General features: G+C 34.0%; 3 protein-coding genes across 6 annotated transcripts; 2 read left to right on the top strand and 1 right to left on the bottom strand.

The window, feature by feature from the left end:
* The first annotated feature begins 15,035 nt into the window (after window positions 1-15,035).
* Window positions 15,036-22,054, top strand: LOC145586103 (cysteine-rich receptor-like protein kinase 43). The gene is made up of 5 exons (XM_081642846.1): window positions 15,036-15,559; window positions 19,641-19,851; window positions 19,948-20,185; window positions 20,326-20,476; window positions 21,460-22,054. Exons 1-5 carry the CDS (start codon window positions 15,329-15,331, stop codon window positions 21,826-21,828), a joined length of 1,200 nt encoding a protein of 399 aa, XP_081498972.1. The 5' UTR covers window positions 15,036-15,328; the 3' UTR covers window positions 21,829-22,054.
* A 10,882-nt stretch (window positions 22,055-32,936) lies between these two features.
* LOC145598813 (uncharacterized) lies at window positions 32,937-38,123 on the top strand. Of its 3 annotated transcripts, XR_014103627.1 has the most exons (9): window positions 32,937-33,127; window positions 35,789-35,884; window positions 36,086-36,170; window positions 36,336-36,457; window positions 36,816-36,840; window positions 36,950-37,033; window positions 37,143-37,172; window positions 37,266-37,551; window positions 37,636-38,123. XR_014103627.1 is itself a non-coding variant. In XM_081655214.1 (8 exons), the coding sequence occupies exons 1-8, from the start codon at window positions 33,038-33,040 to the stop codon at window positions 37,270-37,272; spliced, it is 552 nt and encodes a 183-aa protein (XP_081511340.1). In that variant the 5' UTR covers window positions 32,937-33,037; the 3' UTR covers window positions 37,273-37,375. The 3 variants fall into 3 exon arrangements, 2 of the variants coding, with proteins under 2 accessions (XP_081511340.1, XP_081511330.1); XM_081655214.1 differs by lacking the exon at window positions 37,636-38,123 and having other exon boundaries at window positions 37,253-37,375; XM_081655204.1 differs by lacking the exon at window positions 37,636-38,123 and having other exon boundaries at window positions 37,143-37,279.
* Window positions 38,068-62,690, bottom strand: LOC145598797 (uncharacterized). Of its 2 annotated transcripts, none has more exons than XM_081655187.1 (11): window positions 62,367-62,690; window positions 58,238-58,300; window positions 50,640-50,735; window positions 49,482-49,585; window positions 47,815-48,010; window positions 46,191-46,366; window positions 45,582-45,711; window positions 43,422-43,582; window positions 42,616-42,692; window positions 42,435-42,519; window positions 38,068-38,587 (listed from the first exon to the last, which is right to left on the bottom strand). In XM_081655187.1, exons 1-11 carry the CDS (start codon window positions 62,646-62,648, stop codon window positions 38,362-38,364), a joined length of 1,596 nt encoding a protein of 531 aa, XP_081511313.1. In that variant the 5' UTR covers window positions 62,649-62,690; the 3' UTR covers window positions 38,068-38,361. The 2 variants fall into 2 exon arrangements, with proteins under 2 accessions (XP_081511313.1, XP_081511320.1); XM_081655194.1 differs by having other exon boundaries at window positions 38,068-38,584.
* Window positions 62,691-72,089: the final 9,399 nt, after the last annotated feature.

The following is a 72,089-nucleotide window of genomic DNA, read 5'->3' as shown; positions in this document are numbered from 1 at the left end:
TGGCGCCAATACTGGCGTCTGGCGCTACGGCTAAAAGTGTGGCGCCAAGCTCTGGCCCCTGACGCTACTTCCCACATGCCTCAGCAGCTTTCTGTGCTCGATAAAATCTTCCAGTTTCGCGCGGTGTTATTTCAGTCCTAGTTGTGAAAGACATTTCTCAAATTTCCTACGTGTAAAATCCTATATTTTTGACTCATTACGGATGGTCTTTCCAATGAGATCCTTTTTATGCATATGACAATAATGTTAATCAAAATTACGCAAATGAAATACTTAGAACTTTTCGAGTCTCATCCACTCATTCTAAATCATTGCCGAAACAAATTCAGGAATTAAAATAGAAATCCTCCCCAGCGGAGTCGCCAAAAACTGTAGGGAATAATTTCAAGCCTTTAAAATCCCACTAGCTCGAACCCCACTGTGATCATACACTAAAGTACGGTGGCGTCCAAAAGGGAAGAAGATAGAGCAAAAGAGTCGCCAACAAGTTTTTAAGGAACTTGTAAACCGTTCACGAGGTGAAGGTTACACCCCTTAACGATCCAAGAGATCGTCAACTCCACAAGGTCATGAACTAAATAAGGGTTCGGGGATGATGGTACAAATCCAACCTAAAAGAGATTGAACCTGCCCTAATAATAGGCCTCTACTTTATTCTGCTCGTATTCATGTGCGCTTTCTGATTAACATGCAATCAATAAGATTAACCCTAAACCTGCTTAATCTATGTTGGTTGAATATTAATGCACAAATAAATCTATTATTGGCGATCACTTGAATTATAATCACAATTAACCCTAACAAGATTATTAATTATCTTATTAAGCGTGATCACAAGTACAAATTCCCTTTAAGCATGTATAAAAGCCGTGATCAAGCAATAAATATAAATAATCAAGCAACACAATAAATAATCAATATTAATTACAATCATCATAAAATTAAAATCATAATCAAAACAATAATAATCATAAATAAAATAATCATTATCAAAATAATAATATTAATAATAATAATAATAATAATAATAATAATAATAATAATAATAATAATAATAATAATAATAATAATAATAATAATAATAATAATAATAATAATAATATTCATAATCATCATAAATTATAACAATTATAATCATAATCATGTTCATGTTAATATTAAAGCATAATAAAAGCAAGATCCTAGGCATGATACTAACAAGATTAATAGCAAACCCTAGCATGTCACTAAGCATTAAAAATCAAATCTTTAGCCCTAACATGATACTAACAATCATAAATATTAGGAAGAGAATAAAAGGCATCGCAGGAATCCTAATAAACATATTTGATATTATAACCTTTTCCCTAAACATGATATTAGGAATCATAATAGCAATTTAAACATGATTTCTACATCATAATATCAATAAAAACCAATAAAGTACTTACTTTGATGCCTCGTACCTCTTTCTAATAACAAAATACACACGTTAGTAACTTCAAGGAAAATAATAATCAAAGCAGTTAAATTAAATAATTGAAAGAGAGATTTGGGACTAAACCCTCAGAAATTAAACTTTTCACGTCTAGGGCGAAGGCAACTTCGAATATGACTAAGTGTTTCTAGATCTTGCGAATGCGGAATTTTGTATGAAAAAGCAAAAAAGAATTGAAGAAAGAAAAGAATGCTAAAGAACTAATGTTTGTTGAGAATTGATGAACGAGAGATGTAGATGATGAATGATTGTAGATGAATGAATTGTGAATGAAAGCTTGCGAATGAAGAGAATTCGTTCCTTCATTCCTCAAAACGGATTTTTTGATACGATATTTATAGAGAAAATCAGCCAAAAAAGATAATTTAACAAAACAGAGTCTGACGATCGCAAAACAGGATTGGCGCCAACCCTGGCTAGCTGGCGCCAGCACCGGTGGCTAGCGCCAGGCGCCAATGGCTAGCGCCTGGCGCCAAGCCTGGTTCCATGCGCCAAGGCCTGGGGTTGGACGCCAAACTGGATTTCAACGCGTTTTCGAAAATCTGATAAATTTCCCATACTGGAAGATAAAATAATATAATTTCTTCGAAAATGCTATTTGATCTTGATTAAAACTCTGAAAATTCAACAAAGTCAACTTATCAATGCTAATTGAATTAGGAATGAAAAGAACCTTCTAGAATATTCTAGAAGACTAAACCATTCCTAATTGCATTAGGAATGATAAATCATATTAGGCCCTCCCCTAGATCATTGGGCCGTACATAAAGCTCAAACTGGGCCCAGTTTAGTAAATTGGCCATAACTTCCTCAATATTCATCGGAATCGGGCTTATAATATATCGTTGGAAAGGTCTTTGCAATCCCTATCCAACTACTCCACTATTAGACCCATTTCATGGACCAACCAAACTGGATTGGCTGTTTTCTTAAAATAAAGTTTTCCAAGACAGGGAGAAAAGAAAAGAAATAAAACTTTCCGCTACACTAGACCTTTCCACACTTCGTTTCATTCGATTATGATTCGACGTGAAAGGTACTCATCACCGGGTTTGGTTTTGGGGAGACACAAATGGGTGTCTACAGATAGCGCTGTTTCTTGGGCTATAGGAGCGTAGTGAAGCTCGGTCAATCACATGGGTATGCATGAATGATGCATGATCGAACTATAGACCTACTTTGAAGTTTAAGTATAGAGCTTCCGGATATATTAGTGGATTCCTTTGACATGAGTGGAACATTGATTTCATTCAATGATTGATGTAACTGTGTACATTCAAATGTCTTCCCGTAACTGGAGATTATAAAGGGTGTTTCCTGGTTACCTCATGATTTGAGTGGGAGCCTTGGTTGCCACAAGAATGGATTGAGTCTACCTATTTAATTAGGAATGTGTCTTGGCCCTTTGAGGAGGGAGAATTCAGAAACGTACTCAATTGGATTACAAAGTAATCATTTGTTTTGTAATTCTAACTCAGTTTCTCAAGAAAAGATTTGTAAATTAATAAGATCACGACATGAGATGGAATCATATTATCAAATCGACACACATTGACTTAAGGAATTTGAATATTGTGCACTTGTCTCAATCAAGTGGGAGATTAAAGGAGTTATGTCTTCGATAAGTGTAGTTACTAGATATATCAAGGATCACTATTATGGAGATAATAAGTTCGTTCTTTTGGGTCGTCATTATCTATTGCTAGACTATGATCATTGATCTTTGGGCTAGTCAAATAGTCCAAAGCCCACTAGAATGGATCCTATGAGGTCATACAACAAAGGTATTGGGTTAAGCAAGTTAGAGGCCCATTATGGGCCTCATGAACATGTAACCAATCATGAATTGGATTGGGCTAGTATAGTTAGATAAGAGTTAGGATTTGGGCTTTGTCATGGACTCTTATTTAGAGATGTCTTATTTAGAGATGAGATCTATAAATAAAGTCCATGCCTAGAGTTGTATGATACAACATAATTAACAGTTAATTGTGCACCAAGAACCTAGTATCCAAAACCTCTCTATCTCTCTGTACCACACGCCTATCCCCTCCCTTTGTGGTGGTTTGTGATTTGTTCGTTGCTCGTTATACTCCATAGAATTTCAATTGAAGTGTTCGATTGCAACTAACTAGCATTAGTGGAGGACTTAATCTGTGCCTGTGGACCAAGTAGAGGAATCACGCTTGAGGTTCTTTATCTCCCCTGTTCTTGTTCGATCGCACGTGGAATCACACTTTAAAGGTATTAATTCTAATTCTTTATGAGTTATGCATGATCTTGGGATTAGGTCCTATATGAATATGATTCATGTATTTCGCATTCGTAACCTATAAACTCCTACAATTCACTCCAACATCGCCCACATTAGTTGACTTTATTGGACATAAGAAAAACACAAGTTTTACTATTTTTTGGTTTTATATATGTAGTGTAGAAATTAGTTTTGGAATAGGCTATGATTTGGATATGGGCCATGATTCGGTTTGGATTTCTGTTTTGGTTTTTCAAACAACTAAAACCAAACCATATTAATTTGGTTTTGGAATTTCTCAAACCGCATCGAACCTGTAGGAGATTATAGGTACTACGCAGCGAAAATAAACATGAATCATACTCATACAGTACCTAATCCCAAGATCTAATGCATAATACATAAAGAACATATAATTGTACCTTTGAAGCGTGATTCCACATGCGATCGAGTAAGAACAATGAGAGATAAAGAACCCCAAGCATGATTCCTCTACTTGGTCCACGGGCACAGATTAAGACCTCCACTAATGCTAGTTAGTTGCAATTGAACCCTTCAATTGACCTTCTACGGAGAAGAGCGAGCAACAAACCACCATGAACCACCACGAACTACCACACGCGCCACTAAGGGTGGACGGCCGTACGGACGAGGGGAGGAGCGAGATAGCCGTGAGTTTAGAGAGAGGAATTAGGGTTTTGGGATTGGTTTCCTTGATGTCACAAACACACTGTGTGTGAATTATGACTGCTTACTTGCAACCCTAGGCATGGATCTTATTTATAGATCTCATCTCTAAATAAGAGCCCATGTCAAAAGCCCAAAACCTAATTCCAATCTAACTATTCTAGCCCAATCCATTTAATGCTCATGAGGCCCATTAATGGGCCTCTAACTTGCTTAACCTAATACCCTTGTGTGTGACCTCATAGGATCAATTCTAGCAGGCTTTGGACTATTTGACTAGTCCAAAGATCATCTCTCATAGTCTAGAAACAGATGATGACGCCCTAAGAGAACGAACTTATTATCTCCATAATAGTGATCCTTGATATATCTAGTAATTGCACTTATCGAAGACACAACTCCTTCAATCTCCCACTTATCTGAGACAAGTGCGCAATATTCAAATTCCTTAAGTCGATGTGTGTCGATTTGATAATATGATTGCATCTCATGTCGTGATCATATTAATCTACAAATCTTTTCTTGAAAAGCTGAGTTAGATTGACAGAACAAATGATTACTATGTAATGCATTTGAGCACGACCATGCATTTTCTGAATTCTCCCTCTTCATGGGGCCAAAATAAGACACATTCCTAATTAAATAGGTAGACTCAATCCAATCTTGTGGAAACCAAAGCTCCCACTTAACTTTTGAAGTAACCGAGAAACATCCTTTATAATCTCTAGTTACGGGAAGACGATTGAATGTACCACAGTCAAATCAGCCATTGAATGGAATCAGTGTTCCACTCATGTCAAAGGAATCCACTAATATATTCAGAAGCTCTATACTTGAATTTCAAAGTAGGTCTATAGTTCGATCATGCATCATTTATGCATACGCATGTGATTGACCGAGCTTCACTACACTCCTATAGCCCATGAAACTGCGTTATCCAATCAATTTTACATGCTAATCCATTTATTGAAATCATTTATGTCCAATTTAATGATTTCGGACTAGGAACTTAATAATGTATGAATTTAGTTCACCTGGGGGTTTCATTCACCAGGTCATCAACCTGATGAGCCCATCAATCCATAATTATTTTGGACATTTTATTTAATATCAAAAACCATAATTAAATAAGATTGAAACTTTGTTTCAATTGATAAACATAATTCTGCAAGTTAATGTATTACTTATGTAATATGCTTTCTCAAAACATATATAACTTAAATTACATAAGTTGCTACAATCCAAGAATCCTTAGTATGACTCTCATACCTTGATAATGAAAGGGGTTTATTAAGTAGAGTTCATGAGACATTCTCATAAACATGAATTTTGCAATTTCTAAACTTTATAATAATATTAATCTCCATGTAATAAGAATTTTCCTTCGCCCTTTCGCAAGGAACTTAGAAATTTCTAATTTGTATTCCAACGTTACATTAGATTTCGATTGAAATCTATCATCACTGGTTCTTTAAAACATGTGAATCAAATAGACGAGTATAGTCCATGACATGCATGATGCTTCCTTTGCAAAATGCATAAGGAGCATCACTCAAAACCTTGATTTCATCCATCTTTCTCAAAGCATTGAATCATTAATCAATGTGTCATGTTACATGGGATTGAAAATACTTTCAATATAATGTTGAACCTTATAAGAATCTTATCAATATAAGTTTATTAACCAAGCTCAAACATACTTGAAAACCTATCTCTATAGATCTTGAATCCCAACTGTACTCATCTTCCTCTTCCAGGTTTTCATACAAAATGCATTAACCATCACTTGACTGTTCAAGAAATGAATTATTACCCTTTATACTTGTAGAAACCCATTTGTGTCTCCCCAAAACCAAACCCGGTGATGAGTACCTTTCACGTCGAATCATAATCGAATGAAGTGAAAGTGTGGAAAGTCTAGTGTTGCGGATAGTTTTAATTTCTTTTCTCTCTATTTTTGAAAACCTATTTTAAGAAAAAAAAACCAATCTAGTTTGGTTGGTCCATGATATGGGTCCAATAGTAGTGTAGTTGGATAGGGTTTGAAAAGAGCTTTCCAACGATATATTATAAGCCCAATTCCGATGAATAATGAGGAAGTTATGGCCAAATTACTATACTGGACCCGGTTTGAGTCTTATATGCGGCTCAATGATCTAGAGGAGGGCCTAATATGGATTTATCCTTCCTAATACAATTAAGAATGGTTTTAGTCTTCTAGATTCTTCTAGAATGTTCTTTTCATTCCTAATTCAATTAGCATTGATAAATTGACTTTTGTTGACTTTTTAGAGTTTTAATCAGAATAAAATAGTGTTTTTGAGGAAAATACGATTTTATCCTCCTGTACGGCTAAATTCTATCTGATTTTAGAAAATGCGTTAAAAACTTGATTAGCACCCGACGCCAGCATTAGCGCCTGGCGCTAAGCTTGGCGCCTGGCGCTAGCATTAGCGTCTGGCGCTAACTCCGTTTTTTCACGTTAGAACTCTGGTTCGATTTTCTATCTTTTTGGCTGATTTTCTCTATAAATAGCCTCCTAAAAACTCCGTTTTCAATCATCAACAATCACCAATTCTCATCTACAATTATCAATTCTTATACTCTCTAATTCTCTTCTCTCTCAAAGCTAAAGTTTGTTTTATTTCTCTCTCTTTTCTAAATCAACCCCTTCATACAAAATTCCGCATTCACGAGACTTAGATACACCTAGCATAATTCGAAGTTGCCTTCGCCCTAGACGTGAAAGGTTTTAATTTCTGAGGGTTTGGTCCCAAATCTTTATTTCAATTATTTAATTTAATTGTTTGATTATATTTTCCTTGAAGTTACTAACGTGTGTATTTTGTTATTAGAAAGAGGTACGAGGCATCCAAGTAAGTGCTTTAATTGTTTGATTGATATTATGATATAGATATCATGTTTAGTTTGTTATGTTTATTTCTAGTATCATGTTATGATGTTTTTTCTTAATTTGATGTTTAGGGTGACAACAATAAATTCCTAGTATCATGTTTATGGTAAAGAATATAATGTCAATTATGATTTCTATAATGCCTTTTATTGTTTTTCCTAATAGTATCATGTTAGGGCTATATATTTGATTTTTAATGCTTAATGACATGCTAGGGTTTGTTATTAATCTTGTTAGTATCATGCCTAGGATCTTGCTATTATTATGCTTTAACATGAATATTTTTATTATTATTATAATTTGTTATTATAATTATTGTTATGATTATTTATTATGTTGCTTGATGCTTATTATTGTTATTTCTTGATCACACTTTTAATGCATGTTTAAAGGGAATTTGTACTTGTAATCATGCTTAATAAGATAATTAATAATCTTGATTAGGATTAACTTGATTATAATTCAAGTGATCGCCAATAATAGTTTATTTGTGCATTAATATTCAACCAACATAGATAAACAGGTTTAGGGTTAATTCTATTGATTGCATGTTAGTCAGAAAGCGCACATGAATACGAGCATAATAAAGTAGAGACCTATTATTAGGGCAGGTTCAATCTCTTTTAGGTTGGATTTGTACCTTCATCCCCGAACTACCAGTCATGGTTCCAGACCTATTGGAGTTGATGATCTCCTAAATCGTTAAAGGGTGTAACCTTCACCCTGTGAACGGTTTACAAGTTCCTAAAACTTGTTGGCGACTCTTTTGCTCTAGTTTCCTTCCCTTTGGACTCCGTCGTACTTTAGTGTATGATCACAGTGGGGTTCAAGCTAGGGGTAATCCTTGAAATATTCCCTACAATACTAGACCAAGAAGACTGTATAGCTCCCACTAAAAATCTTGTACACACACGACCTTTTCTTCATTTTACGAGAACATCAAACGATTTGATTAACTCACAAAATTAAGAACACTAACTCCATGATGCTATGCATCCCTAGGATTATTGGATCTTTAAACTTTTGATTGTATCATATACAAATATTCTTTCATGAACAATTTCAAGAATGTGTTTTGAAATCCATCTACCAAATCTTATAAGGTAGAAATCACTAAAATGTCTTTAATAGATCTTTGCAACATGACTAATATAAAGTTTTCATCCTAGTCATAGTCATACTAGAATTAGTTGAATCCTTTTACAAGTCTTTGCTTTAGTTAGAAAACATTTTTCTTTCTTGTATGTTTTGCTTATAATGGGTCTCACCCAATTAGGAAAATTATTCAAGTGTCATACACTTGCTTACAGACTTAGAGTCTATCTCAGATTTCCTGGTTTTAAAACACTTGGAGTCATAACTAGTCAAATCATCTTTGTTACTTGCATAATCATCATGTTCCAAAATGAATATTTTAGAACTCTTAGTCAATATGAAATCATATATCTTTGACTAAGTTTTACATATGTTAGTCATCGTTGTGGGTTTGATGCAACAATTGAAACTCATACAACAACTTTGTTTAGTTTCAATGAGAAACAACAAGAGAGGATGTGCACTTGGAATGTACTACCTTCGACACATTGTTATTATTCCCTTTACACTTAATGAGACCACGCGTTGTCATTTGTAACATAAGGTGAATCATGCTCATATTGTTGCTTTAATTCAATAATTTCTCAAATTTCTTCAAGATTTTTGAAATCACTTTTCTTGAACTCTTTCAAGGCTCTCAAACTTTTCGAGATTCTTATACTCCCACTTGCCTATTGAGGAGGCACATGTAGCATAGGGTGAACTAATCATGGTTTGAACCACGTTTGTTTGTTGCTTTTCTCGAACTCTTTTGAGATTTATACTACTCCCACTTGACCTTTTGGAATTATTTCCATAATGGACCTACTTGAGCAATAAACATTTTGTGCTAAGTATGATTTGTGTAGTAGTACCCCGTGCTCTGTATAGGAATTGATCGTGCAGTAAACGATTTAATACAACTTTTCTTCCTTGCTTTGTAGAAAGACTTTATAAGAACTTTTTTTATCCATATCACGTATGAAACCTCTGCTACATTTTGATTTGACCTATGTTTCTTTGTTTAGTCTTGTAACTTATATTAAAAGTATATCCCTTGAACAATGGTTGGAAGATAGTAATTTTCATCCATTATCAAATATATCTTACTTCCTCTGTTCTTTTTTACTTGACTTGTTTCTTTTATCACGCTTGCCAATGCAAAACTTTAACGATCAATAACTTAAATTCTCCATAAGTAAAAATTATAAAAGTTATATATTATGATAGTACTTATTGAGACGAATCCAAAAAGATCATACATGAATATATTTTTCCTTACATATTATTCACAAAAGACGGTCAAAGGAGGGGTGGTGAATAGTGTAAAAGTCAAAGCAGGTCAAGTAATAAAGAACGAAGGAAGTATATAGATTAATAGCTCCCTTCATAAACACTTCATTAGGTTTTATTTCGGAGTTTGTTGTAAAACGATTTCACAACTCTTGAATGTTTATCAAGGTCTTGGCTTAAATTCTCATTATTACGATCATATCGCAGTACTTTGAATGTGTTTCCAAGTACATGTCTTGACTTAAATTTTCACAATTTCAATCATATTGTAATGTAATCATTATCTTGTCAAGTTGATACTGAACTTCATACTGAACATTTTTGAACTTTTTCAAAATTTTCACTCTTATGCTTCAACTAAGCACAAGTAGTGATCTTATCACAAATGAAGTTTCATTGTCCATATCTAGCCTTTGAACCTTTGGTTTTCGTACATCGATATGTATTCGACCTTGAGTTCACATCATCATTTCTTTAAATGGTGACTTTTCAAAATTTCAAATTAGAATGATAATTACATATATCAATGGATTCATAATCTAATGATATTGAAAGTCCATCCCTTTGGATCTTTCGCATGCAATGTTCATTTTCGTTCGAATTATTTGACATTTTAGAGACAATTCATATATAGAAATGGTTTAATTATTTCTATCATATATAACTTTGAACCTATTTAGCAATCTCAAAACACATTATGACTCAATGAAGCATAGAATAACATTTATTCCACGTTTTTTAATCTTTGATGCTTAGTCATTACTAACATTGAATGGTGTTTTGATAATGGCAAGAATGAATAACATTTATTTAATTCTAGCCAATAACAAGGTAAGGTGAAATATAGGTTCTACTTGTAAAGTTGCAACTTTTGCTTCCAGACTCGTAGATTCTACTTGTACTGTGAAGTAGCAACATTTGCTTTTAAACTTGTAGATTTATTTCTCCTTTAGCCATACTTCTTCATTTAGTTCAACCTCATTCTCAATGAGAGAGAACTAAACAAGACATCATATGTCCAAGAAGTAGCAATGTGCTAAATCAATTTCTATAATATACTTCTTAAATTGGAACATTTCCATTCTTTTACCTTCCAACTATATGAGGTAGTTTCTAATCAATTGGAATTGGTCCATTTAATTTGAAACATTTGTTGTTCATAACAACTCATAGCATGTAAGTAGTCTAGGTTTGAGAAGTAGCAATTTGTTTGCATTTCTTAGCCTATAACTTCTTAATGTAATCCTCATATGTTCCTAAACCTTTTTCCAGGCCAGTTGAGCCATTTAGAACATTTCTCTTAGATAAAATGATGCTTTGCTTAACTACTTTAAGCACTTTTCATTATTTTGCTAAGTCTATTCAATCATCATTCATATTTGAGTTTAATCAACTATTTAACTCTATATGAAATGGATGAAGAATAATATCCTTTGATCATAGATATTTCCAATCACTTTCTTATATTCAATCATATTGAAGATAAGATATTTTATTGGACTTCTATAATTGTCTTTTAGAGGGTTTGTAACTCCCATCTCATTATATCCCTTGAAACACTTTTCAAAAATGAAGATATGTTAGGTAATTTACTCAAACATTTTGAATAAAACCAACCTTAGACATAAGACATGGTTTTCTAAATTTTGTCTTTTAAAACCATCTTAGTAAAATTGGAATATAGGTTTATGGATTATCTTTTAACCTTTTGAGAACGTTTCTCAACTTTATTTTCAATCGAGGAGATTATATATAAAAAAAAAAATTAGAACGACATGTTACTTATAAGTAAACGCAAAAATTCCATTACGTTTAATAAAAAATTTAAAGTGCCATAAGCGAATTAAATTTGGCAACTTTAAAACATTTATTCAATTTTAATTGATCCCTATTTAATAAAATGATTCCAAGATCCTTTATTTGTGCAATAATTGACTGGGCTTTGGCCCTACCATCAACCATTACATTTTCAAGGTGAGTAAACTCTTTACTGATTACAACTCTTGTAACTCTTGGTTGAATAATTACCCATCACATGTTTAATTATTACCCTTAGCTTCAAGGTTCTAAACTCTTTAGGTAACCTTGTTGAGTATAACCAATTAAAATTGTAAAATTTGATTTACCCCCACTCCCCAAGATATAATATGACACCCTGCTTTGGCATGACCCATCATAAATATCAAAGGTTTTATCGGGTTTTTAATTGGAAAAGCAACCTCAATATTACCGGGACCTAGATTCATTATGTTGTGATTAAGTAGTGAACTCTAGCGCATCATCACAAAACATCAATAAAATCTAACATGCATAATAAACAGAATGCATAAACAAGACATAGCATGACCCCTAATCCTAAGAAAACTAACAAAGTAAATGCTCCCACTTGAATCATCATGGATCTCATCCACCTTGCTCCTTTGGGCCTTTACTTCATGGGCTTCTTAGATTAACTGCAACCTGTAATTTTACTCTATTCTATCTACTTCTTAAATAAAATAAAATTAATTACAAAAATACTTTATCGGTACGTAGACCGTACTAAGATTACAAAAATACATCACGATGCGCAGATCGTATTTAGTAATCTACTGGGCCATACTAGTCATTATATAGCAATAAACAACATCATATATTATAAAATTGCCACATAATAAATAACTCATCATGCTTTCCTAAACTACAACATCGAATGTTCACAATTAAAAAAACATGACATCTAAATATCTCATATTTTAATTAATGCAATTAGATAATATCATATATTATTCATGACCATCAATAAAATATCATATATTTTAAATGAGTCATGATATAGAATCAAATCTTATTTTAATCTTAAAAGATAAATCATATTTATCCTCAAAGATTATCCTAACAAAGTTAGGAAATTCTATCCTAATTACTAGCCAATCATAAAATTTTAAATCAATTATATCCAATATTAATTATGGTATAATCACATTTTTAAATCAATTATTATCCTTTTGGAATATGCTCAAAATATCCTAACAAATCTTATCCAAAATTAACCACTTTAATTATGGATAATTTTCAAAATAACAATTTTAAATATGGATAATATCAAATAAAACAACTTTTGAATATTTGATTTTATCCTAAAATAAAAGATTTAATCCAAATAAAACCGATTTTATCTTTCAAAATAAAAGATCATATATTCAAAATATTTTATCTCATCCAAAATAAATCAAATTTATCTTGAAATATTTTTAAAATAAAATAATAATAATAATTTTTTTTGAAAAACGTGCACCACCACACCGCCCACCGTGGTTGGCCAGCCGAAGCTTGCTACGGTGGCTGGCTGCCAATAGCAGCCACTACCGCAAGGGCAGCAGCGTGGCAGCAGCACTGGCAGCCGTGGAAGCAGTCGTGCAACACTTGCACGCTGCTGCCCACAGTCACCTTGGACTGCCGCCCTCCCCTCCCTCTCTCTTGGACTGCCACCAGGTCAGCAGCCGTCGTGGCTGCGCCACCCAGCCGCGGTTGTCGGCCTCAAAACTTTTTTTTTTGTTTTCAATTTAATTAAAATAACATTTATTAAAATTAAATCAAATTAGTCCAAAAAATTAAAATTAAATCAACATTCAATCTTAAAATTAGGGTTCATCATAAAATTAATCCCAATTTATTTATAACTTTTAAAATTAAATCGATGATAATACACAAAACATTTTTATGCATAAATCAATCCGATTAAAATTATGAAACATAAAACAAATCGAATTAAATCAAAATCAAGTACAAAAATCACATTTTAGGGCTAGGAAATTTAGGGCTTAATTCGGTACTCTTCATGGCTATTTTGAGCATAATTAAATCACATTTAATTAATTCCAAAAGTTTAATCATATTAAATATAACAATTGAACCATAATTAAATTAATCTCCCTCCTAATTGAATTAAAATTGTGGATTATCAAAGAATTATTGACAATATATGCGTAAATGCAATAGGCGCTCTGATACCACTGTAGGAGATTATAGGTACTACGCAGCGGAAATAAACATGAATCATATTCATACAGTACCTAATCCCAAGATCTAATGCATAATACATAAAGAACATATAACTGTACCTTTAAAGCGTGATTCCACATGCGATCGAGTAAGAACAATGAGAGATAAAGAACCCCAAGCATGATTCCTCTACTTGGTCCACGGGCAAAGATTAAGACCTCCACTAATGCTAGTTAGTTGCAATTGAACCCTTCAATTGACCTTCTACGGAGAAGAGCGAGCAATGAACCACCACGAACCACCACACGCGCCACTAAGGGTGGACGACCGTACGGATGAGGGGAGGAGCGAGATAGCCGTGAGTTTAGAGAGAGGAATTAGGGTTTTGGGATTGGTTTCCTTGATGTCACAAACACACTGTGTGTGAATTATGACTGCTTACTTGCAACCCTAGGCATGGATCTTATTTATAGATCTCATCTCTAAATAAGAGCCCATGTCAAAAGCCCAAAACCTAATTCCAATCTAACTATTCTAGCCCGATCCATTTCATGATTAGTTAAATGCTCATAAGGTCCATTAATGGGCCTCTAACTTGCTTAACCTAATACCCTTGTGTGTGACCTCATAGGATTCATTCTAGCGGGTTTTGGACTATTTGACTAGTCCAAAAATCATCTCTCATAGTCTAGCAACAAATGATGACGCCTGAAGAAAACGAACTTATTATCTCCATAATAGTGATCTTTGATATATCTAGTAATTGCACTTATCAAAGACACAATTCCTTCAGAACCGTATTAGAAAAAAAAAAAAAAAAAAAAAAAAAAAAAAAAAAAAAAAAAACCCGCACCGTACCACATTTCTAATTTGGTTTGGTTCGCAGTTTGGTTTGGTTTTAAACCACATTAGTTTCACCTTAATTTCAACCAAAACATAATATGGCCTTCCTTGGTTAGAACTCGACCTAATTTGAAACAATTCAAAATACGATTGAACCAATTCGACTCTCTAGTTTAAAAATTGACCCAGACTAACCTGTTGTCCAAATAAACCATTTAACTTGACGTAAAGTCAAATTGTCAACCCAAATTTAGCACTCACATTAAGAAGTTTCAAAAATTAATCTGATCTGCTAATCCATAAATACCCAATTTAAATTACAATCTGTACAGACATAATAGTTTAGTACTCAGTATCACTCAAATTTTAAATCGACCCGATTCGATTCGACCTAATTAAACCCCCGACACACACCCGAAACGACCCCTCTACTCATATTAGAAGTTTTGACGCGTTAATCAAACCTTTTAAAATGGTTCCCTAAGACTCCAAATCTCTTTTCATAAATTGCCTTGACTGTGTGCCTAATTTAGAAAGTGAAGTCGTGATGGAGTCAACGTCTAGATCACCAAGTGTATTATATATTTATATCGAGATCTTGAAGAAGTTTCGTTATTGAAAAGTGAGAAATACAACAAGTAGACGTATCTTAATTCAACTAACCTCGAGTTTATTTGACCACAAAAAATAATAATAAATGGAGTCAATGAACACCAACCTGCCTCCTGGGGACATCATTTGAAACGTTTGAAGTTGAACAGATAAAATTGAAACTTCAAAATCTACAACATTTATAAATTTCATGTTATATTACAAAACAAAAGTTTGTGATCAACTGAAGATGGGAGTATTATTTTCAAGGTTTTGTGATTGTCTTAAAAAGTGGAAGTTTCGCCATGAATCTGCTACTGCTGCTGCTGAAGCCGAAGAAATTTCTGAGCTATTTTTTGAGCTTCGTATTCTTCAGGTTGCAACCAATTTCTTCTCCGAAACGAATTTGTTAGGTCATGGTGGTTTTGGACCTGTTTTTAAGGTATTTTCAGGCATCTTCATTAGTAACTATTGCTATCTTTTATTTAATGATTTATCTTTAATTCACCAAACAAAAAAAAAAAAAAAAGGATTTATCTTTAGTTAGTTCTGCTAGAATAATTCATATTCTATTTCATATTCTATCAAGTTCGATCCAAAATCTAAGTTGCCATTATTTTTTAAGGTCTTGATGAGCTACAAGGTCATAACAAATCCCAATTTAAATAGCATATTATTATAATATTGAATGTCGTAACATATTGATAAATTGTGGCATCTTGCCGGCGGTAAAATTAGCAGAGTAGGTACGTACTACCTCCGTTTCATATTATTTGCAATGATCTAATGTAAAATAAAGAAGAAAATTGTATAATCATTACAAATTATATGAATCAGAGATATTATATAAATTATGTTTTAGATACAGAAAAGGATAAATGAATTCTCACCCCCGAAAATTGTATCATGGTAGGAATTAAATTATGACCTCAGTTATAATTTTGATGTATTAATAGTTAGTTTAACTTTCTTCATACTTCAAAGCAGTTGACGGGGATTTCTTCTCAGGGTAAGTGTGAATGTGAGTGGTTTTATAATTTTTTTTTTGGGAAATTCTCTTTGGTGAACTCCAACTTTTTCATTTTCTAAGTGGTAAACGTTCTTAAATTTTATTATCAATGGTAAACCTAAATTTTTATATTGAGTCAATTACAACATTAATGATGAATTTTAACTAGATATTTAACCATAGTTAGTTTTTTTTTTTCATTTATTTTAGAAATATTTTTTTATCAAACCTAAAAAATAAAAAAAAATAAAAATAAAAAAAAAAAGCAAACCCCACCCACAGCAGCCCTCCCCCGTCAGCCACCCTGCACTCCTCCTTAACCCCCAACTCTGCCACCATGTCCCCTTTCCCCATTCCCGCTGCTCCACCCACCGACCACCATACCCTCTCCCCATTTCCCCCCAGCTCAACTCTCGCTCCACCCCAATCCTCCCCAAAAACCACCCACTCCCCTCCCCCAAACTACCCCTCCCTTGTTTTTCGGCCCCCCAAAACCACTATAACCCATTCGAAACCACTCATCCACCGTCGACCTCACTAACCACCCCGAAAACTGATCCCCTTCCCCGACGACCCCCCTCCTCTGTTCTCCGACCCAAAGCCCTAAATCCAACCCAAAAACACAAAAAAAAAAACCCAAATTCGTTCATCCAAATCCAGAAATCGAATTCGGGTTTTTAGGTGGGGTTTAAGGTTTTCGGGCCGCGTGAAAGAGAAGGGGACTCGTCGAGGAAGAGGGCCGTTTTTCGGGGTGGTTAGCAACGACGGTGGTTGAGGGTGGGGGGGTGGTTAGCGAACGATGGTGGTTGAGGGTGTGGGGGAGGTTGAGTGTCGCCGGCCGAGGATAGGGGGAGCTAGGGCGTCGCCGTCAGGGGCTGGGGGCTGCTGGTGGCTAGGCTGGGTGGGGGAGGGATATGTTTTTTTTTTTTTTTTTTTTTTTTTATAAATATTTTATAATGAATTAACTATTCAAAAAATAATAAAACTAACTATAGTTAAGGATTTTCATTAAAATAACTCTTATCAAGAGTAATAAAAAATTTAGGTTTACCATTGATAATAAAATTTAAGAATGTTTACCACTTAGAAAATGAAAAAATTAGAGTTTACCAAAGAGAATTTCCCTTTTTTTTAATTATTTTTTTTCATAAGTTTTGGATTAATTATGCTCCGTGACTCTATGTATCCCGTATAAATTTATAAATACCCTTTATAATACTACTTCCGTTTCTTATTATGTGCAACAAAGGGGTATTAATTGTTAGGTGGTATTTATTTTTAACATAAAGATGGGGTTGCTATATATATATATATAGTTTGGATATAACCAAAAAAATTAAATATGACTGCTAAATCTTCCAAAACTGTAATCCTACAAATTCAATAGGGATTAATCCTATTCAATGACTTTTTCTTATTGCAAATAATATGAATTAAACTGAATATGTCAAAAACATTTTTGTTTGAGAAATTGTCTCAATAGCCCTTATATCAATTTTTTGGTCCTAGTTTATTTGAACTTTCTCTTAGAGATGAAATGATCAAGACCTAATCAAGATGGTCCAAAGTTTCATTTGGCATGTTTTTGTTTATGCAACATAGCAACATAATTGTCGGGAACTAAAATTAATTGACCAAAAAAGAAACAACATATAATGATGGTGATAAAACATCAAGCACTGTATTACATATTTATATAAAGCTAGAATTGATCATTTGATCCTAATTTCTAGGATAGAGAATGATTTGGATTAATCCAGAGATAATTTATGAAGAAAAAGGGAATCTTGAGAGTCGAGGATGCTAAATCATGTAACAGTGATTCCCAGAGAGAAACATGGAGAGGGTAGAGAATGAGATCATATCATCATGTTACATCTTCTCATTTACTTAAAGCTCTCAACACCAGTGCTATGATAAAATGTGCCCATACCTAAGCTATGACAAAGAAAGTAACTTTTTTTTGAACAAAGGAAAGTAACTGAATCAAAATGACACATAAAATGGAAAGGAATGGACATGATTAAATCAAAATAAACAAACACAAAATTCTTGACTGAAATCCGTTCATTTGAAAGCATATTTATGGGAATATTGCTGAATAGTGAATAGGTTGCAGCCCTGCCACCTCAGCTCCCCTGCACAACCACCTCTGGCTCAGAGATTTCCTCTTCAGCAGCTGGCAATGATTTACATTTTCAGCTATGCTTAATTCCACCTCAATACATACCCTTGAGCTTGTATCAGATGGTGGCATTTAGATGCCATCGATTGTAAATCCAAGTGTTGTCTGAGTTAGTGCTTACATATTTAAGATATTCTTTTATGCTTTATATGAAATATTTTTCTGCATGTTCTATACCATAGGCTTATATATCTGTTTCTTGAATTCTAATGGAAGTTTGAAACATTACGTTGTAATGTTTTGATTAACTTCATTACAGTTTCCATCTGTTTTTTTTTTTCCTTAATCCAAACAAGCCTTAAAAATTGTTCTATTGTTCATAAGATTTGGCATTTTTATCTTTCTTTAAAGAGTGAGTTGCTAGGAATTAGTTCAGAAAAAACAGAGTAAGCAAGAGAAACAGAGAAGAAATTAGCAGCCAAGATAGATTGTATTGCAAGTCAGTGTAACCACAATACAACTCCTTTCTTTTGAGAGGAAAGGATGCTCTCCCAAGGAAATGATTTCCACAACAAAATTCTCAATGCATTCCCCCTCCACAAACTTCCCTTAAATACCCAAAAATAACTACCTAGCAGACATAACAAATTCATCGCCCCGCACAAGGACTAACAAACTTATTTCCCAAATTACTGATTTACCCCCTTCCCATAACTAACTTCCAGCTCACACATTTCAGCTCACTCCTTCTTATCCACACCTTGCTTGGGCCTCCTCCTTGCATAAGTAAAGCGCACCCTTGGACTGGGCTGATCTCTTGCATGAGTTTGAGCATTATAGGGCAGTATCTAGACTGATATGTCAAGGAGATAAAAGGTGCAGAAATAATTCATGTTGCTTAATAACAGTTCATTTTAGAGCAAATGAAAAGATAGTGATGGCTAATGAGATCAACAGGACATTAAATTCTTCCCTCTCATGTGCTTCGGCATCCTCTATAACCATGGATCTCTCGCAACCAATGGCACAATTGCCATTTACTATTGGGAGTTAGGATAATGCCACTACTTTGCGGACCTTGATCTTCATTACCTTAAGTCTGGACTCTGTAGGCTATCCACCAGCTGCATTTTTCTTTTTTATTATAGGCCTCTTCTGAATAATGTTGTTTATCAGATAATAAAAATTTCAGATTGATACTACAATTGATATTATTAATAGCAGATGTACTCGTAGAAAATCTTCTATAGTCCTGCTTAAGCATCAACTAAGGCAATGATTGATATTATTTGCTTAATCAATACTTGTATATTATTTGCTGGATCTGAGAAAGACAATTCTCTGCATCCAGAAGCGGAAACATTAAACTCATCCGGCTCTGAACTTCAGGGACTGATGCCAAATGGACAAGAAGTAGCAGTGAAAAAGTTGTCAGTAAACTCTAGACAGGGTGTTACAGAATTCACTAATGAAGTGAAGCTACTGTTGAAACTTCAGCATAAAAACTTGGTGACATTGTTTGGCTGCTGCATAGAGGGAGCTGAGAAAATGCTTGTGTACGAGTATCTTCCTAATAAGAGCCTTGATTATTTTATTTTCAGTAAGATGCCTTTCTGACTAGAAAATTCTGCTACAAGTCTCTTCAGTGAGGCTGATTGCACTGATTTGAGCTAATATAGTGCTAAATTTTTATCAGAGAAAGACAACTCATCAGTCCTTGATTGGGCTACACGGTACAGAATCATAACTGGTATTGCTAGAGGACTTCTCTACCTCCATGAAGAGGCTCCTGAAAGGATTATTCATAGAGATATTAAAGCCAGCAACATATTGCTTAATGATCAATTAAATCCTAAGATATCGGATTTTGGTTTGGCCAGGTTATTTCCTGGTGAAGGCACCCATTTAGATACGCTCAAGATTTCCGGTACTTAGTGAGTAATTAGAAGCAACTTTTTATCACTTTGAACTAATTTTTATTTGTACAGCTCATGATCCTCATGCTTGGCTCTTTGTTTAATCAATTCTTTTATTTACTTAAATGCTGATTAGGAAACTTTGTCTATGATTGCAGCGGGTATATGGCACCTGAGTATGCAATGCATGGATATTTGTCAGTGAAGTCGGATGTGTTCAGTTTTGGGGTACTGACATTGGAGATTATAAGTGGAAGAAAGAATTTTGTTGACAACCTTGGTGCAGAGAAGGCAGATCTCTTGAGCTATGTAAGTTCTTATTCTGGTTATGATATATCTTGAGAAAGTCAGCATTATGTGGAATTTGTACTCTTTTTCCTAAATTATATTTCTATCGTTCTCTTTAAGTTGCAACATTTGGATAATTGCAGTATTTGCGTTCTCCCCTCTGACCACCTTTATGGATTTATATGTTGGCAAAGCACAGTCATGTGGGTTATTGAAAGATTAGTCTCAATTTATTTTCACAAATCACAATATCAATTTTTTATAATTTTAACTTATCTATTTAGAGATATAAAGGTTTGATATTATGCATTGACAAACGTGAAAGTCAAAACATTACAACTAAAAGAGAATGGAGATAGTATCATTTACTATTTGAGAACTAGTGGTACACAAATACAAATTAAATGTGCTTTAGCGAAGGTGGACATGAAGGAGGGAAACTGGAGCTGTGTACCATTCGGTTATTTGTAAGAGTTCTAACAATATACTGATCACAGAAAATGGAAAACGTTTGTAGACTTAAAATCTGACATGCAGCTATATGTGTTACAGAAATTCAGGCAAAACACTGAATCTGCTACTACGTATATAATTCTACTATCAATTTCACAGTGCAAAGTTCTGACTTTGTCTACTCAGAACTGATCTTAATAAAAAATTAATTTTTTGATGAGGGCATGAGGCATTGTCTAATGCTCACTATGTAAATCTTACTCATAGTCTAGTCCTTGTAGGAAATCTGGTCTATGCAATGCACAAGGCCAAAAATACTAAAGGCCTCTTAATTCCAAAATATGTATTTAAGGAGATATTCATATATATATGTGCAATACTTAATGAAGGCTATAGTTGACTGTTGACGTATTGGTTCATACTTCATACTTATAGAAACTTCCTTAGACAACTATATTACTGTTAGGCTAGCATCAATGAGATACTGTTAGCTACTTCATTCCGCTTTCTGAATAGATGTGAAATCTTTAGTTCTAAAATTGTCTGTGCAGACATGGAAGCTCTTCCAGGAAGGGAGGAGCCTGGAGTTGGTTGATGCTAGCCTTGGTAAGTGCAATCCAGATGAGGCGGCAATGTGCATTCAACTTGGGCTGCTATGTTGCCAAGCGACTGTTGTTGAGAGGCCAGCCATGAGCTCTGTTCATCTGCTTTTATGCAGTGAGTCATTTAGTTTGCCGCAGCCAGGTAAACCTGGAATTCATGGTCGCCGATGGATTGCACCAACTAGCTCTTCTGCTTTCACCAAAACTAATCCTAGTAGTTCGTCCTCTGGTCTCACCAAAACTACGACAGGGAGCACTGCTGTTGAAGACTTTTCAAGAAATTCCATCTCTCTTTCTTCTGTAGATGAAGGTAGATGATATATTACAGTATATTAGGAATTGTAATAGTTTATATGCTTGTAAAGCTTATTCAATATTTGTTTGTCCAAAATTATCATCACTTTGTGGAAGTCATCATTTAACATCCATTAGAGTATGAGCAATGGTGGGTAACTCACCACCATTACAACTCATCTCATTTATTTCTCTCTTCCAACTTTCCACTATCTTAAAGTTACTTTTATGAGTCACCTTATCTTTTTTATCTACAATGGTAAGGTTACACACCACTCTCTCTCCTAATTTTTATCAATACCCCATCATCTATAATTTCTTTGAATTTGTAATTATTAAACTTACATAATTATTTAATAAAACTAAGAAATTATAGATGAAGTCTATAATCTTAATAATCACTTAAATATGTAACCTTTTTTTTTTTTTTTCTAATTTTTGAAATGAAAAATACAATAGTAATATAAAATTTTGCATAGTTTATAAAACATAGAGATACATAAAAATATGAAATACAATCTTCATTAAAAGTGTCTATTCATTTGTTGCTGAAATATCCTCAAATATGCTCAACCAAGTCATTTTTTAATGCAATATGGGTCTCCCTATCACGAACATTATTTCTATTTGACATATAGCCACTTAAATTGAGCTTATCCAATCATCCACTTCTCACGGTAAATGGTTGGTTGTTATTACCAGATGATGACCTAACTACATTGTGTGGTTGATCATTGAAAAATTCAAATGCATTGTAATGCAAATATCCATTTCGCCCATCTTCAACAATCATATTGTGCATGATAATACAAGCCATTACGATTTTCCATAAAATTTTAGTCGTCCATGCTAGACCTGGTTGATGTATTATTGAAATCGAGCTTGTAGTAACACTCTAAAGGCACGTTCAACATCTTTTCGATAACTCTCTTGCTTCTTGGTAAGTAATTTGTGCTTAGCGGTTTGTGGGTGTTTGATTGCTGGGATAAATGTTGCCTATTTTGGATAGATACCGTATGTAAGATAATAAGCCATATTGTATGTATTTCCGTTGACATCAAAGCTAACCTCTGGAGCTTTGCCCTCACATATATCAGAGAACACTGGTGACCGTTGGAGGACATTTATATCATTACAAGAACCTAGTGTACCGAAAAAGGCATACCATATCCACAAGTCTTGTGAAGCAACGACCTCTAAGATCACGGTTGTTGTTTTACTTCTACCTTGATACATTCCTTTCCAAGCACGTGGACAATTTTTCCACTTCCAGTGCATGCAATCAATGCTTCCCATCATACCAGGAAATCCACGACTATAACTTTCACGGAGGAGTCGTTCAGTATCCGTAGTATTCGCCCTCCTCAAGTACCCCGGTCCAAAATCAGAGACGACTCCTTCAACAAAGTGAGCGAGACATTCCCTTGCGGTACTTGTTGCGATTTTAAGATATTCGTCAACTGCATCGGCTGATGTATCGTAGGCTAACATCCGAATTGCTGCAGTGCATTTTTAGAGGGGGGATGCACCTAGTCTTCCGGTGGCATCCGGCTTTTGTTGAAAGTAATTACTTTCGCTTAATTGATTAACAATACGTGTGAACACATTCTTACGCATTCAAAACCGTCGGCGGAACATATCGTCTGTGTACAATGGTTTGGGACTAAAGTAGTCGTTATATAATTGTACATCAGCATATTCTTGATCTCTTTTTACATACCACCTTTGGTACGTAAGTTTAGGAGTGAAGGGGGGCTGGTGAGTAGAGGTTACAAGGGGAACAACAGCTGTATTGATTGCTTTCTCGATCAATCCTTCTTCTTTTCGCCTTTGGGTAATTGATTCATGCCACTCTACATAGTCATTGACCATGTAATCAAATAACCCTGAACTAGATGAACTAGAAGAATTTGAAATAGAGTTCATTTTGTAATAAATTTTGGTTGAGAGGAGGAGAGTTTTGTTGCAAAAATAATACTTATTTTTATGTTTTAAACCATAAGTACAACCCCCTTATATATATAACATCTAAAATAATTCAAAACAAATAATTGGTGTTTATGATATATTGGCACAAAAGTATATAAGAGATATGATTTTCGATAAGGTTTATAGATTTTCTACATTTGTTATAGGGTTTGTAGGTTTCTTTTGTATGACATTTCAATTCATAGGTACACATAACAGGAAAAGATAAGATTTTCTGATGATGCATATAGATTTTCTGTCAACACATGGACATTTCAATGTAGCATTATTGTAGGCCGGTCATATTGTAAATATTTTCAAAAGTTACTAGCTACAAAACATTTTTCAATACGGAGTTCATATATATTAATAATTTAATTATTTGCAATAAATAATTTATGATGTTAACAAAAGTAGATAATTAATAATAAAAACTTCAACTTCATTGCATTAAGAAAGAACTAACAACAAAATATTACAAAGGAAATTTAAAACAATAAGAGTAACCATACATCAATTAAAAATAGCATAAAACATGGAGTTTAATTAACTTAATTGATATTTAAACTAGCCCAAAAGATGTGCAAATTCTTCCTTTAGTTTTGCATAAATTTCTTTTTCATCTTCAGATAGATTGGTTTTGCAAGAAGGATACTAAATAGCTTGAACCTTTTTTCCTCCTATTTTTTCTGAGCTTTGGCGGCATCTCGTTCCTTTTGACATTGTAGCATACGTTCCGCTACATCAATTTGCCTCTCATCAACATCTTTGTGTTGTCCTTTAATCACACTCATCTCTGAAAGAGCTTGAGTAAAAGACTTTAAAGAATTTCAGAGCTACAACCATTTTGAATTCTAGAATTAGCAACAGATTTACCTTTTCTTTTCGCTGCTTTCACCCCATCCGAACGACGACGACGACGAGAATGAATTTTTGGACCATCATCAGTTGGAGTATCTGGCTTTGATCTTTTTGAATTGCCACCATCACTAGAAGGTATGTCTAGGTCTATCGGCCTGCATTTGTCTAAGTCTCTCAACATCTCCCAACAGCCAATTAAACCAAAGCGTGAACCATTACACGTCCCTCTATATATTTCATGAGCTTCAGTAAGTTCTAGGGCGCATGTTGGGTTTATTTTCTTCTCTAGCTTGATTATAAAGGGATTTTATGTTCCTCCACATTATGGCCAAACTTTGATCTTCTGGATCTTCAACTGCACATTCTACCCAAGTCGAGACGAGTGCTTCATCTTCTTTTGCACCCCATTTTTCAGCCCTCCCACTTGTGTTGCTCCCGTGCGGAGCTTCAACATCATCATCATCAGCAGCGCCATCAACATTCAACATCAACATCATCATCATCAGATTGTTGTGAAACCCTTGGATTTTTGGGTGGGGTTAAGTTACTACTTCTTTCTCTCTCAGGAGTTGTTGGACTATTTTGAATTATTTGATTCCCACCATAATGTTGTGACATTGGAAACATAAACCCTGATGGTAAATTTTGGGGAATTTGTTGAAAGTTTTGGTTTGAAAATTGGTTTGGGAATTGTTGTGGGAAATTTTGGTTTGAAAATTGATTTGGAAATTGTTGTACAAATTGTTGGTTTGGATGCATTGGTTGGTTAGGAATGTTATAAAATAACATCCTTTGAGCATTTGGATTAGTAAGGTTACTTGGATCAAAATGAAAATTACTTTGAAAATTTGGAGAATTGGAAGTTGGGTAGTTTGGATTATTTTGAGATGAACCACTTCCACATTAGGATTATTAAGATCCATAATCTGAAAATATTTTTGCAATAAAAAAAGAAGGGTAAAATTTTAAGTATGAAAAACTATATCAATATTAGGCACTATTTATAAATAAAATTATAAGTATGTCATTGGTGCAATTATTTTTTGAAAAAAATTAAAAGCCTTGTATATATTACCGTTACAAATATTATCGTTGTAAAAATTAAAGTTCAAAAACTAGTCGTTGCACTCACCGTGAATATCAAATTCAATGAATTTAAATATTGCTTGAAGGGGACACTTGTCATGTTTCAAAAAAAAAAAGCAAAAAAAAATGTGGACCACTTACTCATCAGCTACTCATCAGTGGGGGTGTTCTCCTTATTATGGGTAAGTTGTGAGTCACATTCCACAATGGTGAGTTAACTTACAAAGAGGAGAGAGTGTGTTGTGAGTAGGGTAGTAACTCACCAATGCAAATGCTCTTACACCTTTACACCCCTTTCCTTTATAACCCATCTTCATAAATCAAAATACTGGATTACAAATTGTACAAAATCTTTATCTCTGAAAATAGCAATTTATTTTGGAATTTTGGTGGTGTGTTTAAGGGATGATAAAAATCAAACTAATAAATACAAGTTTTTAAATAAGACCGTCTTACCATCATATATTACTATCTTGTATCCTTGTAGGTGGGATGAGTTAAGAAAAGAGAAAATTCTGGATAGGGTCATATATATATGCTTACAATAATTCACAAAAGTGGTCTTATGATTGTAAGACGGTCTTAATAGTGGAAATGAAAATGGATTAGGCATTTTGGGGGAAAATGAGGCAATGATGATGGTGTAATAATAATATTTTTTTTTTGGTTGGAAATGATGGTGTAATAATAAAAAGGAAGTGAGGGCCTAAAGGGTAAATATTATGCACATCTATTTTTTGCTCCTTTAATTGACCAAATAGTGCAATGATGAGACAATTGTTGTAACACCCCAAAATCTCCCTCTACGTAAATACTATATTTATATGTATACAAATACCGTAGAGATAGACTTGGGCGTATTACCGCCACGTGAAAACGTAAGGCTTAATTAATTACTCAAATTGCAGCGGAAAAATAACTAACTTTTATTAATAATATGAATAACCATAATAACTGTTTCAAAATAAGCCAATAAAAACTTGTCCATACATAAATAAAATTAATTCCTATCTATGTGATCCCAATCCCGACTCTAGTATGCGTACGAACAACTTCACACCTGAAATCAAGACTGCTTACCAAAATGGTAAACAGGGCGAACCAAAACAAAAAGGAAAACAGATTAGCAAAAACGCTAAGTACGTATAAGTGCAAGGCATGTAAATACTTTTATTAGGCAAACATGCTTTCGAAATAACCATTTAAATTTAAGCCTGTCACGAGTGACTTTTCAAAATTAAACTTTCCAAAAATAATTAAACCTTCCAAGGGTAGTAATATTCATCAATAAAAGCTTTCCAAACCAATAGATTTCCAATTTATAAACTTCTCAATTTTTGATATATTTCTAAACCAATTTTCCTCACCTAAGTGTGCACACCCCCCAAGCAAGTTATACTATACTCGAGGAAAGACCAGATCATACAAAGCTCATGGTCTTACTTAACCAGTCCCGGGTAGAGGGACAATTAAAATATCAAATACTCAGGCTCACAATGAGCTACAAATTAATTAAACCAAGTGATTTATAAATCAAACAACTTTTATTAAATCGATCAACATTTAGAGATCAAACCTTCAAATCATAAAATTATATACTTTAACTTGTCATGAAAATTTTTAACTTAAATATTCATACGCAACATTTATTCAAACAATCATTAAAACAAATATTATACAAAACACGCATTCAAAAATTGTATCAAGGACCTAGCCACCTATACGTACCTTGATCACGAGAACAAAAAGGTACGACTACTAAACTTGACAACGATCGGGAGACTCCTCCTACACAAATAAAATAACCTTAGTTAATATAAGGTTAACAAAATAACACAAAACCAAAAACACCATTCTATTGTGCATGAACTACCTAAATATTAACCTTTATCAAAATAGTGCTATTAGTATAGTTGGGTGGTCGTTGGTGGCGGAAGAGGTAGTTGTTTGGTGGCAACAACTTGGTTATGGGTTGCAGAGTTTATTTAAGCTAGATAGAGTAAGAAGAAGGGGTGATGAGATAGAGAGTAGAGAAGAGAATTTCTGATTTGGTGTGAATAAGTGTGAAGAATGAGGGGTCTATTTATAGTGTTTAAGGGTGGAAAGGATAAAGTTAAAGAAGGTATAGGATTAGTATGAAAACTAGATAAGTTTGGTTAGTTAAATGAACTTGAATGTCATTTAGCCTAGGTTAATTTATGTGGAAAAGAAACTAATGAAAGATATTAGGAAAAAAATAAGATAGGTGTTAATAAGATAGGAAGTAGAATAGATTAATAAGATACTTAACAAAGGTTGTTGAAAGGAATTACTCCAATTCTCACGGCCAACCTTTTTTTTTTTTTTTTTTTTTTTTTTGGAAATCATAGTTTAAGATAATGATTTGAAGTAAAAATATATATATATATATTAGATTATATCAAACTAAAATAGTTGTATATCATAAAATATGAACTAACCAAAATAATTAATTATTATTGATTTAAGGTACTAAAATAAATAATTAAATACTTATTTTTGGCGCCAAAAATTAATTTTGGCTCCTAATTCAAATAATTGAATAAATTATTAAAATATTTATTTTCAAAATTTCAGGGTATTACAATTGCATTACTATGAGTCTACAAACTACATAAAATCTAAGCTATTATGGACTACTTCTCACAAAAAAAAAACAAAAAAGAGAGAGAGAGAGAGAGAGAGAGAGAGAGAGAGAGAGAGAGAGAGAGAGAGAGAGAGAGAGAGAGATCAAGAGGCTATTATGAACTTCGGAATGTGAGGAAAAGTGATCTCAAACCTCTTTAAGCCAAAATAAAAATTACCAATGGACTGAATTGTATAAATGCGTGTTTTAAGCTCTGTTAATAATAGTATCAAATTAAATGTTTAACGCTTAGGTTAAAAATCTTAAAATAGTCTTCCACCATCAAATTTCAATGGGGTTGCGGTAACATGCCAACGCGATATTTAAGATTACAACCAACACATCAATTGTATCCCGCGTATTATATCTCAAAAACATATAAAGTTATACAACCTATAGAAAATTAGTGGGAAGCCGAGATACAATCTGGGCCCCCACTCCTCTAGCTATAGAAAAGCCGATCCTAGTAAAGATATGAGCTACAACATGCGCCCCAATGTCCTGAGTCTTCGAGAACCTCTAGATCCGCTTCAGCAATGCAACAGCCTCCTTTTCAAACTCCCCAAGAGAGGAGAAAGAGAAAGGAAGGAATTTATATCCAATCGCTCGACAACTAGATTCGTACTTGACCCACTTCTGATTGGTCGCATCAGTAACTACCTGTCCAGGAACAAAGTCAGAAAGCCTAGACTGTGTCAATGGAGAAGACCCTGTCAAGTCAACACACCTAAATCCTAGAGGTGATTAACACACCTAAATCCTAGAGGTGATTAAAATCGGACTGGGTTGGGCCTTAACATGATACGTCGTGCCCGAACCCACAAAAAATAGCGGGCTTGTCGGGCCAAAGTGAGCTTTTTTTGGACAAGATTCGAGCTTTTAACAAAAAATGTGTTTTTAGTTTGCCCTATTTTCGTGTCGGGTCGGATCGGGCCTGGCTAATGTTGATCACCTTACTAAGGCCCTGTTCACTTCACCTTATTTTGCTTAATTGAAATTATTTTTACTGAACTAAAATTATTTTTTGCTTAATTTAAATTATTTTTACTGAATTGAGATTAATTTTACTGAATTGAAATTTTTGCTGAATTGAAATTATGCTTTACTGATTTTCTATTATATTTCTTCTCTAAGCGTACTAATTTTTACGGAATTGAACTTATTTTTACTGGACTGAAATTATTTTGGCTGAATTGAACTTATTTTTAGTGAATTGAAATTAATTTTACTGAACTGAAATTATATTTACTGGATATTTTTTTTTAAGGTGAAGTAACAGGACCTAAATAAAGTTTTTTTTTTTTTAGAACATGTCTTACCATGGTATGAGGCCATTGATTTGGTTTATCGGCTTTGACCACCCATTTCTCTCTCCTCAAAGCCACAACCTAGCCTAGCCTAGCCAACCCTAGCTGCCAACCTCTCAGCCGCCGTCGACACCACCACCCATCAACTTAGCCGCCCACCCAAATCACTCTAACCTATTTGGAAAATCCCCCTCCCTTTTTTCATTTGTAACAACCATCCTCTTCATCCTAAGATCTTCCAACACTGCATACTGGCGCTACGATCCACAACAAAGCGTGACCACCCCAAACCATTAGGAACAAGATTAAAGTCAGTAATTTTGTGGTGGATTTGATGTGGGATTTGCTGGGGATTCTTGCTCCATTGGTTAAACCTAAGAAAAAGTTGTAGAAGTTGAATGATATGTCCATTTTATATAGTATTTTACCCCCGTCCCTTGGTCATAATTGATAGTGTTTTTGGCTCTTTAGAGTCACTTTTATTACTAATTGGTGTTTTCTAGTGTTTTCGTAGTTTTGGTTGAGTTTTGTAGGGATTTGCACATATGGAGCATTTTCCCAGGATTTTTATGGAGCAACTTCGAGCATTAGAGGAGCACGACCGGTTTTCGTAACCCAGGGCTGATTAGAGTTATCAAACCGGTGATTAAAGGCTCGGTGCATGTGATATCGAGGCATTTAGATCGAGTATTCAAGACCCGAAGAGGAAATCCGGATTGGGCCGAAGAATCGGAGCCTAATCGAGAAGTCCAAGTTGCAAAAGATTGTGGCCCGACCAAATTAGGCTCCGCCCGAAGGCGCGCCCGACCGGGCGGAGCGGAACATCTTTCGCCCTATCTCGCGCCCAGCCGGGCGCGAGAGACATCCATGTTAAAAAAAAGACGGGCCCGGTCGGGCGGTGTGGCGCCCGACCGGGCGCGTGTCCTTGATGAAGTTTTAAGCGTCGTTTAGTTTGTTTTAATTTAGGAATTTTCTTGCTTAATATAAATACGTTTTTGTTAAACAAGTTTAACGCTCTCACTAACTCCTATTATATCTTCTCTTAGAATTTCTCTCTCTACTTAGTTTTTAGATTATTTTTTCTTTCTACAACTTTGTTCTTTACTTTGTTCTTAATTCAACTCTTTAATTCCGATTACTTTGGTAACGATTTCTTCTACTTTAATCTCAGTCATTTATTTTATTTCTTTCATCATGGCTTGTTTAATTGCTTTGTTTAGTTTAGATTTAATTATGTTTGAGTAGTTTTCTTTCTAGGGTTTATGGGGATCCATAAATAATATGAAGGGGTAATTTATTGTTGTTGATTGTCAATGCTAGATTAATTTCCTATTGATTGATTTAATGCTCTGCAACTAGATTAGTTCTGGTCTTTTATGTATGAGTTTAGCAATATTGATTCAAGATTCGAGAGATGAGAATTGATATTTAGGATTATTTTTAATAGGCAAGTTAATTTATAAATGGTTAAGTCGAGATTCGAGAGATGAGATTTAATACCGGTAGATTAATTCTATGATTGTAATAAGTAGCAAGACCCCTTTATGATCTGATTAATTGATGCATTGATGATTGATTATTATGTCTTACCCTGAAATATTATTTATTGGTGAACCTATGCCCCAGGTATTTTATTCCTTGATTTTCCTCCTACTTTTATTCCTTCCCACATTTACTCCTAGTAGTTTAGTTCTCCTTTATAATAACAATTTGGTTACTTGATAATCTAGATTATATTGATTAATTAGGAATAAACTGACTTGTTTCCCTGTGGTTCGACCCTTCTTCCCTATCTACATAGTAAGTGGATTTTTAGGTATTATTTTTGATTAGGTGATTACGACTTTAGCTTGTCAAAATTTGGCGCCGTTGCCGAGGAGACGATTTTATTTTTATTTCTGATTGTTTTCTGTAGTCTAGGTTATTTCTTCTTGTCTCATAGAACGTTAGTTCTTCGAGGCAAGTCTCATATTTGCTTTTTAGTTCTTTGTTTATGCCCAGGTGTTCCAGACCAGGTTATATCTCATCCAATCCTGAGATCGAACGCTCTTATCATAGACAAAAGAATCTTTATAGGCAAATCCTGGCGGGTTCTGGGGATAACATTAATCGTCGAGACCCTCCAACAGCTTCTAGTGATTCAGAAGTTCCTTCAGATTCAGAATCAGAGATGACGGCACCTAAGAAGCTCAGTGATTATTCGCAGCTGACGTTAACAGATTAATCCCTACACCTTATACCTGCCCCCTTGTTACAAAAATAGAGGGATAACTCTATTTTTTTTAATCCCTATCCCTTTCATTTGGGATAGAACAATTCTCATTAAACAAACAAGGGATTATTAATCTCTATTCCACCTACAATCCCTACAAACAAACACACCTTATGTACATTTTTTTTTTAATATTTATAACACGCTTGACAATGGACTAAGATGCTTAATAAGCCACCTTTGTTATAAGTGGTTGGAGGTTCAAATTCCCTTAACATTATATTTTTATATACAAGTATGAAGTAATGTGGATTGCTTGGGTGATGATGTGGCATAAAGAGATGTTGGGTAGGTGATGTGGCATCATGAAGTATTTGTGAAGTGACGTGGCACATTATAAAAGGACACGTGGCACATGGACGTTTTTATAAACGCCTTTTAATATATTAGTATAGATTTATATTTATTTATTTTTTTTATTTTTTATTTTTTTTTGGAAACATAGTTTAGATGGTTATAAAAGGTGTTATCTAATAAGTTTTCCTTATGTTAATCACAAAGTTCCATATGTGTTGGTCACGCTATGTAGTCAATGAGGGGTTACTTGGTCAGGGTTAATCGATTTTATTTATTTAATTTTTTTTATATGCATGTCTGGCTATATGGAAAAAGCGCTGTATTTTTTCCTAAAAAAAAAAAAAAAAAAAAAAGCGCTGTATTTTAATAAGGTAAAGAGAATATAATGTTTAAATACAAGTATTAACATTTCTCTAAAAAAAAAAAAAAAAAAAGGTATTAGCATTAAACCTTTTACCTATTGACCCATTCCAGTTTTCCTCATCTCCCGCTAAAGAATGGAGAGAGAAAGAAACATAAACTGATGGGGGAGCAGCCCATCAGCAAACAAATTTGGTTTAAAAAATTCCAAATTTCTCCAATTATTATTTAATAATTCAGAGTATAGTTTAAGTAATCTTATGTCGTCACGAAATTCCATAATCATCAATTCATACATTTGATAACTCCCACCTAAAGCCTTCTTCTCCATCTCGAGGTTCCATTAATAATTTCTCTTTCTACTCAACCATCAAATAAAGATTAGAGTAGAAATATTGCTAAATTTAGGATAGAGAAAAAAAAAATTACCAAAAAAAAATGGCAAATTGGGAGTTGAAGAGATGTTGCAATCATGAACAAGTTGTTTTCTTGACTACCACAGCTGTCTGTACTGTTGTCATTCTTGCTGTAAGTTAAGCTTACCCCTATTTGATCTTTCATTTTTTTTTCCATCAATAAAACTTCAATTTTAATCTAATGAATACACTATTTATTTTATTAATGACTCTTTATATTACATCCGTAACAGGTTACGTGCACGATTTGACATAAAGTAGAGAGGAAAAATGTCTAATCGTTGCACATAACCTATAAGGTAGTATGCTTGATTGATTGATGGGTATGAATAAATTAGCTTTGAAATACTACTTGTATGTGTTTTTTCTTATATTTAGTTGAGTTTGATTGATAATAAAATTGTGAATATAGTCAAACAAAATTTAGTATGTACCAGTGTTCAGCACGCTATATCACTGTCATCAATGTTATTATAATAAAATATTTTTTACAATGGTGGTTGAATCTTGACGTATAAATTTGAATTTCAAGTGTCAAAACTCAAAAGATAGCATTTTTGTTTTCATTTGTTATTTGAAGGTGGTGGGTGTCGGTTGGTTAAATTAATGAATATATAGTCGTGTCTCGTGTGGTATTGGTTATGGTCCTTAGGGACTAGGGAGTACTCTCCAATTATGTTTGTTCATCTTATTTGAAATTGACGACAGGTTAATTAATAAAAATGAATTTTTAATGAGTGAGAAACAATTAAAATAATAAAGATTATAATTTTATATCATTGTTAAATAGTCCCACATTCATATAAAAGAATAAAAACATGAAAAAAAAAGGACAAGTTAAATAAGAGTGCATAAAAAAAAAAAAAAAAAAAAAAAAAAAAAAAAAAAAAAAAAAAAAACCTTGTAATTCTCACCGAGTAACCCTTATAATACTGACAAAATATCTCTGTAATACTGATCGAATAATCCTTATAAAACTAACATATAACTCCCATGATAATTGGTCGTACCAAATACTTCACAGTCCCATAATATAGTTATTGTTTGTATTTTTTCCACACTCTCTCCAACTTTTGTCTACACTTGTACTTTTTACTTTTATTAATAATGTACTTCATTCACTTTTCCTCCAGAATAGGAATATAGAAATATATTATGGGACGGAGGGAGTATAAGAATTTATGGTTAATTAATGAGGTGTTTAAGGTAACAAAAATAACAAAAGGATCAGAGTAGTTCTTTAGGGTTAAATCACTGAAAATATTATTCAAAATTGAAATAAAATCTTATTTGTATCATTGTCTTTTGCAACTTTCAAAAGTTCTAGTACACCCATTAGAGTTGCACCCGTAACTTATTCAAATGGTTACAGGATAAATATAAGGCCCTTATTTTAGAGTAATGCAGAATCTAAGATCATTGCAGAATCTATACTTAGTATTTAAAAACATAAACCACAATTTTTTTATATGACATGTGGCATCATAAGTCACTCAATATCCCATATAACACATGTCACCTCCCTTAATATTTATATTCAAGTAGGAAAATGAAGTGTTCCATTTCCACCATAATATAATAAAGTTCAATTAATTAGTACTTATTACATAAACATATGAATTATAATAAAAATAATCTTTTCATCTCCTAGACTTTAAATATAATTTAAACTAATATATCTTTTCATATTTCACAATCTTCATGTATATATATCTAAATAAATTTCTTCATCTTCTTTCACAGTTTTACCATCCTCAGTCTTTTTTTCTTTTAAGTTTTAGAAATAAAGCAATTATTTCATATAATTAACCCCAAGTAATAACCCGTGTATTGAACGGGCCAAAAGGCTAGTTAGAAATTAAAGATAGAGAGAAGAGAGAGAAAGATAGAATAGAATAGAATGAGAGAATAAGAGATTTTATTGATTTCTTGAATGAATAAAAATGAGTAGCCAATATTACTGCAAATTAATTCTAACAGAATTCAGTTATAGCTCACTAAGTTCTAACAAACTTGACAAGCTAAGCAGTTATAACAGAAATAACAAAATTGGTGCCAATAGTGCCAAAAGTAGTTATAACCAATGAGTTCATATAATAGATTGGGGCTTTGTGGTGCCACAAAATCACTTCTTTTTTGTTATTGAACTGATTTGGCCTACTTTAAAGCTTTAGGTAAATTTCTCATTTATTGTTTTGGTGAATGAAATCAAGGAATGACTAATTAAAATACCTTTCATTTGACTGGTTTGATTAATTCTTCGACTTTTATACTTCTTCACTATTTTCTTTCATAAATCTCCACTTTCTTTAGTAGCCTCATGATGGCAACTTATAAGTGTGGCTGTATAAGGTGGAAAAATTCATGGACATTGTCATAGAATGACATTCTTTGACTAAAGGTGTGATTAGCAGGAGTTTCTTTATAAAACAATTCAGATCAAAACTGTAATAGCCTTGAGAATTAAGATGTAACCTGGAGCAAAGGAGCGTTTTAAGGTACTAGTTAGAGGAAATATTACTTTGTTTCAATGATAAATGGGGATATAGGGAAGTTGATTGTTACGAGTTATATGAACAAAATGCATGGCAGTTTGTGGTTACTGTCATAACATCACACATTTATGTTTATAGCTCTGTTGAGTGTAGGTAATTTTAGCCTCTAGGCTAAAAGCTCATCCATAACGAATTCAGCTTTCAGTTTTTGAATGCACTTATTCGTCAAGGGTTATAGTTGGTGATAGTGAGTGCTTCTTGTTTTGTTACTATTGCAGCTATGGAGAACGGTGCTACTGATGCCATTTAAGCTCGTGACTGTATTTCTTCATGAAGCAAGCCATGCTATTGCTTGTAAACTCACTTGTGGCCATGTAAGTGCATCACTCGTAGTTGGTCACATTCTTATTATTCTTTAGTCACTGTAGAATATCATAAATCAGCTCAAGTATAAGCTTATTTGTTAATGACTAACATTTGAATGAGAGGTAATCAAGCATTCAGACGGATATCATTAGTTAACTTTTCTGCAGCTACTAAGTATTTGGTAAATTCTATCATTGGTTCCCTGCTAGGTGGAAGAGATGCAAGTACATGCGAATGAAGGTGGTTCGACGACAACACGTGGTGGTGTTTATTGGTTTATCTTGCCTGCTGGATGTATTGACTACTAAGACCTGAAAACTTTTACATTATAACTATTCAAAATCACGATCTTCCTTTACAATTGAATTGATATGGGACTCTTGAATGGAATTAGGGTAGTTTTACTATTATCATATGATGCTCTGCTAGTGAGTTGAACAACACCCCTGTTGTTTTCAGACCTTGGCTCATCATTCTGGGGAATGGCTTTAATACTTGCATCGACAAATCTTTTGACTGCCAGAATCGCTGCAGGATGTTTAGCCCTTGCTCTATTTATTGTTCTTTTTGTTGCCAAAAATGTAAGCATCATTCAGCTAGATTAGTATTGAGTATCTAGATATATATGGTAGATTCTTGTTTCAAATGCTGCCTCTAAAAGTTATTGTGCTGCAGTGTCTGATGCAACCATGAAAGTGAACGAAATGTGAGTGATTTCATTATTAATTTGTAATGGATGGTTCTGCATGTTATTTTCCAGATTTCCTACTCAAGCTTATTGCTTTCTTTTGAGAAGCTCACTTTCATATGCTAGGAAGAGGCAAATCCTGACTTGAAAGACTTGATAAATACTGAACAATGACATGACCTTATTTTGTCAACCTTTTTACAGTGTTAAGCTATTATTTGTATGGATACTAATTATTTCTTCATCTACAGTGGACACTACGAGGACTATGTGTTGGTATGCTCAACATTTAAGTAATCTTCATTTATGACAGTAAACTCATCGAAAGAAGTAGGTACAGAGTTACAAATAGAAATGCCTAATAACAGTGTTCTTGATCTTGCAGGGTTTATTATTGTTCTTGCTGTTATCTGGGTCCTGCAAGAAACAACAAAAATACACATCCTCCGTTATATGATTATGTTCATTGGTATCGTTTTCATTCTAAGCTGAATATTTTTCCAGGTTTTTCATCCATTACTGGATGAAATAGTCCTATTAACCTTAGTTTCTCATTTAAGTGTCCTTCAATTTTGCAGGTATAATGAACAGCCTGTTCTCAGTTTACGGTAGGTCCAAGCATCAAATTCTTACTATACTCATAATGCTAGTGCATAACAATTGGTTTGATCCACTCCAATCTATGTAGAGCTGATGTGCAGCGTCTGATGGATCTATAAACTACAGATATATACGGTGATTTAATCTCCCGAAGGGAACACACTAGTGATGCAGAGAAGTTTGCTGAAGAATGTCCTTGCTTCTGCAATGGGGTGGGATGGGGTATTATTTGGTAAAGTTCTCCGTTTCTTGATTAGTAATCTTTACAAAGTTAGTCTGCAGTGCAAATTGATTCGTTAACTGTGTCTATCTGCAATTGCAGGGGAATAATATCGTTTATGTTTCTATGTATATCCATGTACTTAGGCCTCGTAATCCTTTCTTCAGGTATTCACTTATACCATCCATTTAAGCTCAGTTTCCCAATTACAATAAGTTCTGTAACCTTGATCTTTTCCTGACTTCTGGCAGCTTAAGAAGAATCAGATTGCTGCAATGCCACAGGCCACAGCTCACATACCGAATCAACAGATTTGTTTAATGGCTTATTAAAGCTACAATTCAATACATCATTCTCGCTGCACACCTTGAATGTCTCATTTTTTTTCAACCCTTCTGTTTTGATCGGGTTGAAGCCTATAATACCAGTATAATACTTTGATGGTTATTCTTATACAGCTGATTCGTCATATGATATTGGTATACAGTGCTTCCTAGAGAAGATCAGAATTGTATTTCGAATACTACGTCATAATGTTTTGAACTCAAATTGAATACGATGTATATGCTCTGTTTCAGAGTCATAGCAGATTGAATATATGGTGCTTCCTAGAGCAGATTCCTTTGTATGATAATTTTTGTTTCTAAAATTACTGCCCATCATTTACAGTTTTACACTAGAGGTGATAATAAAACCAAATATTTATATTTTATACATTGTAATGAATGAATTTTGTTCAGACATGAATAATTACAACCTCTACATTGAAAAATGAAGAAACAGTACTTCCAGATCCAGTTTCATGAGTACAAGAGCTAGCATAAAATAATCAAGAGGAAAATTTTCAAAAGTGAATAACAATATGGACCACATTATCCACCTTTCCGAGTTTCGACACTTACGGAGTATAATATAAAGGGACTTCTGGCTCTCCTCCCATAAAGATCAACATGTAGCAAAGCAAAACATTTGTACATTCAATGCTTCTTTTTAACAGGATTAGCTGCTGTGAATTGAGTAGTTGAATTTGTTTGGATGGATTTCCTATTACTAGATCTAGTTGCTACAGTAAAGATACATGTAAACAAAAATACAGCAAAACACGAAAATGATATTGGAGGATTCAGTTTGCCACGGTTGCATAATGTGGACGTCATTCCCAAAGTTGCAGATGAAAAACCAGTTCGTGACTGCCGTTCTCTTCTGTACCATCAAGAGAAAGAAAACAATCAACCAGCCATTTATTTTAGCTGTTAGCCATAGCAAGTTAATTAACACACGTAGACACACAGCTGAACAAGTTAAGCTACCAATCAGAAAATAGAGGCAGCAAAAGTTTAGCCTTACCCAATTATGAATGGAGTATTCCACAGTTAGGAAAATAAACGAAGAATACAACAGAATAGAAGACAATAAAAGAAGACAGTTGAAATTAAGAGAACAGTATAATCACCTTTTTAGTAAACAACAGAATAAGTGAAGAAGGCAACAATATGGAGGACAAAACATATAATCACCTTTGTAGTAAACAACAGAGTAAGTGAATAAGAAGAAGACAACAGAATGAAGTACAAAAAGAAAGGAGAAAGTTGCAATTAAGAAACTAGGGCCTGTTCCGATTGACTGAACTGAACTGAACTGAACTGAACTTATTAATTAGTGATTTTTAACTACGGATTAGTGATCTTTGATTATTTATTGATTATTTATTACTATACATATGTGTATATACAAATGTACATATTAAAATATTTACGAAAAATATACTATATAATTATAATTATAAAATGTATGGAAAATATATTATAAAATGTATGGAAAAAATATTAAAAACTTGAAACCTCTAAACATTTTAAACACATATACTATTTATTATTATTATTATTTATTGATGATTATTATTATTTATTGATTATTATTATTAGTATTATTATTTCAATTATTATTGTTATTATTATTATTATTATTATTATTATTATTATTATTATTATAAAAAACAAAACGTACAGAGTCAATCAATTTACAAGAAATTGGTAGGGAGCCGAGATACAATCTGGCCCCCCACCCCTCTAGCTATAGCGAACCCGATCCTGCTGAAGATGTGAGCAGCTGCACGAGCACCAATATCCTGAGTCTTAGCGAACGCCTGAACCCGCTTCAGCAACGCAATAGCATCCTTCTCTAATTCCCCCAACGAAGAAAAGGAGAAAGGAAGAAAACCATAGCCAATAGCCCTGCAACGCGCCCCATACTTGTCCCGCTTCCGCTGAGCCGCCGCCGACACAACACGACCAGGAACGAAGTCAGACAACCCCGATTGTGTCAAAGGTGAAGACCCCGTCAAATCAACACATACATCAAGGCCTCTATCCCAGGAATAAAGAAGCACATCTGCAGGTCGTAGAGCCCCGTCGTTTCCTCCAATCAACCCAATGTTAACCTCCTTTCGAGCAGAGATTCCAGACCGAATACAAATATCAACAAGGGTGTCACGAACAACATTGTGCCGATGTTTAATACCCACCATCCCAGCACAAGACACTGCATGATCCCCATAAATAAACGGAGAACAAAGGAACACCTAACCGGTAGCAAAGAACACTACGGTAAGTCGTACCATTCATAGTCTGACCCAAACCCGATATCGGGACCGTCCGCAACCAGGCCGAAGAGTGATCCCCCTGTTGGGACTTCCATAAGGCTACCTGACGCGGAGTTAAGGAGAAAGTGGAATCCGCAGATGCAGTGACCTTCGTGAAATATATATCTGCCAACTTTTTCATGAGTTTGGGGGCAGCGATCTCACTAGGGTTACTCAAAAGGTCGGTCTCCGCAGCGCTGTTAAAAAGACTAAGAGCACCATCGAAGGCCGGTCCCGGACCAACAATACCAGAATGGCGAAGAAGCGTAGCCTGAAGACCAGAAGACTGCAGACGCGATGCAAGGAAAGCATAAAGCCGAACATCACCCGCTGAATAGACACCCAAACCACCATAAGTTATTATTATTATTATTATTATTATTATTATTATTATTATTATTATTATTGTTGTTGTTGTTGTTTTTGTTGTCGTCGTCGTTGTAATAAGAGCTTAAAAGAATGAAATTTGGCTTTATATCATTAGCAATATCATTAGACATAAATTAAGAGCTGAACTGAACTGAGCTGAACTGAACTGAACTGAATTGAATTGAATTGAATTGAATTGAATTTCAACGGAACAGAACAGGCCCTATATCTTCCCTCTTCAGGACAAGTAACACAATCAATTGCAGTAAATATCTCATTAGTATACCCTCTTTCTTTCATAGATTGATAGCAACACTTTCCATTTCCATTTGTACCAAAAATATTAATACAATTTTTTAAAATGGACTCACTAATTTATGAATAAAAAAGACCTAATTTATTGTTGTTATTGCTATTATACTACTCTCTCTGTCCCACATTAGTTTAAACACTTCTCATTGAAAAAAAGTTAAGATGTGGTAGGGTTATCAATTGTAATTTTAACGAAATGGTAATGTGATAAGAGTTAAGTGGATATTTGTATTGTTATTTTAATAAAAGGTAGGAGTAAAAAGGACATAGTGGGCCAAAGGAAAGGTAAGATAATAAAAAGGACATAACTGGTAGAACCTTACAACCAAAAAAAGTGTTCAAACTATACACGGGTGAGAATAGAAAGAGTTCAAACTATGTCAGGATGGGTGAGAATGGAAAGTGTTCAAGTATTCGGGAAAGAAGGGAGTATTTCTTACCTCTCCATTTTTAAACCAGTATATCCTTTCATTTCATATTTATTTTCCCATTAAAATAGCAAAATACTCAACCACTTCCATTTCCTTTTGTTTTGCCCCCCTTTTTTTGTGGACGTCCCCAAAAAATTTGTTCACACTAAAGTGACCACAAGGGATCAGCACTGTACTCAAACATTCAGCACATCTGCCCCAGCAATTTCTCTGCATTGATTCCAGCCAACAAACCCCCTTTTTTTTTACGAGTAAACAAAAACTAATGGCCCACAAGCCAGATCTCTTAAACACTTCCTCTGTTTTCCTTTATTTGCAACACGCCTTTATGGCACGCACTTTAAGAAAGAGATTAAGTAATGTAAACGGATAAATTAATCTAAATAATTTCTACACGTAGTACCTCTAATCAACTTCTTAAAAAGTGGGCCCAAAGGCTGTGTTGCAAATAAAAAAAAAGAGGAAGTACTTGTTAAGATTATTCTAGAACTAATGGAGTATGTCAACAAATTTAAATTGTTGTAAAATAATCTCTCATTTACAGATACACATTAATACTAAGTTTAATGTTTAACAGAACACCGGTATCCAGATTATTACATATTTTCTACGTTTTTTGTTGCAGGTTCTTGCAGCATGTGTTTCCCTACCCTTGTTTCTATACAATTACAATGACAATTTGAAGCCATACAATTTCTAATAATAACAATAAGATATAAATAAATTCGACAAGCTAATGTTATTACTACTTCCATTAAGTAATATGTGCAACTTTTGCCAAAAAAAGGATACTTCACATTTGCAACTTTAACAAAAGCTCAGTTTAGGTAACCAAAATAGAAAAAGAATAAAATAAAAATAAAAATAAAAAAAATAAACCAATATTGCAGCTATCATAAAAAGAAATATAGGAATTTTTTTTTATTTTTTTTTTTTTAATAACCTGAAACTGATGCTAAAAATCCTTTTTTTTCATAAATAAAAATAAATATAAAAAAAAAAAAAAAAAAACAGAGATCCAGATGTCGGTATTAATCCTAGAAAAATAGACTATATAACATTAAGCATCTGCAATAACCAACAACCTACAGGTCTGTCACTGCACATCATGTGAAATGAATTAATTTGAAAAAAAAATGGGCACTGAAGCAAACTTACAGCGATAAAGGAATTTTAATGTGATATAAATAATAACATACACAAAGCAACAAAGCAAATGTGTCACTAGCAAAATAAATAAAACTAAGCAATAACATCGAAAGGGAAAAAATCACAGAACTACAGCCAACAAACTTACCGAAACAATTGTCCTACTGACTTCCATAATGATCTCCCAGGAATTCCTCTCTGGTTTAATTTGTGTACAGTCTGTCTGCTAATATCTGTAACACGTGGAATAATTTAAGCATACAATCATTTAAGACAGAAAGAAACAATAATCAACACGTAGTGCAGCATTCACATTACTGAGCTTTTACCATCAATAGAAGTTGAGAATTCTTCAGAAGATGCCTGGAGAGAAGCCAACTCTTCAACCAATTCCCTTTCTCTGTCACTGCCATCAATAATTACTTGTTTAAGATACACTTTTAATCCTACGGTTTTACCAGTATAGCACTGAAAACTTCGACATTCATAACAACTGAAATATAGAGAAGGGAGCATCTAGGGCTACAGTATAGATCAAAGGGTTAGATTGTCTCGGTATATACTTTCAAAAGATTTATATATATATATATATATATATATATATATATATATATATATATATATATATATATATATATATATATATATACATATACATATATATATATATATATATATATATAATTTAAGATGTTCACAGTCAAAGTTATGCACTGATAAACATAAAACTCCAAATAGTGAAAAAATCCCCCATCCTCCTGTACATTACATACTTACAATTTAGGGAAAGGAAAAAAGGGAAGAAAAAAAGGCCCACAACGGTTGATAAAACCTTATGAAGAGTGATAACACCCTACATAAATCTCATAGCTGGAAAACTACACAAGAAATAAAAATGGAAAGAAAACTTATAAGTGTTATAGTAAAGCAACTAACATATGTTCCCTAAGAAAATTCTCATTATATTTTAATTTAATTATGAAGACATTATGATAATGCTACATATATCAACTAACAACTAAAAAACATACAAAAATAAAATAATTAAAAATTTAATTGTTCCTCTGTACTGCTGAGCAATTAAAAAAAAATCAAGGGTTGGGGGAAGAAAGGGTGGATTACGACGACACCAAACCTGATTCTTTTGGGGATTTGAATGTCCACAATAAACACATGATCACCCCTTCCAGAGCGCTCATTAGGTTTTGGAACTCCCAAAGATTGTAATTTTACAACATCTCCAGGCTGAATTCCAGAGGGAATATAAAGTTCCTTCAAACCCTCAACAGTTTCCACCTGATGTTGGTCAACATATTAGCATTGTAGTGAAAAATTAACATAGCTACATGCCTACTGCAAATATTTACATCCTTCTAATTATATAAGTTTAAACATGATTCTATAATAAGAAGCAGAGAAAATCTGGAAATGATCAATACAGTAGATTTTATACTTCCTCTGTTTTTATTTAATTGCAACATAGCCTTGTGGCACCCATTTTGAAGTCGAGATTATACAATGTAAACAGACAAAATAAATCAAAATAATTTTAACCCATGGTACCTAATCCTTCACTAATCCCGGTGTTAAAATTATTTTGATAAAATCATTCGTTTACCTATCACCTCCTAAAAATGCATGTCTAAAGGCTGCGTTGCAAGTAAAAGAATATGGAGGAAGTAAGACATTGCTTTGATGGTGGGAGATAAGGATGATACAAAAAGTTGTATACTGTAAGATGGAAGATTCACTAGTAGAGCAAGTAGAAAGTTGAAAAATGGGGATGTTTAAAAAAAGCTGAGGGAGGCCAAAGATCACTTAGGGGCAGGGAGGTAAGACCTGATACAAAGAAAGTGGTTTACATGAGCATATAGCATTCAAGACAAGGGAATAGAAGGAGAAGAAATGCGTCGAACGTTGGAGATAAACTCCTGGTTCATGTAGCCAGTCCCATCACATTGGGATTAAGGCTCTAGTAGTTTCTTTCAGTTTCTATGCCACTTAGTTTGCTTCCAAACCAAACAACTCAATCAGAAAGCTTGAATCAGATAGGCACTCACAGATTTAAGCAGATTACCTAGCAGTGAACAAAAGAGAGCGCCTTAGGCATTGAGGCGCTAGGAGATTAGGGCAGAGCATCTTTTTTTCTCTAGACGAGGCACATTCAAAGAGGCACACCCGAGGCGTAATTCTCTTTTGGTCCCCACCCTATAATTTTTCTTACTTTTTCTCTCTCTTACTAACTATACTTGTATTATAAAAAATTCTCTTTTGGTCCCCACCCTATAATTTTTCTAAGACTCCATACATACCCTAGTGTTGCAATTATTATGAAACGAAGGGAGTATATCAATTTGGATTGCGAAGTGATGATTATCGCTTTTATCATGTTATTCCTCTTAAAAATTCACTAAGTAAAACTTGTTCACTGAGCCATGGAGGTTGGTAAAATTAGTGCACATCTGTTTTATAGAACAGGGGATTCTATGAGTAAATTAGCATAGTAATGGGGCTAATACTACCCAAAGACAAAGTTTAATTGCTATGAACCAAGCCCAACAGCCACAACAGCCAGCCCATAAGCCACAGCAGCCACTCAAGGAGTATATGCGAAGGCACAATCAGCAGCACAGAGGACAAGCAAAGCAGCAGCGTGACAGCAACAACAAGACAAAACTGACTCACTAGGGATTGTGGAGTCTGAATTTCTGTGAAGGCCACATAGGCAGTACATGCCAAAATCAATGATTATATTAGGGTAATTTGTAAAAAAGGGATTGCTTGGTATAAATAGGAGAGGGTAGGGTAATAGAATGGCATGTGGATTTTGATGTTAATCTTAGAGTAGTAGGTAGCCGTAGCAAGTTCCAAGATTCAATCTTTAAATTAGCCTTCCTTCCTTAGCTTTACCTTGTAGCTACTATTACAATTTTAATCAAAAAAAATTACAAGCTTTTCTCTCATTTTATTAACTTACTGTTACATTGAGCAACTTGAGATCCTAGCCTAAAGCATTAATCTCTTCCCAGTCTTGTTGGTTTTTCCTTGCAATCTGTTTGTAATTCATTTCAGCACTTTTTTTTTTGAAGTATTGTAATTTCTAACAAAATTTGTTGACTACTTCATCAACATTTCCAAACAATTATTTTTAATAGAGGAAATTCATCAAACAGAAATGAAATCATTATCCTACATACATAGAAAGATTGAAAAATCAATTACATATAAATTTCCCCTAATCAGATAACTTGGCATATATACACAGCCAACACAGGTAGGAAAATAATGTACGTACCTTGACCACAGTCCCCAATATCGCCTCAGTATAACTTATCTTGACTCTAGAGAATAGATTGAGACCTTCTCTCCAAATTCCATGTTTTTTTTTAATATGGAGTACCAAGTACAGATCTCCACGAATACCCCTGCATTAAAACAACACCAAAACCTTTATGTCAACCCAGCACTCTCTTTAATTTTTCAGCATTGGCATCAATATGCCAATCCACTCCAATCCTAAACTTCCCAGTCCCCTGAACATCAAGAATGCAAGACCACATTAGCAAAACTGTTAAGTACAGCAGAGCACATGAACAAGAAACCACCAAGCCATATGTCTTCTTTCACCAAATATGCCAACTACATGTTTTTCAGTTAAACTCAAGAGTTTTGAATCAAAAGAGATGATACCTAAAGATTTCATCAGACTGGTAATACTTGTACCTAAATTATTTTTTCCACATATTAATCGGTGACAGTATATGGTTCCCTTTCTATATTATCTTATAGGCAAGTAATATGATTTCCTAGGTTCACCACTCAGGGCACTCACCCGTAATTATATCAAAACTAGACGGAGAAAATAAAATAAATATGATTTAATACAGAAAAGGTAAAGCTGGACCTGTTTCTATCTATGTTACCCTCTCCTCGTAGTTGCATTGTAGCCCCATCATCAACACCTGGTGGGATATCTACATCAAAGGTCCGCTTGGATCTTATGCTCCCTCGACCACCACACATTGTGCAATTATCTGTCACAACCTTGCCATCTCCTGCACAACTTAGACATGTAGACACCTACAAAATGAACATAACACGCCAGCTTCTAGGGGACAAGAACATAATCTCAAATTTGGATGAGCTACTGCTTACCAAAAACATATCAAATGCTTGTAATACACACTCACATTAAAAAACTAACCAACATGATGATGCGAGAACTGACAATACAGCATAAGCTTTTTGTGCAGTTATGTCTACAAAGTAAATATCAAACAATCAAATTTAGATGCAAACAATATAGATGGATAAGCCCTTTAAACCCCCGGCTACAGGACTCAGTGAAGCCCAGAGCTGCAGAGGCATCAAAGGTACTCAAATCAAGATTATTAGATCAGGTCATTACACTAACATAGCCTATGCCATCTGGACAGTAATCTCAAACTATTTACCGCATGTAAGCTTGCATTAATAATAAGGTATTCATAGACACAAAAATATGATTTTATACTAGCCATTCAGCTGCCAGCAAGTACGATAAATATTCCTAATCAAGAAAAAGGTTCATTTATTTTGGTCATCTCGTTCTGAATTCAATGAAATACATTTACGTCTTAATTTCAAGAAGTTACTTTGAAGTCATTTTTCAATATGACCAAGCTTTACAGCAAAAAAAAAAAAAAAAAAAAAAAAAAAAAAAATCAGAGTTACAAGACAGTTTGTTAGAAACTATTATTAAATTCAAGGTTATTCTAGGGAATGTTGTGAGGGTTATTTTGAAGGATGGCCTATAGTTAACATGGATAATTTCCCAATAATAAAATGATTCGAGGGAAATTTCTACATTTGAGACCCTACTTCAACTATATTATTTGGACATTTGTAGCAGTCATTACCAGCCATTAAAGCATGGTTCTAAATTTAGCATCATCACATAGACAAATATATTATTATATTATATTCTAGAAAAATAAATCTAGTGCACATGGCGGCTGCTTCAAGTGAATTCTAGGGATGCACATAATATAGCCTTAACTCCAGAGAGGCTGGTTTTAACAGTCCCTTGTTTAAAAAATTGCATAACATGAACTGCCTGTAGTAGTCCACAGACCAGAACAAATAACAAATAAAAGACAAATCAGATTTTTTGTCATCCATTAATGCAGAAAGTCACCTACCAGTCACCTACCAATGAAATTCAAAATATCCAGTCATAATAATAACAATAATAATAATTTATAAAAAATCAATAAATAAATAAACCCTAAATATGTGTCCTTTCTTATAAACTTTTAACCCAGATCTCGGCAGCTCAACCCCTCTACTATCTCAAAGAAACAATCAACAGACAAAAGAGAGCATGATGTCTAATGAACTATCTCATAATGGATATAACTGTTACCTGTAGATGCAAAATAATTCACCATTAAGTAACAAAAAATATACTGGGTAGCTGTGAAGTTGTATATATTTACAAAACACAAATCTGAACCAGCTAATTAGTTACCACAAAGTTGCAGTGATACCTGAGAAACTACACCAAATGGTGTTCTCTGACTTTTCATAACCCTTCCTCTGCCTCCACATTTGGTACATGATTTGATGCAATGGGTCGATTTAGCTCCTGTACCACCACATACATCACATGTCTTCAAATAGGGAACTTCAATTTCTTGCTTTCCCCCAAACACTGATTCTTCGAAGGTCAAATTAAGATCAGACCTATAGAAGAAAAATAAAATCGTAGGGTAGTAAACAGCAGACACTCTGATAGAAGGAAAAAGACAACCCAAAAAAGAGGTGGACGTTATACTTTGCAGATAGTCTTTTAAATGCACCAATATCTGAATCAATCAATTGTCAAATGTGAAGGTCATACTCAAAAGTCAAAATTGATAACAGACCCTGACATCAGTGGCCAATTATGCAAGCCAACAAACCATCACTGCAATCAAAGACAATGTCATGCATGTCAGAGGCATCTTTTTCTCCTCCATTCTGCCACGATCCAAAAACTGGGCTCACATGTACAATATACTGCATTGACTTAATAGATCATGACTAAACCCGACAAAAAGTGAATACTTTCCTAAATCTTAACTTACTACATATTTTGGTTTTCTCAGTTTCCCCATAAAAATCTGTATACCTAGGTCTTCCAGGGTTCCAATCTAATTAGCTTCCCAAACCCTATTTTCTGACTCACTAATCCAACTGTCTAGTCACTATCCTATAGATGGTAAGCTCAACAATCAGCAGGAAATGTTAGAAAGGGATGACAAGACTCCCAGGTGCTCAGTCACATTCTTATCATATTTGTGTCATATAATGTCAGCATCTCACATCAAGGTGGCTGCTTTATAGCAGATTTCCTTTCATGAAATAATTTAAGTATTTCCCAAATGGCAAAATTTCTTACAAGAATGATGGTTCACTCTAGCAACTAAGTGCATCATGTTGTTAGAAACAGACTGCAGACAATGTGCTGCTAGATTAATCACAGCGTTCTGGAAAATTGGAAAAATGAAGGGTCCCCATTGTTCTACTCTATGATGTTCAAAGACTTCATAGAGGATATTCTAATTAAGAAATGATATACAATTATCTACAGACACTAACTTAATATAAAGATCAATTTATTGAAATTACAAACATAAATCCTGACAAAGGATTACCCTTAAGATTAATTTGAACAATAAGATAGGAGGAGATAAATTAGTCTACAACATAAACCAAATTGCAGTTAGTCCTTCTAATTTGAACAATATGATAGGAGAAAATAAAGGAAACAAGATTGAACAAAGATAACCATAAAAAGTTGTTCCTTCTAACTAAGCAAAACCTCAGCTACTGTTGTAGTTTTCATTTCAAATATAAAGTATGTTTTATCAAAATTTCAAAACACCTGACATCAAGACTTATATAGCAAAAAATAAATACGAAGTATATAAATAAGTAAATTGCAGTAGTAGTTGAGGAGACAAACTGCAGATAACTTTGACGTTAAAAAATTATGTTTTCAGCCATAGGGAATCAATTAAAGCAAGTGCAAGCAATAATCCTAACTGGTCCTACCATGACATTTATAGAGCTAATTCGCTAAAGGCTGAATACAACATTATTCCCAAATTCGAAAGCATCTCTTAATTAATGCTTAAAAGGAAATACCCATGTAGTAATTTGCAACAATTACCAGATATCAAGATTAAGCTTGCTTTTGCTTCTACCCATGCCTCGACCTCCAAAAAATCCATCTGCTTCACCAAATATTGAATCAAAGACTTGAAAAGGGTCCACCTAATTAAGGAACAAGTAAAGGTACAAGAAACAAGTAACACGTATTGATTAGGAAAATTATAAAAAAATAAAATTAAAAAATAAATAAAATAAAATAAAAAGAGAGATAATTTACATTAAGAGTTTACTCTAATGTTAGATCACTAGTAATCCCACTCATGGGGGAACCAAGTAGAAAAACTTAAGACAAACAACCCATGATGTTTGTTCTAGGAAACTCTAAGGAAGGTTATGGGGATTCTGATGAAGAGCTTAGAAGTAAAAACCAAAGATGATAAAATCAAAGATACTTTTCCGGACACTTTTTCAGGTAGCTGTGCTTTAGTATCTTGGCTTAATCATCTATGGTTTTAAGCTGACAATGAGTTCAGAATACTAGCTGAAAGAAGAGGGGGGGGGGGGAGGGCAACAAATTCCAAATAACAATTATAGGATAACTTTCAATGACAATAATTATAGTAATTATGCTACTTCTAAATTTGGGCCTGTAAGTTTTATTGTATTGGTTATGGAACAACTTTATTATTGGTAACTGAACTTTTTATATGAATGTGTTTTTATTGTGAATTTCAAAGGCAGGTATGAAGAGCCACATATTTTTTGCTCAAACATTCTTTTTCTTTTTAAAATTTTATGATGCATATTGACTTGCATAAGTTAAAGAGATTGCTTATCCATACAAAATGAAAGCCCCTACATGTAGAGGGTGAACCTAGAAGTGAGTGGATACATAGGTAACTGACTATGCATCCTAATTTGTGCAAAGAACTAAGGGTTAATGAGTATATCATCATAACCTTGTTCACTTGAAGGGAAAATTTACTATTATCAAATGGTTGATTTACACACTTTAAGAAATGACCGCCAACTATAACTTGAAAGAAAATGTACATGTCTACAATATCAAAAATAAATAAATAAAATCAAACCACAGTATGTGTAGATATTGTATCACACTCACACATCCAATATCCCCTTAACATAAAGTGACCATATCAAGAAAGTGTAGCAAACTAGCAAACATAAGCAAAATTATATTACAACTAAATCTTACTTCTTGGGCATCAAAGCTTGGACCCATCGACTCTCCTTGCAAACCTGCTTCACCAAAACGGTCGTACAATTCTCTCTTCTCTTTATTTGAGAGTATCTACAAAAAATAATTTCTTAAGTATTTGTAAGTGTTTAATCCAAACTCTACAATTTTTTCCATGAAACACATACATAAAATCAGATAAATGGATATAAAGAGCTACTTCCTCTGTTTTTAATTACTTGCATCCATGTGGCATGCATTTTGATTTTTAGGTTGAGATTATACAATGTAAACAAAAAGTTTAATCAAAATAATTTTAACACATGGTACCTAATCCTTCTCTATTCCTGGTGTTAAAATTATTTTGATAAAATCATTCGTTTACCTTTACTAACCACCTCCTAAAAGTGCGTCCCTAAAGGTTGTGTTGCAAATAAAGAAAACGGAGGAAGTATAAAGTATTATATGTAGTAGTAAGTCTAGTAACTTACATGTTTTCATCATAGCACCCTATGTTTCTACTTATATAAACACACAAGCTAAGGAATTATGATTTTAATATCATTAAAAGTGTATTCTATTCCCTTACGGTTAATCTTGGATGATATTTAGTATCATAACGAGATTCATGACAAAATGAGTATTCTAAGTGTTTCCTCACGAATAGGGGGTAAACCTAGGAGACAAAATGTCCACATGTCATACTCTTTTTGTTGTGAGAGTTTCATAAGCTGCAACATAAACATGGCAATGTAGATACTGTAACTGATACAACAGCAAGGTCCAAATGTACTCAATCATACCTGTAACTAGTCTAAGATAGCAAAGAGGTTGTTTCTAAAAGACAAAGTCAATCACGACAACACTAAATGTAAATTTGTTAAGCATGAGCATACTATTTATATTAGCCACAACCAGTCCAAGATAAACGTTACATTGTTCAAACTTAAAATTTTCAGACTAGCAAACTAACCTCTAGATGATCAAAGTCAATCTAAAGTCCTCCAATGTTTTTCTTCATCACACAAGCCACAAACAGAGATCTTCTTTCCTCGATGGGACAAAAAGACCTAGACACCCAAATGTGTCTCCCTAAAACCAAACCCAGTGATGAATACCTTTCATATCATTTGATTATCGAACGAGGTGAAAATGTAAAAAGTCTAGTGATGAGGATGTTTTTATATCTCTTCTTTCTGTTTTTGAAAATATTTCTTTTCTTACCCTATTTATGAAAAACGTGCATTCCAGTTTAGTTTGGTCCATGATAAGGGTCCAATAATAGTGTAGTTGGATAGGGCTCGAAAAGAGCTTTCCAACGATATATTATAAGCCCAATTCCGATGAATAATGAGGAAGTTATGGCCAAAATACTAAAGTGGGCCCGGTTTGGTTTTTAAATACGGCCCAATGATCTACAGCAGGGCCTATTATTAATTATCATTCCTAAAGCTATTAGGATTGATTATAGTCTTCTAGAATACTCTAGAAGGTTCTCTTAAATCCTAATGGAGTTAGGATTGATAATTACGTTTTAAAGAGTTTGAAATGGAATAAAATTACTCCTTTTGAGAATCCTTGTTTTGTACGAAATGAAATATATTCAGATATTATTTTCGTGCCTCATAATCTTTATCCAAATCTTATATGGTTGGATAGATCTTGAAATTATATTTCCAATGATATATTATAATATTAAATCCGAGCTATAACGAAAAAGATATGAATGAGATACGAAACTCTATCCAAAACTGACACCCTTCCATTATTTCGGCCATATCTTTTTATCTGATTTTAATTTGATTCTAATTGGGTTGGAAAGTAGACTTCAAGAGCTTTCCAAAGACATATTATATGACTTATTTGGACTTCTGGATCAAAAGATATGATAAAAACAAAATCCGCAAAAACTGTCTTGCATCGCCAAACGACAGGTTTGAAGTCCTGTCATTGGCGACAGAGGCGTGTTTAATTCTTTTTCGAACTCTGATTCATTTCTATCGATTCCTAACTATTTTCTTATAAATAGGGTCCCTGGTCAACAACAAGTCTCTAATTCTTCTCTCTCTAAGCTAAAGCTTATTCTCTCTCTTTCTCTTTCTAGCCTAGCCTTTTAACAAACACAATTCCTCATACATTAGCACTAGACATACCTAGCCAAGTTTGAAGTTGCCTTCGCCCTAGACATGAAAGGTTTGATATTTCTTAGGGTTTGGTCCCAAATCCTTATTTCAATTATTTAATTTAATTGTTTGTTTTATTATTTTCCTTGAATTTACTAACGCGTGTATTTTGTTATTAGAAAGATATACGAGGCATCCAAGTAAGTGATTTGATTTTTTAATTGATATTATGATATAGAAATCATGTTAGGATGTTTTTCCTAGCATCATATTAGGATGCTTTTCTTAGTATCATGTTTAGGGTAAAGAATAAGTTCCTTAAATCAATTATGATTTCTATGATACTTCCTATTTTCTTTCCTAATATCATGTTAATATCATGTTAGGGCTAAACATTTTATTTTTATGTTGTTTAGTGACATGCTAGAGTTTGTTATTAATCTTGTTAGTATCATGCATAGGATCTTGCTATTATTATTATGCTTTATTTTTAACATGAACATGATTATTTTAATTATGATTGTAATTATTGTTATTATTTTGATTATTATTATGTTGATTGATATTATATTATTTATTGTTATTGCTTGATCATGTCTTTTATGCATGTTTAAAGGGAATTGATACTTGTAATCACGCTTAATAAGATAATTAATAATCTTGTTTAGGGTTAATATGATTATAATTCAAGCGATCGTCAATAATAGATTTATTTGTGCATTAATATTCAACCAACATAGATTAAAGAGGTTTAGGGTAAACCAAATTATTGTATGTTAGTCAGAAAGCGCACATGAATACGAGAAGAATAAATTAGATGTCTATTATTAGGGCAGGTTCAATCTCTTTTAGGTTGGATTTGTACCTTCATCCCCGAACTTTCAGTCTTGGTTCCAGACCTATTGGAGTTAACAATCTCCTGGATCGTTAAGGGGTGTAACCTTCACCCTGTTAACGGTTTACAAGTTCCTAAAACTTATTAGCGACTTTTTGCTCTAGCTTCCTTCCCTTTGGACGCCACCATGCTTAAGTGTATGATCACAGTGGGGTTCAAGTTTGGGGTAATGCTTGAAATATTCCCTACACTATCCGAAGCAAGTTGGCACTTTGTTCACAAATTACGTCCAATATTACTGCCTACTCCAATATCATGGTGCTAGCCACATCTCTAAGCCTCAATTCAGGATAGAAGGAACATAAAAAGACTTAAAGGGAAAGAAAAAAAAAAAAAAAAAGTGGGTTCTCTTCTCAAATCAAAGGTAGAAGTCGTAGCACACAAACACTTAATACTAACCTAGTAAATGGAAATGCAAAATAAGAGCATAATGCAAGTAGCTAGAATTACATGGTGCAAGTAATATAGATTTGATTGCATTCTAAAAATCTACTTCGTTCCAAATATTTAATTAATTAACTACCACATTCAACCACATAATTATTAAATTATACAAGAAGAATGCCATGATATATCCATTAAAATAATATGTCATGTCAATTAGTTCAGCCCTTCGGGCATTTAATTTTAAAACTTAACTGTAAATACATAAACCCCTAAGTTTTGGTGTGACATATTAATGGTTTTAGTTGCAATACAATAGTTACTTCTTGATGTTCCTTCTTGGTTACATGTTCGGTTAGTATAAAATTGATGAATGCGGACATTGTGTGAACCATTCATTAGGATATTATGGCCTTTAAACTTATTTATCTGCCTAACGAGCCCCTTTTTAAATGTTTATCTTAACAATCACATAGACACGAGTTTAATGAAGCCGACACAATTAATCTACCTAATATAATATATATAATATAATACAACAACAACAAAGCCTTAATCCCTGAGGTCGACCAACATGAATCGTCATAAGAATCCGTACGGTATTAATACAGAGACATAACAAGGTAATCAGTTCAAAGAGTTAGAAAAAAAGTAACAGAGAAAAAGAAAGAACATTCAAGAAAAATTAAAGGAGTTTTAATGGAAAACCAAGGATTAAATTCAAGAAAGTTCTGAAGGAGTGGTTCAAATGTTGGAGTAAAAAACTTAAAGGTTTGAGAAAACTTTTGCAAAAGAAATCAATACAGTTCATAAAACATTTATGGGATAAAATAACAATGAATACTAAGTTAAATTTTTAAAAAGTATATATACTCCCTCCATATGTTTCTCTTGTGCACGAATAACAATGTAGAACTTTGACTTCAATTAGTATAAATTATAACAATTGAATATTAATAAACTATTAATTAAGACAATTCCAACAATTACCCACAAAACTATATTTATTCTTATGTATAAATCACAAAGACAAGTCAAAGTGAATCACAAAACTATATTTATTCTTATGAATTGTGCAAAAATTCACAACGTTTTACTGATTTAAATGCGAGGGAAGTTTATAATCATGACATGTCATTGAGGTGAATTTTCTCCTGCCACTCCACCCTATCCAACACTATATTTTCCTCGATCCCCACAGCACTCATGTCACTCTCAATCACCCTCTTCCAAGTTTTCTTAGGTCTTTCCCTACCTCTCGCGATCCCAACACTTTGCATGTTTTGGTCTCTTTCTACATGGCCTAACCATCTTAAGCCTAATCTTGTAACCAATCGATGTAACCCTACTGTCTTCCTAATTATCTCATTCCACAACTGAGCCTTACTTGTATAGCCACACATCCATCGCAACATACACATCTCCGCCACATTCATCTTATGCACGTGACAATGCTTTACAGCCCAACATTTTGTACCATATAACAAAACAGACCTTATTGTCGTTCGGTAGAATTTCCCCTTTAATCTTCAAGGCACGCAGGATCACATAAAAAACCCATCGCAATCTCTCACTTCAACTAATCTTATGAGTCTCATCTCCATCCAATTCTCCATCCTTTTGAATAGTAGATCCCAATTGAAAAACCTCTAGACAATCTTCCCATCCAAGATGATCACCCCTACCTCACTGTTTCTCACACCGCCAAACTTACATTTCAAATACTCTGTCTAATTTTTGCTTACCTTCAAGCCACGGGACTCCAAAGTTCATCTCCACAATTGCAACTTATTTTCCACGCCTTATTTCGTATCACCCATTAACACAAAATTGTCAGCAAAATAATATCATCCCTAAAAAGTAGGATTTTGCCTTATCACATGGAGTTTAGCATGGTCAAATACTTTGATTCAGTTTCTATATGTTCAATTCATACGGGTAATTAAAATAACAATAAAAATAAAACTATTGTGGGTTTCGCGCTGCCAGTCCCAAACCTGGATAAAGGATAAAGGTTACGATAAGCTAGTGGCAGCAATGTAAAACTTTGACACATCACATGACAATATGACATGAGCCAAAATGATTAAATAATAGTAAATAATAAATAATTACATGTTATATCTTTATTTTTTGTCTCATTTACTTTATGAGTGGTTATTAAATCACATAGAATATTTAGGGAGAAAATACAAGTTTATAACCTAGATAAACATTTAAAGTTTATAAGGAGTAAAATAGTACATTCAAACAGGCATTAAGGGGTAAATAACTTATTTCCTTTTTTTATGGCGTTAACCTGCCGTTTCATCAATTAGTAGCTATTTTTCTCTCTTCCTTCATCCATTGTTGTTTCACCATTGTTGAAGACTTCAACCCCTACCCCTATAGGGTTAACCATTTCCATAATTTTTATATTTTTTCCTAGGGTTTTTCCTTAAATGCGGCGGCGAAGCTGGCTTTTAGCCCGAAAAGGTGAAGATATCGAAGCCGGATTTACAAATAAAATGGAGGAACAAAAATGGTAAAGACACCGAAAGGTACGAAAAGCTGAGAAGGTGAAAAAGTAGATCACCCAAATCTCGAGCTAGGCAATTTGTTTTAGATATCTGATAGAAAGTTTTAGCTTCATTATTTGTGGCAACAAAGGTGAAGGTGGTAGTACCAACCTTTCATCTTCTCCAACTGGTTCTACGGAGTAGTAGTTAGTCTTCTTTTTTTTGGTTTTTTTTTTTTCTGAAATAATGATGCAGTGATGCTAGGTCCGTGAAATCACGCCGTTTATCTCCTTTAGTGTCATTCATTTAAGCCAGCTATCTAAAAAGGGGAGAAATTAGTATTTTATTGATGCAGCATGAATATCAAGACAATTTAATTACAAGATTGCCATAAGATAAACATCCAAAGTTTATCAAGGTGATAAACCTGGCTGGCTCATATCTAGGATCACATCTTCTGATTAGAACCCCTCCGTATATAAATTTATGCCTTTTGGAATCTTGAGAGATTCTATGGAAAATAAAATCTAATAATTAACAATTTTTTGTACTTCAAAACATAGTCAGATCTTTTGCTAGATTCATTTCGATTTTTAATTTCCAAATATGTGTTTTTTTTTTTTTTTTTGGGTTAACAAATAGCTTGAAATTTTTTACTCTCTCCATGTTTTAATAAGTGTTACACTTTAACCGGCACATAGTTTAAGGCAATTATATTAACTTAAATAAAATAAGAGGTAAATAAGGTAGTTAGAGTATTAAAAAATAATAAAAGAAAGACAGTGGGGTAAATTGATTATTTAAAAGTAATGAATGTGAAAGGTTAAAAAAAAATTAAAAAAAAATAGTAGTGGTTTGTGTGAGGACCATGAAAGTAGAAAGATATTGTAACACTTAATAAAACAGGAAGTAATTACAATATTACAATTAAAACTGTGAACAAGTTTTTGGAAACGGAGGGAGTGACTAATATTTTTGATTTTTAAATATACATTGAAGCTTTTGTAATGGTCCCAAAAAAACTACGTCCATTTCTATTACTACTCACTTTATCTTATTCCATTTTTGCCAAACCTCCTTTATTATTTTACACCACTTACTCAACTATGATAACACCTTTTCACACACTTGCCTTTTTACTTACATCCACTTGCCTTTTTACTTTCTCTTTCTTACTTTATTCACCTTTTTCTTACACCCACTAAACTTTTTCAAAATTCATTATGTATACATGGTAACTAAGTAAATAAACAATTAATAAAAAATTATAAAATAAAGGTATTACGTCATTTTATACTTTATGTTATGGAAACTAAAAGCCATAGTACTTGCCTCTGTTTGATCAAAAAGCTCTCACAAAAAATAATTAAATGAGCCAAGTATGTGACAGAGTGATAAATTTTCTCTTTATTTTTCCCAGCTAGTATATTTACTTGTACTTGCTAAAACTAAAATTAAATCAAATGTGATTTTCTAAGTAGTTATACACAAGCCAAACAAGTATTAGACTCTTAAACACCTTCAACTTTCTTCACTAACAAAATTGCTCTGTCAAAATTTTCACTAACCAGCCTATATTTCCCAAAGCAACTATTAACATTTTCATCACAGAGAAAGAATCAGGAAAGCAAAGCAACAAAGAGCCCAAGACACAAAATGAATTATATTACCAATATAGGTAAATAAACAGAAGGGAAGTAACATGCAGAAAAGTACCTCATATGCAGCACTTATTTCTTTAAATTTGTCCTCCGAACCTGGAGTTTTGTCTGGATGGTACTGTTTAGATACAGAAAAATCAGTACTCGATTAGAGAAATATGCTGCAGCAACATCTGACATAGCAGTAAATATATTTGAGAAGAGGAGTCTAATATGCTACCATGATGGTACTGATGACACAAAAAGGACTAGATCGAGGTAACTCAGACAGTGATAAATGTTTCAAATCAAGTTAAAAATTTACCTTTTAAAAGTTCTAGCCACATATAATACAGTCTGATTGCTAAAACAGAGTCTAGCTATCATTTTACATATGGACCGATCTTACTTACACACTGTTATATATTTAGGCCACAGTGAACTTTGGTAAAACTAAACACTGTAGTTGTGAAAATATATAGGTTAGTCTGAACAAGCCGTTATATCCTTACCTGTTTACCTTCTTGTTTTGCCTGTGGAAAGACAATAAAACACTTTTTCTTGCAGTAATACAGTGGATTTTCTTTGTTAAAGGCTCTCATAGTTTGTCTGGATTTATCTGATTACTCTTTTAACTGTTTAAATCATCAGCAAGTACAGAAGATGAGGTCTGGGAGACCAGGAATTGGGGCAAATTTTGTGATAAGCTATGCAGTCTGTTGTTAAGTGGGCACTTTGATTTGAGGAGCATGATCATATTTATTGTGGCTGGTAGTTTTCCTCAACTTTCTTGCACAAAAAATTGCTATCTTCAGTCACGGGGCTTATCATATCTTTGACAGTCACCGGGCTTTCCCTAGTGTTTCCCTTTCTAAGTTAATGTGTGATTAAAGTGTGAAACTTCTATTTTTGAATCTCGGGTTTGGTAGGATTTTGGTCCCCTCATAACTCTTCTGAATTATATTTTAACTTAAACTTGCCTTTTGGCCTGTTCAATGCACAGGATATTACTTAGGATATTTTTCTTGTAATGTGTTGCTTAGTTGTGTTATGCGTCGATTCTGTTTTGTATTCCATCTGTGTTTTTTTTTTTTTAATGCTACAATGCTAACAAAGGAAGTATACAGTCATACACGCTACACGGCTAAGTGCTAACAAAGGAAATATAAAAAATGAAATATTAAGAGCTAAGTTTGAAAAAAAAAAAATAATGAGGGTGGAAATGTCAAAGAAGATGAAAGGAATCAAATTATATTTTAAGTAATAATATATAAAATGACATATGATTGAAGTTATATTTTACGTTTAAGATGGAGATGAAAAGAATTATTGTACTTCATATGTTTATGTAACGTGCACTATTGTTTTAGGGTATGTTCACATTTATTGGACTAAACTGAACATTTTATGAGAGAAGGAAATTAGGAACTGAACTGAACTGATTAGAGCTGAAGCGAAGTGAAGTGGCCCTTATTATATTATGGTGGAAATGAAACACTTTATATTCGCACTTAAATTTGTAAGCTATGGAATGCATAAAGACTTGAACATTATTAAACTTTTTGTTTAAAAAAAATTATTTAAGAGAATATAAAAAGGAAATATTAAGGGAGGTGATATGTGGCATATAAGTAAGTTGTAGTGACATGTGGTATATAAGTGATTTGTGGTGACATGTGGTATAAAAGTGATTTGTGGTGACATGTGGTATAAAAGTGATTTGTGGTGACATGTGGCGTATGATTAATTTGTGGTTTGTGATTTTAAATACAAAGTATAGATAAAATATTTTTGCACATCAAAACAAGCCAACTAAGAACGCTAGAACAGTCCCAACCTTTATGTATAATAGTTATCAAACACAACTAAAATTACATAATTCCAAGCTTCATTTCTGTTTAAATGCATATTTAGATCAAAAGGGTTACATTACCAAAGAGAAATTGAGCTTGCAAGTGAACCAGACACGAAAAAATTGGGTTAGTGTCGAGGGGTTACGACACGTTTTATTTAACGGGTCAACACGACACGACATAATTAATTAAATAGGTCAAGTTAGTGTTGAAATTCCCAACACGAAATTAACACGACTCAATCTACTTGAGAAAAGAAAAAACCCCAATATTTTATGGATTTAATAACAATTATGTAGAATGGGCCTTACACTTTTCCGTATAGCACAACATAATGACACGACACTTCACTGACACGGAACACGTGTCCGGTCCTTCACTTGGCACTCGGACACTTCCATTAAGAGAGGAGAGGAAAAAAGAGAAGAAACATGAAAGAAAAACATATCTAGTTCGAAAACCACCATTAATATAGATAAGATGAAGAGGAGAAAATTGCTATTTATTAGGAGAATTTACCAAGGAAAGAATTATTAAAAAAAAAAAATAGGGGTAGACATAATGAAAAATTTAAAGCTTTTGTAATATATAATTTATTTATATATATATTTAAGTGACGTATTGACGTGTCCCCGTACCCGTGTCCAAATATCGCACAGAGTCCCCGTGTCCTAAAATTCTAAAACCTGCCGGATCGGACACTTGGACATGGATCCGTGTCCGACACCCATTCCCGAGTCCATGTAACATAGCGAATCGGACATGAAAAAAGTGGGTTATTGTCAAGAGTTTCTTATACATTTAATTAAATGAGTCAACACGACATTATTAAATGGGTTGGGTTAGTGTTAAGGTTTCCCGACCCGTTTAACTTCGAGCACGAACATGACAGATGCAACACGTTTGCCACCTCCAGATAGAACATACTTGCTTTATTCATTTGTTATTTTATCATGAGCTCCGGTAAGTCTTTCACAATGCAAAACCAACAGATTTGTTTTTCTGAAAAAGCAAAAGGGCTATTATTGATGCACTTTGAGAAACTTTGTTGCATAAAATAAATTTCACTATTCGTATAGGCATTAGTCTTCCAATAAGCAAACCTCCTTCAGCCATCTTCAGAGGACGCACTAATCCCACCCCACCAAATGGTCCTTCCTCACATCACTAGACCCAAACCACGATATTCCATCATTAACCTCTCAATCTTACTTGCAAAGTTGCATATGCCATAGAAATTCTGAACAGGCATAGATTAAAACTTATATATATAGCATAAATAGACAAACAAGATTGGATGAACAGCATTCCCCCACCAGCACAAAAGCACTGCTTCTTCCACTCATATAGGCCCTTGATGAACCTCAAAGGTTATTTCTCAACTCCATTACTAAATTGCATCATTTTAGTATTTTTACAAAAAAAAATTGAGCAACTCAAAAGCCAATTTGCCCAATATTAGATTTGGGTGAAAATATAAAATGCATTCATTATCATCCCTCTCTATTGTGTCCTACCCCATAGCAACCTTTAGATAAGCAACAAGCGAGTGATGATAATGGCAGTATATAAATCCACTTTAGAAAGGGTACTTTACTAGGTGATGGGCATGATTACAAACATGCTAGGGATCCTAAGTTCTTGTTCCTTAATATTAATCAACTACATTTGGAATTCAAATATCCTAACTTAAGGAATGTATAAACTTTTGGAGCATAAACTCAATAGTCATCAGCACCAACACAAAATAATTTCTAATGATGTGCCCGTTTACGTGTTTTGGGATAGCAAAGTAATTCATTTTAGCATAGCCACTTGACTAGTTTAACAGAGCACAAACATTGTTGAGAGGGAAGACAATAAATCCAATGAAATTAGTACTTGTAAATTAAAAGTGCTTCATACAAGTATATGATTGTGGTTCATCCAATGGACTAAATATCTATAATCCCAAAAAGCTTATCATTTCTTCAGTCTTAATACTCTTAACAACAGTCAACTATTAGTATCATCCAGCAAGACATGTTTCACATTCTAAGTTCGAGTTCGAATTCGAGTTCTGAAATATTTAAAGTATTAGTAATAGTATCAGTATGCTATTTGTTCATATAAGATTAAACCCTTTATATATGGCATTCAATTCCACAAAATACCAAAAAGAACCCACAAAAAAAATAACTTTTAAAATAAGGTGTCAATAAAATGAGTATTATGAGTACTATTATCATAATCCAAATACAAAATACAGCATTATCAAAGATAATCAAAACCTCAATTGCATGCACCAAAAAAATTAGTTAAAAAATTAATTCGACAAAGAAATTGAAAGCAAAATTAAGAGAAAAAGGAAACCTTGCGAGCAAGCATCCGATAAGAGCTCTTAATTTCATCCAAAGTAGCATTTCTACCAACATTCAAAGTAGTATAATAATCAGCTTTTGAGGCTGCTCTAATTACCCCAAATGCTCGGCGTTTGGGGTGAGAGAAACGATTAATTGGGAGTAGAAATTGCTTGTGTTTGAGGAGAATTTGATGAAAAGAATTTGAATTTGAATTTGAAATTGATGGAAATAGTTGGGGATAGAACGAAGGAATTGGGTGTTGGATTAAGCAGTTGAGGTGAAGTGCCTGCATTGCGTTTTGCCACTTCTAAAGAGAAGTGGAATTGACTGTTGTTTGTCTTGTGCGTCTGGATACATAGTTGAAGGCTGGAAGCGAACCAAACTATCGCATGTGTGCTGCTTTTGTGTCATGCAGTAATTTTACTATATTCAACCAATAAAAATTTAGCAAATTTTGTTAATTACTACTTAAAAATAGAAGCTTTGTAAATTACAATCCCTAAAAAAAAAAAGAGTTTTTAATTACTCTCTCTAAAACTGATTAATTCAAGTGATTGCTACCTTTTTCCCTAATTAGCCCCTAATTAAGCAATTTAAGCTCTTAATGATATCATTAGCCGACTATTTTATAACTAATTACTTTTAAATCTTAATTAACTAATTAAACCCTATAACCACCTCCACACCACCATTTCACCACCACCGGCCACCCTCCACCCACTACCAAACCTCGACCACCGCGCGTCGGCACGTACTACGCCTGAAAACCGTGGACAACGCCAACGACACCATTCCTCGAGCCCGGCGACCCCTTACCTCGACCCTGATACTGTTCGAACAATCACTCTTCTTTCTCTTGATTCATCCCTAATTTGTAAACCCAAACCCTAACCCTAATCCTAATCTCCTCTCTCTCTCTTCCAAATTCATTACAACACATTCAATTTCATAGTAAAAATTCTGCAAACATCTTCATCTATCTTCCAATTCTTCCATGGATTGCTCAATTGCAATTTTCAATCATGTTGTGTGCTCAAATCGAAACCCTAAATTTTTAATTTAGGGATTTAAGGGTTTCGACTGGTGCTTAAGGGGAGGAACGGGGTGGAGACGGCAGGTGGTGGGGAGAATCATGTTCGCCGGCTCCGGAGAGGAGGTTTTGGCGTCGATTAGTGGGGAGGGAGAGTTATTCGAGAGAAGGGTGTTTTAGGGAGGGGAGCAAAGTGGTGGTTTAGGGGTCGGAGTTGAGCTAGGTGGGAAGCATAATGGTGGTTCAGGGGTCGCCGTCGACGCGCGGTTTTAGTGGTAGTATTCGCCGGCGCGCGGTCTCCGAGGTTGGGAGCAAGGTGGTGAAGGTGGTGCAGTGGTGGGTTAGAGGTTGTGTTAGGGTTTATTTAACTAATCATGGCTTAAAAACAACTAATAACAATTTTGTTGGATAATGATATCATTAAGAGCCTAAATCGCCTAATTAGGGGTTGATTAGGGAAAAGGGTAGCAATCACTTGAATTAATCAGTTTTAGGGATAGTAATTAAAAACTTTTTTTGGGGGTAGTAATTTACAAAGCCTCAATTTTTGAGGTAGTTATTAAAAAAAATTCCAAAAATTTATAAAGAAATGTATTAAAAATAACACAGATATAATATACAAAAACAATGTAATTATTACACACTCCATTTTTAAATACTTGCTTCACTTTTCATTTGAGATAATTTTTAAATACTTATTCCATTTCCTTATTTGGAAAGACTTTACAATATTTAATTCATTTCTCTCAACTAGCGGACCCATCATAAATTATATTTTATTAATTTCATATTCACTCTCCACCAATTCTCTCCACTACTTTTTACAATTTTAATTCTTCCACCTACCCCACTACCTCTAAATTTTATTACTTTCTTTAATTTCTTCTAAAACTCCGTGCATAGAGAAATGGAACAAGTATTAAAAAACGGAGGGGTATCTTCTTATTTTGCGTATACAATGAAATGAAAAATGAAATATAACAAAAGAGTTTGTTAGACAAATGAATATATTAAAACTACACGGTGTTTTAAAAATTCAATGATAAATTAGTATCAATTTTCTTTTTGATAGCCAAATAAGTATTTAAAATAATGCATTACACCTAATGGGTAGAAAAAATAACCTCAATTTAATGATATTTGGCCAGTTTTTATGAAAGTATTGGAGATATAAATTTTTTAAAAAAAAAGGATGAAATTTTAATTAATCAAATTTTCGTACATGAAATTACATGCAAAGATAAAGTGTTTATAATGTTGCACTATGTTGTTAAACTCCCTTCATTTTGTTATGTTATTAGTATTAGAGTTGTGCGAGAATCCAATTAATATTATATATATATATATATATATATATATATATATATATATATATATCAAAATTCCTGTTAATAATAACAATAATTTGTGCAGGACGAATATATTTTTTATCGATTCATCATTTTAAATCTTTTTACAAAATTAGATTATTTAGAAAATATTATCATTTGAAGGAATAGAATATGATGTATTAAAGATATGTCATACATATTAATATTTATTATGATGTATTGTCCTATTATTAAAAGTTATGGAAAACGGAGTAATAACTATAAAGGAATGGACAAAATTATCAAGACTAATGCGACATTTCACCGATCTTTCAAAAATACAACGACCTTTTGATTAATCCGGAATGAAATGGCCTTTTGCATGCATTTGCTAAAAATAAGATAGAAAACTGGTAACTAGTTTCACTCTCTCATTTTATTGTCAAAAATTTGAACGTAACCAATAAAAAGAAATGGAGGGGGTAGCCCACAAAATTAGTTATTCTAAATTAATTGAAAAAATTTGATATACATGTTTGTTGATACATAAATTTATTTTGTTTTTATTTACGTGGAAAAATTCTTAAATCTCATTCGTTACTTCGCTTAGGTGGCGAGTGAATTTTTTTATTTCTAAAATAAAATAGAAATCTAATTTTTAATGGAAAAATTGGCCTTAACAATCTGAACTATGGCTTGGGTGCACCCAGCACCCTGTACTTTGCTTAGTGGCCAAAACACCATGAACTAATGACTTGGGTGCAAAACGCACCTTTAATGAGTATTCCGGCCACCATTCTCACCAGAGCCGGTGAATTTTTTTTATTTACGTGCTGAAAAATGTCCAGTAAAGGTTTCGGGGGTCATTTTGATCCCTAAAGGATCCAAATTGAGCTCAAAACAAGCAAAGATATAGCGTAATGACTCAATTTGGCTTAAAAAACAATGACACGCAAATCGAGATATTTTATAACATGCTAAACGAATCATGTACATTAATATTTTTTTTTGCTTGTTTTAAGCTCAATTTGGATTCTTAAGGACTAAAATAACCCCCGAAACCTTTACGGGAGATTTTTTGGCATGCAAATCGAAAATATTCACCGGCTCCGATCAAAATGGTGGCCGGAAAAATCACTAAAGGTGTGATTTGCACCCAAGTCATTAGTTTGTGGTGTTTTGCCCAATAAGTAAATTACAGGATGTTGGGTGCACCCAAGCCATAGTTTAGAGTGTTGATGCCAATTTTGCCATTTTTAATTGGTAAAATAATATAATACCTTTGCTTATGTGGCGGACCGAGTATTACCAAAAAAATTGCCTACTTTATTTATCAAATATTAGATTTTTTTTTTTATCACATGAAGGACAAAGCCCCGAGAAAAGAAAATTAAATAAAGAAACAATCAAGGAGGAACAAAACCAGGTAAAGCTACGCTTACTACATACATCATCATGTAAAATGCGACCTAAAGCCAAGGGGGGACTTGAACTAGTTGAATTCGATTGCTTTGGGATACGCCTTGATTCGAAAGCCAATCCACATCTCTAATTGCTTGCCTATAAACATGTATAATCTCCACTTGCCAATCACCATCTTCAATCATCTGTTTTCAATAAGATATCATATGAACCCACTATCATATGCTCTCTTCACCCTCCCTTTTTAAGGCCAGCACAACGGATGTGTTATCTAGTTGGATCTGCAGCCTAAGAACTCTCTTTTTCTTTGCTAGATCAATACCAGCCTTGAAAGCATTACAAACTCCAAAATTAAGAGAGTATGCATACCTCATTTTAACTTCACAACACATATCATATCACCCCCGCCTGTTGGACCTTGCTTCCCTTTAGCAGCCCCATCATAATTTAGCATGAGCCAACCACAAGGAGGAGCAGTCGAGCATACCACCTGACATGCATTTCTTTTCTTCTACTCTGCCCTTTCAAAGGTTCATGACCTAACTAATGATCATCAGTGCCTAAGAACTACCAAACTTCCTCAAAACGTTCAAGCAAAAACTTCCTAACATCAATTGGTATCTCATGAGATTTATTAAATGCAACAAAATTTCGCCACCTCCAAATTCGCCACAAAACCAAAGCAATATATGTAAGCCAAATGTCATATATGGAAGAGTTCATTATGTGCCTGAAATTTAATATTTCTTACCACCCATAGCAGAGAAAAAGTTTCTTGAGTTAGTAGGCCCTCCCACTTACCTTAAAACCTCACGAGCTACTCTATAGTCCCTTAGGTTGTGAAGCACTAATTCCTCTAAATTATGACAATGGTTACATTTTGAATCATTCACCAAATTTCTCTTGAACCGGTTCACATTGCACATAATGCATTCATTCATTACAAGCCATTAAAGACCTTCATACGTTATTGAACTCGCAAGCTCAAAACCAAGTTCCAACTACCACCATCAGCGCTCTGATCATCTTTTTAAATGATATTGAGAGCAGATTTGATGGTGAATTTACCTTTTGGTTCACTACCCCTATAGAGGAGATCACCTACTGTTGCATTAGGGTGTGATGAGTTGCATTTATGCCACAATTAAGGGCTTATTTTAACGTTTTTCCCCATATTTGTAGCTTGTTTGTACCCTCATTCCTATCTTTAGTTCACCTTTCTCTTGCTTGTCTTCTTTTCTAGTTTTTACCTCTGTCTATTTTTCTCTCTTGGATTCCTTGTTTGTGTTTTGTAGGAACCGTGGTGTTGAAAAGAAGAACATTTTGGCTAAGGGATGCGTTGTGCGACCCCGTCAGAGGACGCGCATGTTATCTACGCGGGCACGCATTGGTGATGCGTGAATGCGTCTTTCTGGGTTTTATTCCCCATACCCAGGAAGTTGCGAGCGCGTGGGTTTTGGAGAGGGCGCGCATGAGCTCTGCACAGCCGCGAAGGTATGTTGCACGGGCGCGTATCACTGGGTTCCAGTTTTTCCTTTGCTTTGTTGCGGGTGCTCGGAGGGCTTGAGAGGGCACACTGTTCTCGACCTCTTCTTTTCCAACACTCATATAGTTCGTACTCCCCTTTTTGATGTAATTAGATTAGCTTAGGGTTCATTTGGCATTGTTGTGGTTTTTTGTTTTTTTAGTTTTTGGTTGTATATAAAAGTTTATGATATATGTCACATAATGAATCAAAAATATTTAAACTTATTAAAATCATAATAATTTTGAAAACTTACAACAAAAAAGTGGAAACACCTTTTCTTATCTCATGTTTTTGGTTTTTAGTTTTAAAAAAGAAAACGGGAAACTGAAAACCAAAAATGATGCTAAACAAGCCCTTAGCTTAATTTTTTGGTTTTTAGCTTCATCTAGAGAGAGAAGGAAACACCATTAGTTTTAGCTTTTTAGAGAGAGAAAGTGTGGATTTCTCCATTGTTGATATTGGATTTTAGAGAAAAAGCTTAATCAATCTCTTTGTAGACTTTCAACTTCAATGAATGAGCATTTCCTTACTCTTTTCTCGTTATCTTGCTATTTGATTTTGCCTTAAATTGCTTTTGTGTTGTTGATTTTTCCTTAATCAATCATGCCTTTGCTTGTTGGTTTCATGATTGACTTGTTAATTGCCATGGATAGTGAGTAGTTCTTTAGCTAAGGGTGTGGGGATGATGTAGTTGAAATTTATTCATTCTATTGGCTTGGAATTTAATTTGATTGTGATTAAAGCCTTTACTTGCTTGATGTTCTTCGATCTTCTTGCAAAGTGCACGTTTTTAGTTGATTGAGGGTGAATTTATGCTAAGTGATATGATAGTTGAATTAGCTAGATTCATTTGTATCGATTGTTATTTGATTGCACCTCCTAGTATATGGCTCTAATGTGATAACATAGAGGCTATGTTAGGAGAAGCCAATTGACCCCGATAGGTGGCTAGATTGGACCTTAAATCGATAATCAAGCATGTTTAGTTCATGATCAATTTGTTTCCATGTTTATGTGTGTTCAAATGAAGCCTATATCTACCCAGTGTTTTCATTGCATTGATTCTAGTTTACATCGCTCTTAGTTTTAATATCGTAGATAACTTCATTCCTTCTTTCCAAGATAGCTTGATTGTTAGTATTGAAAGTGGTGCTTAGCTTCTCCCTAGGTTTGACCTTTTACTTACCACTAGACTTGTGTTTGGTGATTAGGTTTAGGTTTATAAATTTGTGTTTGATTAGGAGTGTTTTAGTTTCAACAACTTAAAATATCTCTTGTCAGGGTGCAATTTATGGGCTTCGAATTTTGTAATATATGGCTGGTTAAGGAAAGAAATTTGCAAAGACATCCCACCTCCAAGATAACGTTTCACTTTTTCACATATCTTCAACCGTGGCCCCCTTCAATACTCTTAGGAACATATTGAATGGTAAACTCTCTTATAAGTCTTAAAGTGGCCCAATTATGTTTCTAGAAGAGAGTAGTATCACCTTTGCTCACAGCCACTCTCGCCCCTTCACAAAGAATACTCGCATTCTCCGATCCGTAATTTCTTGCCTTACATTTGACATATTTGATTCAAGTTCAATTATGTCAATGTCACATCGGCCTCTACAATACTTTTTCGCAAAACCCTTGACCAAAGTGCATTCTTCTAACTTATTAAATCCCTCCACTCCAGCTTAGTTAAAAAGGCGGCATTGGCTTGTCGTGAAGATTGAATCCCCAAGCCCCCTAGTTCCTTCGATCTCTAAAGACACTCCCAAGACAAAAGATGGACCCTCCGCTTTTCTTCACCACCTCCCAAATGAGTTCACTTATCTATATCATTACAAATGGTTAGGGGGATCTTCGCCTTTTGCATTACATACGAAGCCATGGTTGAGATAGTGGACTTTGAAAGAGTAATTCTACTGGTTGGGGATAGGTATTTTGCATTGCTTTCCATCCTGACAAACGTCGATTGATTTTTTTCACACAAATAACCAGAAGTTTCCTTGGTTACTTGTAGGCATGCCTAAATAGGTGCCTAGATCATTAGTTAGAGAGATCCCTAGGGTTGCACTTATATCTATCATGTTTGCTATTTTGGTCCATATTATGGGAAAGTAGAATGTGGAATTTCCATAAATACGCTGCCCCAAAGCATCATAGAAACACTTAAAAAAAGACTAATTTATATGCGTTTGACCAAAGCTTGCTTCCGCAAAAATATTAATATCGTCCACAAAGCGTAAATTTGAAAACCTTGGCCCTTCATTGCTAGCTTTTAATCGGCTTCCAATGATTCTCAATAATTTGATTCAGCCTTTCCATGCATAGAATGAAAAGATAAGGTGGCAATATAATTAATCACCTTGACAGATTCCTCTACTAGGAGAAAAAGAAGTAGTAAGTTATCCATTCCAAAGAACTCTTATCGACGACGATGTCACACATTCAATTCCATTATTACATCGACAAGAAGCTTACAAGAAGCTTTGGTATAACAATCTGATTCAATGGGCATGTCACAAATAAAAGGCATCGCAATCTATCATAGATTCATAGGCTTTCTCAAAATCCATTTTGATTGCTATAAAACCCTGAAGGAATTTTGTCTTCGTGAAGTGCAATTACTAGATATATCAAGGATCACTATTATGGAGATAATAAGTTCGTTCTTTTGGGTCGTCATCATCTGTTGCTAGACTATAAGCGATGATCTTTGGACTAGTCAAATGGTCCAAAGCCCGCTAGAATGGATCCTATGAGGTCACACACAAGGGTATTGGGTTAAGCAAGTTAGAGGCCTATTAATGGGCCTCATGAGCAATTAACTAATCATGAAATGGATTAGGCTAGCATAGTTAGATTGGAATTAGGTTTTGGGCTTTTGACATTGGCTCTTATTTAGAGATGAGATCTATAAATAAGATCCATGCCTAGGGTTGCTTGCAAGCAGTCATAATTCACACACAGTGTATTTTGACATCAAGGCAACCAATCCCAAAACCCTGATTCCTCTCTCTAACTCACGGCTATCTCTCTCCTCCCCTCGTTCGTACGACCGGCCACCTTTGGGTGCGCGTGTGGTGGTTCGTGGTGGTTCATGGTGGTTCGTTGCTCGCTCTTCTCCGTAGAAGGTCAATTGAAGGGTTCAATTGCAACTAACTAGCATTAGTGGAGGTCTTAATCTGTGCCCGTGGACCAAGTAGAGGAATCACGCTTGGGGTTCTTTATCTCCCATTGTTCTTGCTTGATCGCACGTGGAATCACGCTTCAAAGGTACAATTATATGTTCTTTATGTGTTATACATTAGATCTTGGGATTAGGTACTGTATGAATATGATTCATGTTTATTCCGCAATTAGTACCTATTATCTCCTACAAACCTTACTTTTCTTGCCTTGTCTTCATGGTGTGGATAACTTCTTGTACAATTCCAATATTATCGGTAGTTTTCCTTTCCGGAACGAAGCTCGTTTAGGTGCAAGAGGTGAGGTGAGTTGAGGCATAAGAGGCTTGGTTCAGTTCACTATAGCTTTTGTAATAGTTTTGTAAATCAAATTACATAAGCTAATTGGCCAAAATTGAGAGGCTAACTCCGTATTATATACCCACCTTTATTTAAATTACAATAAACATGTCATTCAATAAAGTTGGCAATCCCTTTCCGAGAAGTGCATCCAGTACTACCTTATGCTCATTCCACAATTTCCATTATTCTGGAAAAAAAGTGACTGAAAACCATCTGGACTCGGGGCTTTAAGAGCACATCTCATTTATATCTTTATCAATCTCACACTTAGCAAAGGGTCTAGATATTATTTCCCAATCTCTTGATGTGAACTTAGGTTAAATATCACTAGCTAGGAAGGCTAACATCGTCAGCATGCTCCACACAATTAGTGGAACGATTTTGAAAATACTCCATAATATTTATGGCGCTAAACATCATCTTTTTCCACGAGCCAATCTCCATTAGGTGACACTTGAATAGTTGAAATCTTGTTTCTCCATCTCATAGCTGTAGTATTAAGCTGGAGAGAGGGTGTATTTTGATCCCCATCTTTTATCTACTCCACTTAGGTACCATAACAATTTATCCCGAGTCAACACATCATCTAGCTCAATTCTTAATTTTGACTAAAGTTTGATCAGATTTTTGGTTTGTTGGATAGCAAGGTTGCGCTATATTCCACCAATTGGAGCTAACAAATTTCCTTTTAAAAAAAAACATTGTGAAAAGTGCTCATGTTCCAGTCCTGTAAATCAGTTGTCAGCTTGTTCAGATGAGGAATTAGAGGGGCATTCAAATCCCACTTTTTGATTCACAAAATTTGTAAATGACTCCTGAGTCATCCAGACTCCTTGAAAAAGTAAGGGCCTATTAATGCTTTCAATTGGAGTGAACCCTTCGGGAGAAATTCAAAGCAGACAATGGTCCAATTGTAATACAA

Source organism: Chenopodium album, chromosome 2 (genome assembly GCF_948465745.1).
Source record: "Chenopodium album chromosome 2, dcCheAlbu1.1, whole genome shotgun sequence".
NCBI classification, from domain to species: Eukaryota; Viridiplantae; Streptophyta; class Magnoliopsida; order Caryophyllales; family Amaranthaceae; genus Chenopodium; species Chenopodium album.
This window is presented reverse-complemented; position numbering and strand designations above follow the sequence as displayed.

Coding starts and splice junctions, on each gene's coding strand:
- LOC145586103 (XM_081642846.1), top strand. CDS start 15,329: ATGTTATATTACAAAACAAAAGTTTGTGATCAACTGAAGATGGGAGTA. Junction 15,560..19,640: donor GTTTTGGACCTGTTTTTAAG/GTATTTTCAGGC, acceptor TCTGAACTTCAG/GGACTGATGCCAAATGGACA. Junction 19,852..19,947: donor CCTTGATTATTTTATTTTCA/GTAAGATGCCTT, acceptor AATTTTTATCAG/AGAAAGACAACTCATCAGTC.
- LOC145598813 (XM_081655204.1), top strand. CDS start 33,038: ATGGCAAATTGGGAGTTGAAGAGATGTTGCAATCATGAACAAGTTGTT. Junction 36,171..36,335: donor GTTTATCTTGCCTGCTGGAT/GTATTGACTACT, acceptor TGTTGTTTTCAG/ACCTTGGCTCATCATTCTGG. Junction 36,841..36,949: donor ACTACGAGGACTATGTGTTG/GTATGCTCAACA, acceptor TTGATCTTGCAG/GGTTTATTATTGTTCTTGCT.
- LOC145598797 (XM_081655187.1), bottom strand. CDS start 62,648: ATGCAGGCACTTCACCTCAACTGCTTAATCCAACACCCAATTCCTTCG. Junction 43,583..45,581: donor TATTGGGGACTGTGGTCAAG/GTACGTACATTA, acceptor GACCAACATCAG/GTGGAAACTGTTGAGGGTTT. Junction 42,520..42,615: donor ATTCTCAACTTCTATTGATG/GTAAAAGCTCAG, acceptor CACGTGTTACAG/ATATTAGCAGACAGACTGTA.